At 39.5% G+C, this 72,089-nt stretch overlaps 5 protein-coding genes across 5 annotated transcripts; all 5 read right to left on the bottom strand.

The window, feature by feature from the left end:
* Window positions 1-6,036: 6,036 nt before the first annotated feature.
* Window positions 6,037-6,975, bottom strand: LOC114681803 (olfactory receptor 6C4-like). Its single transcript, XM_028855512.1, has one exon. The coding sequence runs from the start codon at window positions 6,973-6,975 to the stop codon at window positions 6,037-6,039; it is 939 nt and encodes a 312-aa protein (XP_028711345.1).
* An 11,007-nt stretch (window positions 6,976-17,982) lies between these two features.
* Window positions 17,983-27,652, bottom strand: LOC114681802 (olfactory receptor 6C4-like). Its single transcript, XM_028855511.2, has 4 exons — window positions 27,490-27,652; window positions 22,834-22,895; window positions 21,958-22,010; window positions 17,983-18,934 (listed from the first exon to the last, which is right to left on the bottom strand). The coding sequence occupies exons 1-4, from the start codon at window positions 27,650-27,652 to the stop codon at window positions 17,983-17,985; spliced, it is 1,230 nt and encodes a 409-aa protein (XP_028711344.1).
* Window positions 27,653-33,052: 5,400 nt separating this feature from the next.
* On the bottom strand, window positions 33,053-33,982 carry LOC114681813 (olfactory receptor 2AP1). The gene has a single exon (XM_028855531.1). It carries the CDS (start codon window positions 33,980-33,982, stop codon window positions 33,053-33,055), a length of 930 nt encoding a protein of 309 aa, XP_028711364.1.
* A 12,693-nt stretch (window positions 33,983-46,675) lies between these two features.
* On the bottom strand, window positions 46,676-47,650 carry LOC114681791 (olfactory receptor 6C2-like). Its single transcript, XM_028855500.1, has one exon. It carries the CDS (start codon window positions 47,612-47,614, stop codon window positions 46,676-46,678), a length of 939 nt encoding a protein of 312 aa, XP_028711333.1. The 5' UTR covers window positions 47,615-47,650.
* Window positions 47,651-60,529: 12,879 nt separating this feature from the next.
* Window positions 60,530-61,468, bottom strand: LOC114681758 (olfactory receptor 6C2-like). Its single transcript, XM_028855449.1, has one exon. The coding sequence runs from the start codon at window positions 61,466-61,468 to the stop codon at window positions 60,530-60,532; it is 939 nt and encodes a 312-aa protein (XP_028711282.1).
* Between the last annotated feature and the right edge of the window lie 10,621 nt (window positions 61,469-72,089).

Genomic DNA, 72,089 nt, shown 5'->3' with positions numbered 1-72,089 from the left:
TGGCAGGGCTACTGTTAACAATGAGAGAGAGAGAGAGAGAGAGAGAGAGAGAGAGAGAGAGAGAGAGAGAGAGAGAGAGCAAAATGTGAAGCAGAAGGATATGAGGAGGCTCTCAGATGTCTATCATTCTTTTAGATGGTTCTTTGCAAGGTAGGGTCCCAGATACTGGTCCCATTGGTGAGCTATCCTTCATGAAGTCAGGTCACAGGTACTCATCACACCTCAGGGTGGTCCTACAGGAATCCATTTGTGAATGTTGGCACCTCCTCCAGGCAGTCCTCCAGCATGGTGCTTGGAATTTTTGTTTCTGTTGCCCTGCACACTTTGGCTCTGACCAGGTTTCCAGTTCAACGAATTCTGTGTGATTCAATGATTCTGACTCAGTTTTCCTCCCCTATTTAGAGTTTTTCTGTTGACATGTTTCTACCTGTAGTCTTGTGGCACTTGCTCTGAGTTTCCCGTGAGTGTGACTCGTGGATCTGGGGTGACAGAGCACTGGCTGCTGCTCCTGTGAGAGAAGAGGGTTTTTTTTCGGCACCATCTTTCATTTGCCGCTGGTCTGCACATCGTTCCCTCCTCTTTTTTTCCTCTTTAAAGTATCTGTTACTTAGAGGACTATACTGCTTCTCTGAGGCTCTCTGTCTTAATCACGGCTGCAGTCACCCTTTCTCACTGGGAGAGCTAGCTCCGCACACCTGCCAATCCCTCTGAGCCAAACTTGATCCCCCTACCCTGTTTACTTCGCAAAATTTCCCATTTTACTAAACTGCAGAGTTTAAACTGCTACCCACCTCTTTTGATAGCTGTTATCCAACTATCCTTAGCTTATTCCCTGGGGATTCCAGCAGATCATACCTGCCTATTATCTGTGCCACCTCCCCTGATATATCCTGATGGCATTAATGGAACATTGTGATGCAGCAATGGAGCATTCAGGTGGGACTAACAAAATGTCACAGTAGAGCATTGACATGGTATCTGGAACTTTATCTTTGCAGAGAAGCAGCATCACAATGGCAATATTGAGCCTTGTGGTTTCACAGGGGAGCTTCGATGGAACAATGCAGCAATGTCAAAGTAAAACTGAACAACATGAGGTCACAGTGCAGCATTGTGATTTGATAGTGGAGATGTGAAGCCAAAACGTACTATTGTGATGGCAAAGTTGATGATTGTTATGAAAAAATGAAGCATTAAGATATGATAATGTTTCTGAGATGTCACAATGCATCATTGTAGTGGCCCAATTGAGCACTTTCATATAAATATGAAGTAATGTGATGGTACAATGAAACATTGTGATGTCAATGTGGAACATCATAATGTCATGATAGAGTGTGATACCACAAGGCAGCTTCATGTTGGCACAGTTGAGTGTTGTGATGTCATAATGGAGTCTGTGATGACACAATGGAGCATTTTGATGGTTCAGTGTAACATTTGATGGCAAATTTGATTTCAATGTCACAATGGAACACTGTAATGTTAGAGTGGAGCTGTGATGTCAAAATGCACCATGTGATGGCATAAATGAGCTTTGCCATATAAAGTGGAGAGTTATAATGGCACAACAGGTCATGTGATATAGCAGTAGAACCAGTGACATCACAGTGCAGCACTATGGTGCTACAATGGAGCACTGTTAGATTTCAAAGGAGCTGTGATATCACAATGAGCATTGTTATGTAAATGGAGGATTGTGGTGGCACAATGAAGGACTCTGAGGGCAGAATGTAGCATTGTGGTGTGATGACATCATATTGATATTGAATGGAGCCTAGTGGTGTCACAGTGGGGAACCTCACTTAGGAGCTATGATGTCACAATGAAAAATTGTTTCAGCACAATGGTGCATTGTGATGTCACATTGCAGGATCATATTGGCCCATGGACCATTGTGATGTGATACTACAATGCACCAATGTGATGGCCCCACTGAGCACTGATATGCCAAAATGGAGCATTGTGGTGGCACAAGGATGGATTGTGAAGACAAGGTTGAGCCCTGTAATACAGAATGTGGCATTTTGATGTCACAGTGAAGCTGTGATTTCACGACGCATCACTGTGATGGTTTAATGGGACTTTGTTATCTAAAAACAGTTGAGTGTTGTGAAGGCATTGTATTGCGATGTCATGGTTGAGCCGTGTTATCACAATGCATCTTTGTGACAGAAAACTGAACACGTGTGTAATGAAACAGCATTGTGATGGCAGAATGGTGTACCATGCAGACAAATTTGAGAATTGTGATGTCTTGAACTACAAGCTGAGATAGACCTTGCCGTCTCTACATGGCTGTTTGCTGTTCAGGGAAGTAACACAGCCCCCGTGTTGATTCCCACAGTGGAGGCATCAGCTTACACTCTCATCTGCAGCGTCAGGATTCTTCCTTCCTGACAACTTTGACAGAATCTGTCATCATTTGTTTTCTTGATGATAGCCATCCTGACTAAGGTGAGGTCGAATTTCAAAGCAATTTCAATTTGTATTTCCTTGATGGCTAAGGATGTTGGACATTTTTCAAGTACCCCTTGACCATTTGTATTTCTTCTTTTGAGAACTGTATATACTCCATTAGTTCATTTATTGATTGGATAACTTTTTTGTTTTTGACTTTTGTATCTTAGATATCAATCTCCCATGTGATATAGAGTTGGCCATTTTAAAAAGGAGATTTGTGGTAATTTCCTTTGTAGTGTGGAATTACTTTAATCTATTGCCCTCTCTCAATTCTTGGGATGATTTCAAGTGCTATTGGAGCCCTTGTTAGAGTACTTGCCCTTTCTTGTATTTTGAAGATTTTTACCTATTTTCTCCCTAACAGTGTCAAAGTTTTAGGTTGTACATTAAAGTCTCTGACCCCCATTGGATTGATTTTTGAGCAGGGAAAAGAGAGAGTGTTTGACATTTTCTCAAAATTGAAACAGTCTGCATTTGAGGGCAATGCTTGCTTAGATGATTCTTCAAGCAGTGGTTCAATCACAGGAGAACTTTAAGTTGTTTTACCTTTTTATTTAAAGTATTTTTATAATTATTATCTTTAAAAAGTGCAGAGCAAGGTGTGTGTAATATTGCAAGAACACGATGTCCCACTAGAGGGAGCCAAGCACCCACTTACTTGTATCTAGACTCTGGATGTCATACCTTGAGAATCTGGACTCTTTGTTATTCACACATGTTGTAAGCCTCAGACCTGGGCCCTCCTTTGTAGTTCCTATTTGGACTTTGCACTGGAATTGCTGTCACAGTATAAGAGTTTTGGAATGGATTTGCTAGGTACTAGTGCTGTGTATGTCCAAACTGAGACCACAGAGTGTCACAAACAGCACTTGTTCAATCCAGCTCACCAATTGTGTTGCTGGGTTTGGCAAAAAGGAAAAGATGTTAAAAAGAGAGTGAGAATGAGAAACAGACACAGAGATGGAGAGAGGGAGGGAGACAGAGGCAGATGGGGCAGCTCTGGTCTCCCCTCCTGTGGAGCATTCCCTTCATTTTAGTGTTTTGTAGTCCCTGTGAAAGATGTCCAGGAGTTCCTGTCAGAGGCTCTGAACACTTCTGAGTGATTTTCATGTTTTATTTCATATAGAAAAGTGTAGATTAAGAAATGGAATAAAGGGAGCAGTGACCTCAGGACCAGATCCCACACTGCTACATTTCCAACTTGTGAAAAGGAATTAAGGAAAGGCTCATAGACAGGTGTGGTGGTGCACGCTTTTAATCCCTGCACTCCAGAGGCAGAGACTGGTAGAGAGCAAGTTCCAGGACAGCCAAGCTTAGGCAGTGAAGGAAAACATGGAAAACAGAAAGTTGTTGAAGACGTAGATGAACAAGGGGGCTATGTTCTAGCTTCAGTAAGCATCAGAATTTGGCAGCTTTGGCCACATAGTTTGGACTAAAATATTTGTCCCTTATGAGGCCCTACATCTACCCAGGATGTGAGGTTGATAATTTTGAGAAGGCACCAGAACCACCACGATTCAGTGATGGTTTTCATTTACAAAGAATAATAGTAGGAGGAGTGGTCATGGAGACAATGGGAACTGACCTATTAGAACCCAGATGGCTCTGTGTGTACAGGAACTCAGGTGCTATGACTACAATGATTGGCAAGGTCAAAGAAGCATTTAAGAGTCTTTGAATGCAGGGTATTGTGGATATAGTAGAACATGGCAACGCACCCTAAATATTCATCCTAGTCTCTCCAGAAATCATTTTTTATGTGTTCTTTAAATCTCAGGCATGCCCTTACTTCATGGTCATTTAGTAGATTTCTATTACGGCCAAGATTGCCTGTAATTTTCTTTTTCTGAGTCTTCTTTTAAAAAGAGTCTAGATAATTCCATCATAACAGTTTTTATTTTGTTCTCAGGAACAGTTAGAAATGTTCTTGGGTGGGAGTACTCATGAAATCCATTGCTATATAATAGGAAATGACTTTGCAAGATTTGAAGAGATTTCTTAAAAAATTGGGCTCTCTCTGTCTCTCTGTCTCTCTGTCTCTCTCTCTCTCTCTGTGTGTCTCTGTGTGTGTATACTTGCCAATAGGTGAGGGTGTGGAGGCCAGATATTGACATCTGGTGTCTTTCCTCAATGGCTTGTCAACTTATTATTTGAGACAGGAATTCTCACTGAACCTGTGGTTTACCTTTCAGGCCATTGACCAGTGAATATTTGGAATCAGCTTGTCTTTGGCCCTTTCTTGCATGTTAGGGTTACAGTGTAAGCCATTGTGCCCAGCTAGTACAGAAGTGCTGGGATCTGAACACAGGTTCAAATTTTCAAAGCAAGCATTTTGTCTGCGTAGCAATCGCCTTAGCCAGAGAGGCAATCTTAAGAATTATCAGAGTAAGAAACTCTAGAAAGCAATTGTTTAAAGCCCAAAGAAAAGTGATCTAGAAAAGAATATTCTGCATAGTATAATAATCTCTTCTGAGAAAGAGGTAGCAATTTCTGACACTGTTTGCATTTTTGATAATTATCAATTGAGGAGTTAAGAGATGATGATTGAAATAATAGAGGTGCAGTCATTAGGCTGATCCTCCAATTTATGACAAGCAAAAGAATTTTAGCTAGTTGTATTCTGTACACAGTCTGCCAAGATAATTTTTCTGCCCTTTTTGTATCATGAATCTTAAATGTTCTTATTAATAAAATCAAACCTGAGGCCAGTTATTGGGGTGAACACTGGAAGATCAGAGAGCCAGAATAAGCCACAGCTACCTCACCTCACCGGATCCTCAGCTGGTCTTGTTTCCTCAGACTGGAGGCCTCTGAGTCCTCATCCAGAATGGGTCTCAGCTGAATTGCTGCTCAAAAGCCTGAATGCTTAACCAGCGAAATTCTTAACCAGGCCAAAATGCTTAACCAGGCCAAATGCTTAACCAGCCAAATGCTTCTAGTTTCTGGTCCTCACACCTTATATACCTTTCTGCTTTCTACCACCACTCCCTGGGATTAAAGGCTTGCTTTCTGGGATTAAAGGCATGATGAGTCACCATGCCTGTCTATATCCTTGAACACATGGATTTCTGCTTCTGGAATGCTAGGATTAAAGGCATGTGCTACCACTGTCTATCCTTTATGTTTAATATTATGGCTGCTCTGTCTCTGACCCCAGATAAGTTTATTAGCACACACAATATTTGGGGGAATACAATAACTCATTCTTTCATTCCTTTTTTTCTTTTTTTTTTAAATATTTATTTATTTATTTATTATATACACAGTGTTCTGCCTGCATGTATACCTGCAGCCAGAAGAGGGAACTAGATCTCATTACAGGTGGTTCTGAGCCACCACGTGGTTGCTGGAAATTGAACTTAGGACCTCTGTAAGAGCAGCCAGTGCTCTTAACCTCTGGGCCATCTCTCCTGCCCCCTCTTTCTTTCTTTAAAGGTAGATAACAGAAATTCTTGAACTGGTTTGAAACAGACTGTGGACACCAGCTCACACCAAGCTTTCCTGAGAATTCACTTCAACAAAGAGGAGGCATAGCCTGAATGTCAACCAACATTTCCTTTTATTTTGAGGACACTAATATGAATAAAGATGCATTATTTTTCTGACCACATCATTGAAAGCTTGTTTTACTTGCTTATTCCTTAGAGTGTAAATGAACGGGTTCAGTAAAGGGGCAACTGAGTTATTGAGCACAGCCACACCCTTATTGAAGGCAACTCCTTCTGTTGCTGAAGGCTTTATGTACATGAAGATGCAGCTTCCATAAGAGAGGGAGATGACAACCATGTGGGAGGAACATGTGGAAAAGGCCTTCTTCCTCTGCTGTGCAGAAGGGATCTTCAGAATGGTCCTGATGATGCGAGTGTAGGAGAGAATCTCCAGCACCAGGGTGACTATCAAGGTCACCACTGCTAAGACAAAATCAAAGAGTTCCAGCAGCTTTGTGTCTGAGCAAGCTATTTCTATGAGGGGCCCATAGTCACAGTAATAATGATTGAGCACATTGGATGCACAGAAGTCCAGCTGACTAGTCAAGATGATTGGGAATAAGATGATTAGGAAGCCACTCAGCCAAGAGCAGAGGACCAGCAGGGTGCAGACCCTGTTGCTCATGATGGTGGTGTAGTGCAGGGGTTTGCAAATGGCCACATAGCGGTCATAGGACATGGCAGTCAGAAGGTAAAACTCAGTGGCTCCAAAGAAGATGGCAAAGAAGTACTGAGTGAAGCAGCCAGCAAAGCTGATGGTCTTAATTCCTGTAGAGATGCTGACAAGCATTCGAGGAGTAAAAGTGGATGTGAAGGAGATTTCCAGGAAGGAGAAGTTCCTGAGGAAGAAGTACATGGGTGTCTGGAGGTGGGAATCCAGCAGTGTGAGGATGATGATGGTGAGATTTCCCATAATGCTGAGAATGTATGTGAGGAGGAGGAATAGGAAAACACAGATTTGAAGCTCTGGTGCATCTGTGAGTCCCAGGAGAATGAAATCACTGAAAGTCTGATTTTTCATCATCTGCTTTGATACCCTGTGAAGCTGAGAAAGAGAGAAGTGGGTGAGGAAGGTGAACTGAGCTTAGCAGTACAGAGAGGAAGCCTCAGAGTCTTCCTGAAAGTTTGTTTTTAGGAAATTCAACTGTTCTGCATCATCCAAACACCATGTCTGCTTGTTTGAAACTTGCCCTTCACAAAGTCTCTTTTAAAATGTGTGTCCTATGTCTTGGATGAGAGCAGTGCCATGCCCACCTGGGCTTTCCTGGGTGCATCTTCTTCAATTTTAGTTTTTATGCCTTATTCTTACTTCAAATCTCAGAGGATGTAGCAGCACCTCCCACCTCTCCCCAGCCTTAGTGTCTTGATGATCCACTCTATTGCTGCCATCTCCAACACATTCGTCACCTGCTTTATTCTGTATATTCTATTCTGCTTTAATCTCTGTTTGCTAAGAACCCAAGGCACAGGGTAGGATGGAGTCCCATTCTTTCTCCATCTTCCCATCTCTCTCTCCTTCTTGTGGCCCTCTTTATGTGTTTTAGATTTTGTGCATAGGACATAGCTAAAAAAAAAAACCTTCAAATACTGAGTTCTGTGTGAATCTCTCTCTCTCTCTCTCTCTCTCTCTCTCTCTCTCTCTCTCTCTCTCTCTTTCTCTCTTTGTCTCTCTCTGTCTCTCTGTCTCTGTTTCTTTCTCTTTCCTTTTTTTTGTTTTACTGCAATGGGATTGTTATTCAAGATTTTCAATATTCTTAGGAAGGGTTTCCCGAGCTCTCCCACAGGTCTTTCAGTGTTTGCTCACTCTGTTCGAGGAGACTTTGTAAAGGTTTTCTATGGTAGTTGGGTTTTTGGAACACTTTCTGTTCATTAGTATTCTCTTTTTGGAGAATTTCTCTGCTTTATCTTTCAAAGCTTCTTATTCATATATAATCAGATATGAATGGATTCAGAATCTAATGGATTCAGCACAAGCACACATGGGTCAATGTGCACATATTTTCATTTCATCCTTCTATTAATAAAATATTGTAAACAATAAAATTAAATGAGTAGGTAAATGAAAAAATAATTGTTTCTATAGTGGAATAATATGGGAAATTTATATTTTGTGACTTAGATATGACTATAATATACCATCAAAATAGCAAGCTGTCCCCCACCACACAGTGTGATTCTATCTTTGTGTGCACAGACTAGCGTTTGGAAAAATCCAAGTTGCCCAGAGTTGTTCTTTTGTGTAAAGGACAGAAGACTTTTCTTTTTACTTCATGGTTACCTTGACTATTAAAAATGTTCAAAACAGGTCAAAATGTGTTCTTTACTAAAAACAAAGTTGCAGAAAGGGTAGTAGAAAACATTCAGATGTCTTCAGACCCAAGAAAGGGTGAACATACTCACTTTTTAACACAGGAAAGGTACTGAGGGATTTGCCTCTGGGTCTTAAGTGGGGTGAGTCAGAATGGAGAGGGTGGATGAGGATGGATGTTGGAATAGTAACTAATACTAAAACTTACTTTTTTTTGGAGACAGGGTTACTCTGTGTAGCTTTGGGACCTGTCCTGGAACTGGCTCTGTAGACCATGCTGGCCTTGAACTCACAGAGATCCGCCTGGCTCTGCCTCCCGAGTGCGGGGATTAAAGGCGTGTGCCACCAACGCCCGTAAAACTTAGTTTTTAATACTAACCTGTTCCCTGATTTCTCACAAAGCACAGACTCAGGCTTCTGGATTCTTGGTGCTGTGAGTCAGAATGGAGACATCAGATGTAGATGGAATTTGTAACCCAATGGAACATTCCTATCTGACAAAACATGTGCACTCCTTTCTCACAAAGCACAGGTACAGGCTTCTGGGGAGGTTGTCAGAAAGAAAGATTCTAGATCTCCTCATCTTTAACTTACTGCCCCTTTCATTGGTCCACACAGACTCCACCTGTAATTCCCGAAGAGGCTGCCTATTGAAAGCAACAGGATGCAGGAACAGTGAACTCTTGAGAGTGTCACTTCTTGTATTTTGTCTGAAGGGGTGGTCATGGGCGTCTTTTCAACTTTATATCAGATTAAATAATGTACTTCTTGTTTAATTTACTCTGCAGAGACCATTGGAGGATAAGCGATTGCCATGAGACTCAGGCCCAGGAAATGCTAATTAGCCTCTCTCAAAAATAGTACTGGGAATTAAATCTAACAGGTAACTAGGGAAGATGCTCCAAACAGACCCATGAGGAAGCTGCCTCCATGTATGAGTCAGAGTAATAGCCTTGTGGGAACTGAAGCAATAACTGTGGAATTGGGAGAAAGTGAAGTGTTTTACCCAGGGTTCTCTAAGAAAACAGAACTGATAGTGTTGTTGTTTTTGTTGTTGTTGTTGTGTGTGTATATACGTGGCTTACACATACCCCCCCCCCCACACATATAGTGGATTTACTAGAGTGGCTTAAGGGTTGTTGTTAGACTGGACCAACAATGGCTGCCTCCCAAAAGTAAGGCCAAGAATCCAATAGTTGTTCAGTTCACGAGTCTTAACGTCTTAGCTGATTGTCATTCTATATGGAATCTTGAAGAAGTGGTTTTTTTTTTTTTTTTTTTTTTTTTTTTTTTTTTTTTTTTTTTTTTACATTTTCTGCCTTCATTAAACATAGACTCTTTTCTCATAAAGTATAATCTGAATACAGTTTCCCCTCCCTCTACTTCTCTCAGTTTCTACCCTCCCCATCTCTCATCCATATCCACTCCCTTTCTGTCTCTCATTATAAATAACAGGCTTCTAAGAGAGAACAACAAAACATAACAAAACAAAATATAGTAAGTAAAAACCATCATATTGCGGTTGGACAAGTCAACTGAAAAATAAAAGACCCATAAGAGAAGGCACAAGCAGAGACCCACTCATTCTCACATTCAGGAGTCCCATAAAAGTATAAACTGAAAGCTATAGTATATATGCAGGGGGCCTGTGCAGACCCACGCAGGACCTCTGCTGCTCCAGTCGTCTGAGTTCATAAGAACTTTGCTCAGCTGTCTTAGAGGGCCTTGTTCTCCTCGTGTCCTCCATCAACTCTGTCTCCCCGACTCCTGGCTCCTCTTCCATGGCATTCCCTGAGCTCTTGAGGGGAGACATTTGATGGAGACATCACATTTAGAGCTGTGTGTTCTAAGTTCTCTTTCTCTGTGTGTAATGTCATGTATGTGGAAGTTTCTCTCCTGCCTGCCTGTTCCCAAATACCCAGCAGCTGCTTCCCAAATAATTAACTTGGAGGCTTTATATTACTTATAAATGCTCATCTGGTAGTGTAGGCTTATTATTAACTAGCTCTTACTCTTAAATTAACCCATAATTCTTATATATTTAGTCACTTGGTTTGGTACCTTTTCTCAGTGTGGCATCCTTATCTTGCTTCCTCTGTGTCTGGCTGGTGACTCTGACTCTGCTCTCCTTCCCAGAATTCTCAGTTTGGCTTTCCTGCCTAACTTCCTACCCAGCTACTGGCAATCAGTGATTTATTAAATCAGTTTGAGTGACAAATCTTTACAGTTTACAAGAGGATTATTCCACAGCATTTCCCCCTTTTTGTCTAATTAAAAAGGAAGGTTTTAACTTTAACATAGTAAGATTATATACAACAAAAACATTTATTAAGAATTACAGTAACACTATCTAATCCATTTGCATATGACAAAATAAGAGAAAATACTTATTTCTCTTATCTTGGTGAGTCTAAAGTTTTATATCTAATTTATCTTTTATTATAACTAAAGAAACACTATAACTATCTAGTCTTCAACTCCATCAAAGACCCGAGAATGAAATAGTATTACCTGAGTAAGCAGGAAGTGCAAGCAAGTGACTTCCAAAAAATGTGAGAAATGTCAGAAATAGCTGGCTGCCTGGACAGTCACCCAAAGTTCCTCTGTAATGTTGGATCATCCATCTTCGGCCTACAGGCCTAGCATATCTGACAGACTTATCTGTGAAGCAGGATTTTTGAAGGACTCTCTTACCTTCTTTGGCAAAGTTCTGCAGTCACTTTGTTTTGTGTCCTGCTCGTCCAATTTGTACAGCATACTGACAGCAATTGAGGCAAGGGCACTTTCTTTGCCCACATGACTTGCTTTTCCAATAAATAAAGCAAACTCCATATGGAGTTTCTTCAATGCCCATCATCTTTTTTGAAGTAATGGTGCTGTCAGGAGCAGATGTGTCTCACTGTCAAGAAAAGTTGAAGTTCTTAAAGCATTTTAATTGCCATATTCTGTAGGTCTTTGAAGTGTTTGAAGATTGTCTATCTATCTGAAATATATCTCTGTATGACCTTAAAAAACACATCTAACATGACTATAAGTTTGCTATTATAGATTACTATTAATCCATACTTCTTTTTTAACACTTTTTTGTTCATTTTACATACCAACCACAGATCCCCTTCTCATCCCTCCTCCTTTTCCCCCTGCCTTATCCCCCGACTCCTCATCCCTTCCTCCAATAGGGTAAGTTCTCCCATGGAGGACAGCTAAGCTTGGTACCTTCAGGTGAAGTAGGACCAAGCCCCTCCCTGCTTTATCATAGGTGAGCAAGGTGTCCAACCATAGGTAATGGGGTCCAGAAAGCCAGCTCATGCACCAGGGATAGATCCTGTAATCCATATTTCTTAATTATATATTACATTTTTAAATGAGCTGTGTAAACATAATATCCTAAACAAGAGCAGAAATATGCATACAGTATAACAAAGTTAACTTTAAATTTGTATCAATAAGCTAAAATCCATACTGATGTAAAATATGTAAGATTAACAGTTGTTTTTCTTTTGGATTAAAGAAGATTTAATAATCTACTCTTTTTATTGTTAAGAAATTTTCTATTCATTTTACATACCAACCCAAACCCCGTCTCCTCCCTCCTCTGCTCCCCAGCTTTCCCCCCAACCGATTTGCATCTCCAAGGCAAGGCCTCCCTTGGAAAGCCAGCAGAGCCTGGTACATTCAGTTGAGGCAGGTCCAAGTCCCTCTCCCTGAACCAAGGCTGTGTAAGGTGTCTCACCATAGGCACTGGGCTCCAAATAGCCCACTCATGCACTAGGGACAGACCCTTGTGGGTTTCTGGGAACTCCACTAGCACCCTGTTTGTCCCTATCCCCATGATGTCTCCCTCTATCATGGTATCTCTTTCCTTGCTCTCCCACGCCATCCCTGTTCCAGCTCGACCATCCCATTCCCTGTGTTCTCTTCCCCCATCCCCTGCTCTCCATTGCCTCCCCACCCCCACCCCCAGTTTACTCATGGAGATCTCATATATTTCCCCTTCCCAGGGTGATCCTTGCACACAATGGAGTACTACTCAGCAATGAAAAACAATGACATCATGAGGTCTGCAGGCAATTGGATGGAACTAGAAAATATCATCCTGGGTGAGGTAACCCAGACTCAGAAGGACAAACATGGTATGTACTCACTCATAGGAGGATACTAGATGTAAAGCAAAGGATAATCAGACTGCAGCCCACAGCTCCAGAGAAGTTAGCAAACAAGGAGGATCCTAAGAGGGATGCAAGAAGCTGTGCTTCTTATCACTGCCAACACACAGAGGCTACTGGAGAAAAGACAGTTACCAAGAAACTGCATTTGACTCCTTTTGTGTGTTTAGAATATTTTTTAAGCTTTGTCAGGTTGTATGTGGAAATTCTTGCCAACCGTTTGGGTGCCCTTTCGGTCTGAGGATTCAGCAGAGGTAAAGAAGTCTCTCTAGTAGCTGGCTGCTTTGCTTCTCTGATCTTTCAGCATTTACTCTGGTTTTTATTACTAAAGCCAATTTGAATCCTCACTGCAATGTCTGGTTGTGGGTCTCTGTATTTCTTTCTATCTGCAGCAGGAGAAAGCCTCTCTGATGATGGCAGATAAGGACCTTATCTGTGAGTAAAGCAGTAGATCATTAGGAGTCATTTATTGCATGTTCTGTGTTGTGAGGGTCAATCGAAGAAAGAGGGTCACTCCAAGAGGTAATTTAGTCTCTCTGGCAGCTGGGAGGAACCGTTTCTATGAAATGAACCCTAAACAGCTGTGCGAAGGTGTATTTACTAATTTTTACACAAAGGCCCCTGATTTAATCTGTATGTTTTCTGAAGGAAAACATCACCTCCCTGCAGCTTTTGTCCTTATTATGTACTGTTTGCAGTACCCAATACTGCAAGACACTCCAGGTGTGGCAGGACCATGTGGTGACCAAAGTCATGCAAAGTCTGTAAAGCTCCTTCAGAAAACAACTCTGTAGATAACAGAAAATGATCACTGTTTTCTACAATGATTTCTTCAAGGTCTAAGTACTTCTGAACATATTGCTTTTTGGTTCACCATTTTCCCTGGTAGAGGCAACTCCAATACCTTCCATTTGGCCTTTCCAACCATAATGGCCCCACTCCACAGGTCAGGGAATCAGTGTGGGAAATTCTACCATCTTCTGAGTGTATCTACCCCAATTATACATCCTGGAGTTAGGGAAATAACTATAGGGTGAGACTGGGGGACCAATTGGACTTACTGGTAGATGCACTTTTGCCAAAACTCCATGATGGCCTCCATAAGCCTCTACTTTAACTGAGGGCTTTAAGGCTTCTTGGGGTCTTTTGGAATTAGCATCAATTCAGAATCAGTACCCAACAGACCCTAGAAAGTCTGATTGTTTCCTTTCCCCTAGTGTATGGTGGCCTTTGTAAAAGGCCACAGATCCCTCTAGAAAAGGATGAGAGGAAGGCTAACCGTAAAACTGTTAGGTATTTTAGCAAGGTCCTTCCTCAAGGGGGACCTAGCCTTCCCTTCATTCAAGGGGTTCTGGGTATGCAGAATGGCTCAAGTCTAGAAACTGGTTCACAGGCCAAGATTCCCTCTTACCACGATCCAACATAATGAATGCCCCTTTCATTTGTTCAACGATTTTTCTGCTTGTACAGATAGAATAAAAATATGGTAGGCTTCCAATCTATTTCATTTCCGGAAATACCACGACTTATTATTACCACAGTAAGCCCTTCAAGGACTCCTAATGTGAGAGCCAAAGCTATGTTTTAAGTTTTAATTACTATGCCTCAGAGATCCATGAAGCAGAAATGCCTGTGACCTGCATGCTCCTTGCCCAAGGACAGATAATTCCTGAAGTGCTGGAGGCTATTGGTTATGGGACACAACAAGCCACATGTTTTCATTCTCTTAAACAAGTTTGCTGGACCCAACTACACCAGTTGTATTTAATCACATGTGGGTAGGAAGTTCATAAGCAGGAGATACATCAGGATGTAGCTTGCCCCTGATTGGACCTTGTGGGAAATGTGGTGAATTATGGGTTTTGCTTCTTAAGCTCTTGCAAAACGTGACTCAGGGCCATTTTCTGGGAATCCGGGTATGGAACTTGCCAGAGCCCATCCATGTAGCCAGATGGTCTCTTGTCCTGCCTGGTATCCCCTCCCCACAGTCCCACAGTCGCTTATAAAATAATTAATCAGAATCTTGTATTAATTATAACTGCTCAGTCATTAGCTCAGGCTTATTACTGACTAGCTCTTACACTTAAATTAACCCATAATTCTTATCTATATTTAGCCATGTGGCTTGGTACCTTTTCTCAGTCCTGCCTTGTCATCTTGCTTCCTCTCTGTCTGACTGGCAACTCCTCACTTGGCCCTTCCTTTTCCCAGAATTCTCCTAGTCTGCTTGTCCCACCTATACTTTCTGCCTGGCTACTGGCCAATCAGTGCTTTATTAAACCAATTCGAGTGTTTTATTAAGCCAGTGTACAAGAGCATTATCCCACAGCACATCCACCTGCCCAATATTTAATTAAAGATTGCTTCAAATTTAACTTTAAACTGTGGTAGTGGTCTTATTCATCCATACAAATTTGTTTCTCCAGAAAGAACCACACCTGGTACCACAATCTGTATTAGTCAGAGTTCGCTAAAAAAAAAGAATGGATGGAATGGGAATGTACATATGTGTAGCTTTTAGCCAATCACCCCTCTCCTCTCTGCTGGTTTGCCTCACCTGCCCAGTGGGGCACAAGAACAGAGCCTGCTTCACACACACTGAAAGTATGCATGTATGTGGAATGCTTTGAAGAGTGTCAGGGAAGTGTCGTATTTCTTTCCAAAAGCTTGTATGCTTATTTATAAGTGTATTTCTCTTTGTGATAAGGTACCTTTCATGCATTATTTGAGAATTTTGTACATGTATACACTACATTCTTGTAAGTGAGGGCACAGGGAAACCACCCAACTGGACCACTCCATGGGAAGAAAGAAAGGTATTTTGGGGTTCACACTGTCAAGGTTGTCTCTCAGGGTGGGGTCAGGGGTGGGGGACAGAGAGGAGAGTAAAACAGTGGAAAAGCAGTGGATTTTGTATGACAGTTGTGGGGTGTGTGTCTTTAAATTTGATAAGGAATTTTCAGATTGACTGGGAACCAGATGACCTTGCCTGAGGTAGTTGACTAGGCAGGATTAAGGGAGATTCCTGGTGGTTTAAGGGAAGCCATTTGGCCTCTGTTTACCCAATAATAATCCTTTTGTTTACCTGGCCAAAGTCCTTATGTTTAGAACTTTGTCACCAGCACTGCCATTGTGGAGGACTGTTTTGAACCTAACAGTTCTATCATATTCTTCCTCCACTTTCTTTTCCAAATCCTCCTGGACCCCATCCCTCCACACTCCCCTCCCAACTCCATGACCTCTTTTCTGTTTTATAATGCACTGAGTTCAGTCAGCTGGCCATAGGCACATGAGTGTGAGGCTATCCAATGGGTCATGGTCATCCTACCAGCGGCCTACCACCTTGAAGAGAATTGACTCTCCCTCCCCAGCAGCCAACAACTGCCATATATATATATTCATTCTTTTTTAAAAAAGCTTATCATACAGTAGGCTTCTATGTGGCTTTCCCAAATGTCCTTAGTGTTACTTATCCTTGCCGCCACCTCTGCTCTGCCTTACCCTAACATTCTCCACCCCACTTAGCACTGCCCATTGGTCTCCTTTATACCTCCAGGGTTCTACTATCTCCACTCCCTTAAGATGTTTCATTCCCCTCTAATGGTCAGTCCCCAGCAATACGACTTCCACAGAGGCTCTGGGTTAAACACAGACATCTAGGGATTTGAAGGCATAAGAGAAAATATTCAGAGTTTCTCTTTCTGGGTCTGAGTCGCCTCACTCAGTGTAATTTTTTTTTTTTTTTAGTTCTACCCACTGCCCTGCAAATCCACAATTTAATGCTCACATCCCTAGAGGACCAGTCTGGAGAAGGCGTAATGGGAGACTTGACTTACAATGGTGTCTGGCAGCTGCACTCTCATATTCGTCTCTGGGCTGTAGAAAACTGCAAATGGATGCCTATGAATGCAGGACCTGTGGATGCCTAGACTTCGACCTTTTCTTCTGGTTCCTAGCATCTGGCCACAGGAAGCCCCTCTGGCAATGTGAATGTTTTTGGTATAGAACCTGGAAAACTTCTGCAAGTGCCAGGGGGCTGTTTATATAGACCTTTCCTGGACTTAGTTTCTTGTCACTGCTCAGACAACGGTTGTGTGAGCGTCTGTGACGTACATGTGCACAGCAAGGTGGCTGGCATGCGCAGTGAATGCCGTGGTTTATGTTGATGACGCTTCCTTCCTCTCCAGTTCATCTGACAAGAGCATGAACGTTTAGAATGTCACCACAAAGACTTACATTTACACATCTGACCACCAGGTTCAGGTTATAGGAGTAAAGCAGCATTAAGAGGCAAATACTGTGTCTGTTGGAAACTAGCAGGAAATTCACATCTGTGGTTGTCCATATTATTTGTATTTTTTCCCACTATGTAGCCCTGGCTGGCTTGGAATTCACTATACAGACCAGAATCTCTGTATCTGCTTCCATCAGCTACTGGGTGAAGACTCTATGGTGGCAATTAGGGAAGTCACCAATCTGATTACAGGAGATAGCCAGTTCAGGCACCCTCTCCACTATTGCTAGGAGTCCTAGCTGGGGTCATCCTTGTGTATTCTTGGGAGTTTCCCTGGCCAGGTTTCTCCCTAACCCCATAATGGCTCCCTCTATCAAGATATCTCTTTCATTGCTCCCCATCTCCATACTTTCCCCAACTAGACCATCCTGATCCCTCATGTTCCAATCACCCCTCCCCTCCCCTCAAACTCCCTCCCCAATCCCAGTTTACTCAGGAGATATAATCTATTTCTCCTTCCCAGGGCGATCCATATGTCCCTCTTAGGGTCCTCCTTTTTACCTAGTTTCTCTAGGGCTGTGGATTGTAGCCTGGTTATCCTTTGCTTTACATCTACTATCCACTTATGAGTGAGTACATACTATGTTTGTCCTTCTGAGTCTGGGTTACTTCACTCAGGATGATTTTCTCTAGTTCCATCCATTTGCCTCAAGTTTCATGATGCCATTTTTTTTTAAAGCTGAGTAATACTCCATTGTGTAAATATACCACATTTTTTCATCCATTCTTTAAATGAGGGTCATCTAGGTTGTTTCCAGCTTCTGGCTTTTATGAATAAATCTGCTATGAACATAGTTCCTTGTGGTAGGATGGAGCATCCTTTTGGTGTATGCCTAAGACTGGTATCGCTGGGTCCTGAGGTAGATTGGTTACCAATTTTCTGATGAACCACCACACTGATTTCCAGAGCGGCTATAGTTTGCATTCCTACCAACAGTGGAGGAGCGTTCTTCTTACTCTGCATCCTCTCCAACATAAGCTGTCATCAGTGTTTTTGATCTTAGCCATTCTGACAGGTATAAGATTGTCTCTCAGAGTCGTTTTGAATAAGCAAAAGACTTTTAAGTAGTGTATTCTGTTTACAGTCTGCCAAGATAATTTTTCTGGCTCTTTCATTCTTTAAAGGTAGATAGCAGAAAGTCTTGAACTAGTTTGAAATAGACTGCTGACACCAGCTCACACCAAGCTTCCCTGAGAAATCACTTCAACAAAGAGGAGGCATAGCCTGAATGTCAACCAACATTTCCATTTATTTTGAGGCCACTAAAAGGAATAAAGATGCATTATTTTTCTGACCACATCATTGAAAGCTTGTTTTACTTGCTTATTCCTTAGAGTGTAAATGAATGGGTTCAGTAAAGGGGCAACTGAGGTATTGAGCACAGCCACACCCTTATTGAAGGCAACTCCTTCTGTTGCTGAAGGCTTTATGTACATGAAGATGCAGCTTCCATAAGAGAGGGAGATGACAACCATGTGGGAGGAACATGTGGAAAAGGCCTTTTTTCTCTGCTGTGCAGAAGGGATCTTCAGAATGGTCCTGATGATGCGAGTGTAGGAGAGAATCACCAGCACCAGGGTGACTAACAAGGTCACTACTGCTAAGAGAAAGTCAAAGCGTTCCAGCAGCCTTGTGTCTGAACAAGCTATTTCTATGAGGGGCCCATAGTCACAGTAATAATGATTGAGCACATTGGATGCACAGAAGTCCAGCTGACTGGTCAAGATGATTGGGAATAAGATGATTAGGAAGCCACTCAGCCAAGAGCAGAGGACCAGCAGGGTGCAGACCTTGTTGCTCATGATGGTGGTGTAGTGCAGGGGTTTGCAGATGGCCACATAGCGGTCATAGGACATGGCAGTCAGAAGGCAGAATTCAGTGGCTCCTAAAAAGATGGCAAAGAAGTACTGAGTGAAGCAGCCAGCAAAGCTGATGGTCTTAATTCCTGTAGAGATGCTGACGAGCATTCGAGGAGTAAAAGTGGATGTGAAGGAGATTTCTAGGAAGGAGAAGTTCCTGAGGAAGAAGTACATGGGTGTCTGGAGGTGGGAATCCAGCAGTGTGAGGATGATGATGGTGAGATTTCCCATAATGCTGAGAATGTATGTGAGGAGGAGGAATAGGAAAACACAGATTTGAAGTTCTGGTGCATCTGTGAGTCCCAGCAGGATGAATTCAGTTAAAGTCTGATTTTTAACTCCTAACACTGGCTGTCTGTGAACACACAGAGGAGTTAAATCAGTGATAGGACAGAAGTCTAGAATATTTAGGTTAGATTATTATTATTATCATTATTATTTAGAATTGCAGCAAGCTTCTCCCTGTCAGGTCCCTGGAGTCATCTTGCTAGCCTGGTGCCCACTTATAATTTCTATGGTGACTTTTTATGATTTCTGCATGCTTTCCTTGTAAACACATCCCTAAATTATTTTCTGTTTTTGAACAAGCCTCTACTTAAAAACAATTAATTAATTTTTTGACAATTTTACTCTTACTTATAATGCATTCTGGTTACTGTCTCTCCCCCACCCTCTTTTATATCCCTTCCACCCTTATCAAACACCCTTCTTCCTGACCTGTCCCTTTCCATGACCTTGGTTTTGTCCTGTGACTGATTCATTTAGCTTAACCAGGGCCATTTGTGCAGTGTTGGATTGGTATTATTCATCGGAGCCTGGTGAGGGTGCCAGTGAGCACATGCCCGGAGCATTCCTGTACTTTTGCTCTTTTATTATGTCGATTAATTCTGCAAAGATGCCCTGTTTACATCACTTGCTTGGCTTCAGTGGGAGAATAAATGAGGTTAACTCACAGTTGAAGAACTTTTAGTAGGCAAACAATTTCATTAAAATTATGGTAACTGAAGAGTCCCCACCTTCCATCTGAGTTTTGGAATTTGTGGTCCATTATCGATATCACTGTCTTTTCTGCTTATTGACTTCTGGCGGTCTTCTTTCTGTCAGGTCCCATTTCTTCCATCCTAGATGGCATCACCAGAGGGACAGATAATGAATCTCCTGTTAGATTACTGCTCTGACTTTTTTTTGTATTTATATGTATTGGTATGTGATTTTATTGTGGCTAGAAAAGGACATTTAAGACAAATGTGCAAGCCTCACTTAAGAGTTTCTTAAGAAGAACTTAGCTAGATGGGGGCTTTTTATACCCTACTTTGAGAATTTGAGGAATTATCTTTTATATAATGAGGAGTAGGTTTCTGAACATCTATGAAACTATTGTAAGAGCCTCTTTATTTTGGCCTTTTCTAGAGTCTTCTCCATAGCTCTGAAATTCTCATTTCCTTATTAAAGATATATTCAGTATACATACATTTAGTCAATAATATATATTTGACATAATCCCCCTCATTTACCATGTTTTTCTTTAAGATATTTCTGCCAGAATACGTCTGGATAAGATAACAGGCATGTGCCCAGTGAAGGAGAAGAGTCAGAATAAGAAAATCAATATACCCTTCAGGAGAAAAGGATGAAGAGCTTTGGAAATTGGCCATGATAGGATTTTTGTAATGTGTGGAGAAAAAGACTGTCAATGCATGAGAAAGACCTCACTGGATGAATGAAGCTCCATCCTGGAGGCTCCACGACACTGGGCAGGGGCAGGGGAGCAGATTCTCACCCAAAAGTAAGTCAGATAGGCTCTGATGAAAATACTCTGCAGTCCTGACCCCAGGATTAGCTCACAGCCCTCAGGGAGGGAGCAGATCTTAGCTGAATTTGACAGTCTTGAGTCTGACACTGCCTGGGTCTGAGCTCAGCAGGTGGATCGACTTCTGGAGCCATCTTAACTGCTGTAGAACCTCCAAATGCTGACGTTCTAGAGGAACACAGACAAGTAGACAAAGGCAGGCTCTTCCCTGGTGCAGATCTCTGTACGCTGGCTGCGTCCCAACGCAATTAAAGACACCTGGGCTAGAACATCAGGCATCCCAGGAGGCATAATCTGGGGCATTTTGCGAGTGTGAAAGATTCTGCCCAGCCCACGGGCTGCAAAGCTGAGCATGACCGGCAGAGACTCCAGGTATGCAAAGAAGGAAATACATGAGAGCAAGGTCAGCCCTGGTGGACTTCACGTACCACATACCGACCGGGAATCAGCAGCACAACTCACAGGAAAGACAGAAACCCGCAAGCGGTTCTCCTCGCATGTTTAGAGCTGACAGCCTTCCACTTTTGAAGACACAGAAAGAAGGTATTTAACACTTCATTCATTTCTTTATTTCTTGACTGTTGTGACGCCCCCTTTCTCCTTATTATATTTTTTGTAGTGTCTTTACATCGTTGCATTTAAAAATATGTTTTTTTTTATATCTTATTTCCCTTCAAATACTCATCTAATTTTGTTCACATGTTTTTCAGTGCTGGGTGGTCTTCTTTTTTGCTTCCTGTGTCTACTCTTTTTCTCACTTTCTATTATACTTTTAGTAGCACTACTTTAAAAAACCCATATATTTTAAAGCAGTTTCCCTTCTTACATTTATCTAATTTGGTTTCCAAACTATTTAATTATGGAGCAATCACATTTTTTTTGTTTAAAATTTTTTTTCTAATCTCATGCTTTTTTCCTCTTCCTTTTCTAATCTCATGTTCTTTTCCTCTCCCCCCATGACATTCTTCTCCACTCCTTTCACTTACCATTTATTTGTTTTCCCATTATTTTAGCCTTTTCTCTGGCTCCTTTCTTTATCAATCATTTATTATTTTTGCACTTATCCCCAATAGCTAAAACTTTGTAAATTTATTTTTATTATAGTATGCATGCATGATATGTGTCCATGGCTCTGCATGTCATGGTGTATATGTAGAGGTCAGAAGATGTCTTTGTGGAATTGGTTCTCTCCTTCCACTTTCATGTGGGTTCCTGGGATTAAATTCGGGTATTCAGGCTTACACAGAAATCACCTTTACCCTCTGGGCCGCCTCACTGGCCCTACTCCACATAATTCTAACCTAGTGATATTTTAAAGTGATAGCATTCTATGTTGATGTTCTGTGATCATTGGTGATGTGTTGGGTTTGATGTCACTGTCACAGGAGTTTTCTCCCGTCATCACTGTGTGATGTTAGGGACTGTGTTGTGGAATATTATTTTAACTGGAAAAAGACGTGTTTCATTTGTTTACGCTGCAGAATATGACTTTAACTGTGTAAAGGTGTGCTACTTTTGTTTGTGCTGCATTTGTTTAAGTATGTGAAGATGTGCTGCATTTGTCTCACCTTGCCTGTTTAAGGCGCTTGATGGGTCTGCTAAAGAGCTGAACAGCCAGTAGCTAGGCAAGAGAAAGGATAGGTGGGGCTGGCGGGGGAAGAGAATAAATAGGAGGAAAAAAAACTAGGCTCTTATAACAGTGACATCAAACCCAATACATCACCAATGACCATAAAAATATCAATATAGAATGTTATGCTCAAAATGAATAGATATTAAAAAAATGAATAGATATCTAAGCTAAGAGGTGTGGAAACTGCAACACAGAAACACAAGGATCATGAAAAAGGAGGGTAACACGATTCCCTCAGAAGAGCATAACTCCTCAACTACTGGAATCAGAGTTACTGAGACAGGTAAAGTGCTGGATGGAGATGTCAAATGTTTAGTAGTTAAGATGATGATTGCCTCGACTTGCTGACCAGCATTAGCTGCACATCAGTGAACTTACCTTTGAATGGACCTGGCTGCCTGACAGGTTATACTATGGTAGTCCCTGGTGTTGCCATCCTGGCTACCACAACCATTCCATTGACCAGTGTTAACTGTCACTGCCAATCAATGAACCGTTCTTATGTACAGCACCAGGACACACACACACACACACACACACACACACACACACACACAAACACACAAACTCACTCACTCTCTCTCCATTATTGAAAGGTAACACGAGAGTAGACTGAGGCAGGGTGAGCATAATAGTACACAGCAGAAAGTGGCTGGCCAGAGAAAACGACTCTCTGTCCTCTGTCATTGTCAGGGTGGCCTCCATAGGCTCCCTGGAAGTGTGCCGTGGAACCTGGAACACACGGAGGTTCTAAAATGTGTCCTCCACATCCTCATAGAAAAGCCTCTCCCACGTGCCATTCCTCGCTCACCAGGGGCAAGACAGTGACTTGCTTGCTTATCTGGACTAGAGGCTCGGAGTCCTCCTCATCACCTATGGAGAAGACACAAGTGGCAATCCAAGGGGAGGGAAAGACTGTATCATCCCATTTAAAAGGGATGGCAAGGGCAGAATAGCTCCTATTTCATGTTTTTTCACTTTGTAGTTTAGTATTTTTGGCATTTTGTATTTTATTACTACTTTATTATTCATTATTGTACTTTATTAAGCTAGTGCGTTATGACTTCCATTTCACTTGAAAAAAATTTTCATGATTATCTCTACTGCACACACAAAACCATATTTCTACAATAGTTTCTCTACTGCCTACTATACGTCTAATCCATATGCTCTCCTTATCACTCATCCCTTCCCTCATGCCTCTTTCTCATATCCTGTAATTTTGTCACTTAAAAATTGATATGCTTAGCACTAATAAAATCTGTAAGTGACATTTTCCCCAACTAGTATTTCAATACTACTGTCTTGACCCTGATTGTGGACACAAGTGAGATGCACAAGTGTGCTCATCTTCATGTCAATGCCAGGATTGCTGGCAAATCATGAGGGGCAGCTGTACCCATCTCTTTCCCAAATAGCAGCAGGGAAACTCCCCAGAAAGACTAACATACAAAACAAACAAACCAAAGAGTGGGAAAATTTAATAAAAAATTAAATCTATAAGACATATCCATCCCAACCAATGTATAACAGACAAGAAAACACAGAAAACATGAGACAAGAGCACACTATGCCCACCATGGCACACCCACAGCCTCACCACTCCCCGGTAATGGAAAACAAAGACACAGATAACTGAAAGTTCAGAGAGAGAATCCAGAGTCCATTTTAAAAAGGATCAATGACAATATAGATAACACAAATAAGCCTATCAACAAAGGGAATCAATTCAGAACCCAGACAAGAAGATTACCAAAGTGAAAGAAATGGTCAGTAACTTAGAGGAGAAATTCAACATCACAGAGGAGAAACTGAGCAAGGAAATTGAGACACTGAGGAAGAACTAAATAGGAATTTTAAAAATGAAATAATTAATCAAAATCATAGCAGAAAGCATTATAAAAAGATCATGTAGAAAGATGAATTTCAAGGATGGAGGATAATATATTCAGACATATAAAAAGAAAAAAATTAATGAATGTGATTCAAACTTCCAAGAATTCTGAGAATTCAAGAGCTGAAAGCTAAGGATCCATTGAGGTGGTAGAGGTAGCTGATACAAAGTTAGAAGGCACAGATATTTTGCTCAATAAAATTATAGCAGAAAATTTCCAAACCTAGAGAGGAAAGTAGAAAAAGTGGGCATCTAAACACAGAGGGTGTTTAGAACCTTACATAGACATGACCAGAGAAGAACCTTCCCATAGGTGTTATAGTGAAGATGCCAACATAAAAAGTAAAGAAATGCTACCAAAAGCTGTAAAAGACAAAAGTCTGACTCACATACAAAGGCAGAAACAGGATAGCGTCAGATCTCTTTTTCTAAAAGCCTGGAAAATATAGAATGATGTATTTCAAGTCCGGAAGTAAATAATTATTAACTAATATTGCTATACTTAGAAAAATTCTCTATAAAAATTGATGGGTGAATAAGAATATTTCAAGACAAACACAAATTAAAGTAATTCATGGAAACCCAGACAGCACTATAGATATCTTCTAAAGAGTATTCCATGTGGAGCAAGGACAATTTCGTTTATGAGAACACAGGAAAGAATGCTTTGTGTGAGAGGAACAGATGAACAGAGGAGACATGGGGAAAAATCAGTTCTGTTCAACACCGCATTGGAAATTGACTAGAAAGACGGTATAAAGCTTATTTTGTTATACAGTTATCCCTTGTCTTTAGTTTTCAGGACACCGAGTGATCTGTTAGTGAAGGAAAGAAATCAAATGATTTCAGGAGGGGTCTACGTTCTCCCCACTGACAGGGGAAAGTGCTCTCAGTGTCTGGGACTTCATCTCATATCCACTAACCCTCCTTGTTGGGTGTTACGCCCTTCCTTCTCATGTAGACATAGTCTTGGCACAGAATCAGGAAAGGTGCCCCAGGTCACTGGTCATATCACTCTTTCACAGAAAGGTTAGTGTTCTACTCAGGAGCCTTGGATATCAAAAATCTTTGTACTTTATATTGTTTTGACTTTTAAGATTTCTGCAATAAGGAAACCCTATGACTCATTCCTGAGCTTACTGAAATTTCAGGGACCCATTTTTTGTTGTCCCCAAGAATGTACAATTAATAAGACACATAGAACAAGTCCAGTCTTCTTGAAGTTCTAAGCTCTGCATATCCTGGTAATTATTATTATTATTATTGTAAATAGCTCCATGTTATCATTTGAAGTGCCATGTGCACATTACATATAATCCTGGACAATTATGCACCAGTAATTTTATAAAGACATTTGTGTTAGGTTTGTAAATGATAGAAGTTGAAAAAAATTGAGCCAGAATCTTGCTGTGTAGCCCAGGCTGGCCTTAACTGCCCCCCTCCTATATTAGCCTCCAAAGTATCTAAGAACTGGGCTTACATCATCATGCCTGGCTAACAGTTGGGAACAATTTGAACTTCCATCAATATAACACTTTTGCCATATCTGAATTACTAAATGAAATATATCACTTAAAAAAAAAGAATGGAAGAGGTTTATGTGAACTCACTTGGAAAGATGTATCTGATACACTGCTGTGAACAAAGTCATTTAGTTCTGAAAGCAGAAAGCATTAGCTGTAGTCACTTTTGTTTTGTATTGTTTCAATGTTGTGAAACAAGCATGTTTTTTAATAAAAAGAGGTACGACTTCATGATTTACCATCACAAAAAGTAATGTTAATATAACTATAAACTGAGAATATACATACCTTTGGCCTTCAGGGCAAATTCTGTGTGATGAAACCATGAACGTCCATGAGAAACATCATGACTTGGGAGCCAGGAATGGATGGAAAATGGCATAAACCTTAAATTGCCTGCTTCTCCATCACTGCTTGTTAGTGTAATAATTGTTCACAACAATTCACAAATTTAAGAAAATTTAATAGGAAAAGTCTACCCTTCTTTTTGCATATCAACTTAGCATTCATTTGTCACTTCTTTTCATGTTAATTTAAATGTGTTAATTTACTACTACCTGGCCATCAAGCAGTCCTCTGAAGTGTGACTTACTAAGTTATGAGTAAGCGGTATGTCTTCAAAGCCTCATTTTCTCTGTTCTAATTGGTCTGAGCCTGATTATGTGCTTAATCTCTGATTAGTAGATGTGAGCATTTTTAGTGCAGTGGTCGTATTCTTTTACTTGTTTGTTTGAAACAGTCTTGCTATTTTGCCTAGACTGGTTTCCTTGGACTCAACCGGTCTTGTCTCAGCCCTCTGAATAACTTAGACTATCGGGCATTTCACTAGAGCTCATCTTGAAATCATATTTAAACTACTTAATTCAGAGGAGACCTCAGCCACGTCAGTTGAGGAAAGAAGTAAAAATCTCATGAGACCCCACATCTAGACTGTGCTAATGAACTCTATTAATCAAGAACCTTTAAATTGAACTTTTAATAGGAGAGTGGGGAAAAAGTTCAGAGAGGCTCTGAGGAATCTCTCAAGAAGACATCAACAGATGGGGGCAGATGCATCATTTTCTTTCCTGGTGTGGCCACTGACAAGATGCTCATGTTCCTGCAAATATTACTCTACCTAGGCTCATGCAAGAAGCCCTAATTAGCCCAGTGAGGTGGTGGGAACAATGAGGGCCCTGAGACTCTGGCAGTGGTTGTGTGAAGATGGAGTTTCCCAGAGGAAATGACAACCATCTGATAATCACTGGGCCTTTGCACTCCTTCCTGACAGAGGCCAAGACACTCCATATACCAAGCTTGGGTGATGAGGAATTTGAATCCCCACATCTCTCCTTGGATTCTGATCTCTCATTGGCTACTTCAGATATAGTTTGTCACTTTGATGACCTAGTGGACCCCTTGTATTCACAGGATGGAAGTTTTTCAGACCAATATGGGGTTCAGACATTGGATATACCTGGGGCATGACCCAAGGCTTTATGCAGAAAGGTGGAAAGCTTCTGAGTTGGGGCTTGACTATCGTGAGGGGCAAGACAGCAGCAGGATCATCCATGCTCATAGGAATAATCAAGACTTGCTTGAAAAATGAAAAATAAAAAGCCCTAATTAAATTCAGTTGGAAACAAAAAGAGGAAAACAAATTAAACCAAAACAATCAACAAACTAAACAACAACAACAGTATCATCATCATCATCATCAACAACAAAACAACACACACAAGAAAGTGGGAGGATTTATTGGGAAGACAAAGCGTTCCGGTGGCTGAGGGAGGGTGTTGAGAGAGAGAGCAATGGGAGGTGAAAAGGGCCAAAATCCATTATATATGTGTATGAAATGATAATTATCAAATAATAATTATCAAAGTATAAAATATAAAATTATAAAATATATCAAAGTATAAAAGCCTTAAGGAAATGACAGCAACATAATGATTAAAAATAATAATAGGATACAAAAATAATAGGAAATAGGAAATAAGATGTTCTCTGAGCAGCTTATTGTGTGTTGGACATAATGCTTTTGTTTTCTGTTGCTGTGGCGATCTCACACCTTGGACAAGGAATATGAGCGATGGCCAGGCTTGTAGCTCTTCCTCCTGCAGTTCCTCCTCTTTCCTAACAGTATTTTGTACCTTGATAATGTTCTTGCGATAGGAGATTAGAGATCCCGTGTCTTCTATTTCCTCCATAAAATGTAGTAACTGTCCTTCCATGTACTCACGGGCATTCCTGACCAATCATTTTTAACATTTAAAAAAATCAATACAGCCCCAGTCTCTAGATTTCTCCAATGGAAGTAATTGCCATGTGACTCTCCTGACAGCTGTTGAATGTCCCCTTGGCGAGAGGGTTTTCAAATTGATTGGTGGATAGGAACAAAGCCTTGGGGACATCAGTTCTTATCTTTGGCCAAGAGCCTGTATATAACAGCAACATCAGTTTCCACTTGGTGTGAGAAATATTGTGACTTGAGGCTGCTTATTGATAAGCAATCTGTTTTTAACTTGTGCACAAGTTTTTTCCCCAACTCCTATTTGACTTTAGACAGGGAAATCTAATGGACAAATATGCCAAACACAAACATTTGAGAAAGCTGACATGATACATAATTAGACTGTACAGAACTCTTTAGAGAGACGTAATTTTGAGAGATGACTGGAAGGCAACAACATGTCTTACACTATGACAGTAGGAATCAAGAAAAAGACAACAGAGGGAATAAAAAACAAGAACAGTATGATAAGGAAGAAGGGCTTGTGTAATCTACTATAGAGCATTGGGGGAACATTTATTTGTTGGTAATTCTTGACCCAGTTGGCTAGAAAGAGATTGTTTTATAGTAGACATCATGGGTCAGCTCCTCTAAGCTAACACTTCATTTTGAGATGTTTTATAGTAAACATCATGGGTCAGCTCCTCTAAGGTCACACTTCATTTTGAGAAAACCAGAGAATAAGGAACTAGACCAGAGGAACATGATCTAGGTATAGCCTGGAGACAAACTTTATGAATTTTGATATCTTTCTCAGGAATTTAGAGTTACATATGGACTTTGGGTTGGAAAATTGTGTGTGGTCAAGTTACCTACCATCACAGGGTATAAGGGTGGAAAATGATATCCAAGCAAATGGAACTAAAAATCAAGCATTAGTAGATATCCTAACACCTGCAAAGTAGACTTCAAGCCAAAAATAGTCAGAAGACAAGGAAGGTCACTTTATACTCAGTAATGGAACAATATACCAAGAGGCTATTGCAATTTAAATATATATAGCCCAAATTCAGGCACACCCATTTTTCATGCTATAGCTACTTGTAGATGTTAAGTCAGAAATTAATCACAACACAGTGATTGTGGATGACTTCAATACCCTATTTTCACCAATAGACAGGTAGTCTGGACAAAATACAGAAGCATTGGGCTTAAATGCCCTTGTAATTTTTTATTAAGAACTTTTTTCATTCATTTTACACACCAAAGATCCCCCTCTTTCCTCTTCCTGCCCCCCAGCCTCCCCACGGCCTCCCCCCCCACTTCCCTCTCCACAAGAAGGCAAGGCCTCCCATGGGGAGGCACATCTAGTAGAACTGCCCTTATAATTTAAATGTATCTAACAGATATCTATAGAACATTCTACTCACTATAGAATACAAATAAGCAACCCATGGGACTTTCTCAAAATTTGCTCAAATACTAGTATACAAAGTAAGTCTCAACAAATATTAAGTACTTAAAGTTCCACCCTATATTCTATCTGATCACAGTGAAATAAAGGGGGATATTAGTAGCAATAGAAAGTGCACAAACTCATGGAGAAAAAAGAACACACAATGAAGACATGATGGAACACAATGAAGGGAATCCTAAGAGGAAAGGTTACAGTAGTAAGTACTAAAAAATTTCAAGTGATTTCAAACAAATAAATGATACATGCTATGGTTTTGGAAAACAAGAACAAACTGAACTCCAAAACAGTAGATGGGAAGAAATAATAAAAATGTCAGGGCAGAAATTAATGAAACAGAAATGAAAAAGAAAGAAAGGAAGAAAAAAAAAAGAGAAACTGGTCCAAAGAATTAATCAAATGAAGAGCTGCTTCTTTGAAAAGATAAACATGCCAAGTGAAAAACCACTAGTTACTAAGTTAATTTTAAAATATAACTTTAAAAACAAAGAGTTCTGACTTCTGTGGGCACCAGACACTCATGTAGTACACATACATACATTCAGTAGAACACTCATAAAATCAAATAAGTAAATCTAAAAAGTATCATGAAGTTAACAGAATGGTAAATATGGCATTCAGTTTTTTTGGTTGGATGATAATACTGGTCTGAGAAACAAAAGTCATATTAAGAATAAGTCAATTCGTGACCCTATGTTCAGTGGCTGTGGTACAGCTCCACACTGTCATCTGCAGAAGCCTGAGGGGGTCCCTTAGTATTTTTGGGGACCTTGATTCAGGTAAAACTGGATCCTTATCTTTGAAGCAGAAAAGGATTTCAGGTCTAGCCAGTATGAAGCAGAGTTGGGCTTTGCTTATAAGTACTTAAACATAGATTTTAAACACAAGGGTCAATAAAAAGGAGAGGTGACCAGGAAGAAAGAAGACACACCTAAGGGCATGGGTTCTATAACAAGGCTCTGTTCTAAAATGTTGGGACAGTTTTCAGGTATGGACCAGTGACATTATTGTGTTAAATGTCCATAGTATTCACCAGATGGGCACAGTTTTGGTCCATTTGGTTTCTGGTGATGTTACATAGTGACTACATGTGTATTTGGTAAGGAATTAGGTCCATGACACCAGGGGCTTCACAGATGGGAGGTCAGAAAACCTCATTGCAACAAATGTCTATGTGGGAAGAATAATGTTATGTGAACATATGAAAAGTTCTAGAATTTCTTTTCATCTTTATTTTGCATAGACTTGATCACTAATAGTTGAATTCAATAAATATTTCAACTGAGTCAGTCACAATTGACACCAATCCTTCCTACTGGATATTTAATGCATAAACCCTCTATTCTTGAATGCTTTAGCAAAGAAAATAAAATAAGGAACCGCTGTTACCCACTATGTAGCTCATGCTGGCCTAGGACTTGTAATCTTTCTACAACTACTTCCTGAATTCTAGGACTGCAGGAATAGTCCACCATGAAAGAAACATCTTGAGAGGCATCAAGAACCAAAGGGTGAAGTAATACGGACTTTACTTCCAATTTTCTAAGAAGTTTTACACTGTGTCGTAGTTAAGATTTTATTGCTGTGAAGAAACCATTACCATGGCAACTCTTATAAAGGAAACATTTCCCTGGGGCTGGTTTACAGTTCAGAGGTTTAGTCCATTATCATCACGGCAGTGTGCAAGCAGACATGGTGCTGGAGAAGGAGCTGCGAGCTCTACATCTAGATCTGCAGGCAGCAGAAAGAGAATGCCACACTGGGTCTGGCTTGAGTATCTGAGACTTCAAAGGCAGCCTCCAGTGACCAATTCCTCCAACAAGGCCACACCTCCAATAGTGCACTCCCCATGGGACTAAGGGGGCATTTTCTTTCAAACCACCACACACTGTAAAGTTTTCTTTTTGACCAAATTTTCTGAGCACACAGAGAAGAGGGAGATAGACCAAAAGCCAGCAATACTACACTTAGAAACGTTGAAAGGAATGATGGTTAAACTAGTTGGAATGACTGGATGGGCTTTGGCACCAAGAGGAGCTGGCATTGGACTCTGTGTGATCATGCACAGCCTATTTCACCGTCTGAGCATCAATATCTCCACCTGTAAAACAGGACGGAATTTCCAGGCAGACCTAAGAAGTCCATATGAAGCTAATTCATTATTGCCAGGATATAAATCCTTAAACTATCAAGCTCTTTACTTAAATTCTATTTTTTGAGTTCCATAATTCATTTGTTCATTCATCAGTCCATCTGATAATACATTGTTTATGACCTCAACAGCTTTTCATTAGATCTCTATCATTGCTTGGCATTGGGGATGGAATTGTGATTTAAAAAAAAACAGATTATTCTTGCATTCCTGAGCCTTACAGATCAGGGGTGATACATACCTTAAGTGTACAGCCATAATTATGGTGTGTTGAGAATGAGAAGGCAAAGGGATAGTGGGAAGCATAAACTGGCTGTTGCTTGTTTTATCCATCTATTTTGAAGGTCCGTTTAATCCTTTTCTTACTTTGTACTTCCCACTCATCAGTAACACATTGCAGTCTGACTTTTTACTCTACTTCCAATTTCCACATTTGAAGATGGCTAAGATCAACAATAAAATCATGACTGTTGATTCCCATACTTTTTCATGTTACTTACTCTCTGTAACATTTTACATTGCCAGCAACCTATGTTTCTTTCTTTCTTTCTTTTAATCTTTTTTCCCTCCACAAGACAGGGTTTCTCTGTGTAGCCCTGGCTGTCTTGGAACTTGCTCTATAGCTCAGATTGGTCTCAAACTCAGAGATCCTCCTGTCTCTGCCTCCAAAGTGCTGGGATTAAAGGTGTGCACCACCACTGCACAGCACGAATTATGTTTCTTGAGATCTCTTCCCAATAATTTCTACATGTTAGTCTTTGTTTTTATTTATTTTTTAAGACAGAGTCTCACTTTGTTGCTTTGGCTTGTCTGGAACTCACTGTGTAGGCTAGGCTGGCTTTGAACTTAGAGAGATCAATCTGCCTGTGCTTCCTGAGAACAAAGGCATGCACCACCACACCCATCTACTCTCCCTATGAATTTCTATTGCTTTTCTAATTATTCCCTTTGCTTCTTCCACTCTTTAAATTTGGATGATCCTTAGCATTTAATGTTTGAGGTTTTCTACCAAAGAGTGTTTTTCTTTGCAATCTCCTTTATTCTACACATTCAGTTATCCATGATGTAGATTCTATATGATAGTAATTGCTAAGTTCATAGATCTGATCCAAGTTCAGATGCCTGAACACTATAGACATTTAATTTATTTTAAATGAGGTTTTAATTTATTTTCAAATTAAAATCATAATTCTCATTATTTTTTTTATTGAATTTGCTTTGAGTGAAATTAATGAGGTTTTTTTTTTTCAGTTTCTTGGATGGAAATTTTGTGTGCCGATCCATAATATTCCTTTGTTCTTAATTTCTCTTTTCTATTTTGTTCTTGTCTTATTCCTACTTGTTAGAACTCAGTTTAAATGTCATCCCTCATGATGACATTTATTGGTTTTAACTTAGACTGAGTAGCTCAGTTGAGTAACTCAATTGCTTTTCAGTTTTAGAATCTTATTTAGATCTTTATAGTAACACCTAACAGGTTGAATTTTTCTCTGTCTTTTCACAGAAGCAGATTTGATCTCTTTCTCTCTCTCTCTTTCTCTCTGTCTTTTTTTTTTGAGACAGGGTTTCTCTGTGTAGCTTTGGAGCCTGTCCTGGAACTCACTCTGTAGCCCAGGCTGGCCTTGAACTCACAGAGATCTGCCTGCCTCTGCCTCTTGCAGGCTGAGATTAAAGGTGTGCACCACCACTGCCTGACCTGGATTTGATCTCTTAATTGGGTGCCTAGTAAGTGTGAGAGAGCTTGGTACACATTAAGAGTTCAATTCTTAAATTTGTTAGAGATTCACAAGCTTTTTGACTGTATCTTTGAATGCTTGCTTCACCTGCTGGTTCCTCAGGGTATAAATGAAGGGGTTCAACAAAGGAGCCACTGAAGTGATGAGCAGGGCTACTCCTTTATTGAATGTGCCCCCTTCCTTCGTTGAAGGCTTAACATAAATGAAAAAGCAGCTCCCGTAAGAGAGGGAGATGACAATCATGTGGGAAGAACAAGTAGAAAAGGCCTTTGCCCTTTGCTGGGAAGAAGGGAGCTTTAAAATTGTTTTGATGATGAATATGTAGGAGAGAATTACCAGCACCAGAGTCACCACCAGCGTCACAGATGCCACAAGAAAGACAACCTTCCCTACGAGGCTAGTGTCAGAACAGGAGAGTTCTCGGAGAGGCTCAAAGTCGCAGAAATAATGATTTAACCTGTTGGAGGCACAGAAGTCCTGCTGACTCATCAATGTGATTGGAGGGATAATGACCATTAACCCAGCCAGCCAAGAGCAGAGAACTAGCTGGGTGCAGAGTCTGCTGCTCATGATTGTCATGTAGTGCAGGGGTTTGCAGATGGCCACATAGCGATCGTACGACATAGCAGCCAGAAGATAAAACTCTGTGGCTCCAAGGAAGATGGCAAAGAAGTACTGAGTGAAGCAGCCAGCAAAGCTGATGCTTTTGTTCCCTGTCGTAATGCTGAACAGGACCCTGGGAATGAAGATGTTTGTGAAAGAAATTTCTAAGAAGGAGAAGTTCCGGAGAAAGAAATACATGGGAGTATGAAGTTGGGAGTCCAGTAAGGTGAGAATGAGGATAGCCAGGTTTCCAATGATGCTGAATAAGTAGGCAAGGAGAAGAAAAGTGAAAACTACCACCTGAAGTCCAGGGACATCTGTAAGACCTAGAAGGATGAATTCAGTCAATGTGGTTTTATTTTTCATTGTTGAAAACAACTTGAGCATCAAGGTGAAAAAGAGTAATTAGGGTGAGAAAGTCAGAGGTGTTCTGACGTGGCCAGGAGGAACCTGCAGAAAACCAAATGAAGTGGACCATGAGCTTTCCCAGACCAGTGTCTTGCTTGGTGTGGAGTCCTCCCTATTCCCATTTCTATCCTATGTAGGAAATTTCTTGAATTTCCTCATGTAGAGCTCTCTCTTCAGAGCCTGCATAAAATAAATATCTGCCTCGCAAACAATGGCCAGTAAATCTGTGTGATCAGTTGTGGGATGACTTTTCTTGAGGAGATGTGACCAAACATCTATTCATCCCAGAGGGAATATTGATAACAGACCAAAGAAATGGCTCCACTCGAGTCTAGCTTATGGGAGCATTGATGACTCAGAGGCAGCCACATCACAGAAAAGCCCATCCTGGACAAGGGTAACGGCCCGTGCAAGCTTTATCTCTGGAGATGCCCCAGCAGCTTACAGACATCTCTGCTGGGGTCATCTCTCCTCCAGCAATTGTTTACTGTTTAACAAGCCCAGAGTGGGGCCTTGTAAGTCTTGTAATTCTCTGACCCTCCAGACCCTTATAACCCCATTCTTCCTTCCAGCGAGAAATGGCTGTATATTATCATTTGATTAGCGGATGCCTCAGGCTGCTGCATCCTTTCAGAAGAGATGCAAATTTATTATCTCCAGTATTTCCTTACTTTCTTTTAAAATGTTTCCATTTATTTTTTGAGAATTTTATGCGATATATTTTGATCATAGTCTGTACCCTACCTCAACCCTTCTTAGATCTCCTCCTACCTCATTATCCACCCCAACTTCCTGTTCTTTCTTTCTCTTCAAAGAAATCCCAATGTCCCCCAAACATACACACACACACAACACACACACACACACACACACACACACACACACACACACACACACACACACACAGAGCATGGAGTTCCATTTGTGTTGTCCATCTACTCCTAAATGTGGGTGCTACCCTCAAGTGTGGTTGACCCAGTACCATTGCCTATCTTCCTTTTTGATTGACAGGTTCTAGTCCAGACTCCTCTTTTCTGTTTATCATTTTCATGTAATCCTTCATTGTTTACAGTAACCTCTCATGTTTCCTCTATTTAACTCCCTTAATTTCCTTCATATTTTCACTTCTACTCAAAATACCCCAAATCTTTTTTGAATGTGTCTCCCCATTAGTAGTCATACTGGGCAGACAGATCAGCACATTGGCAATATGCCACTCTGTGATTTGAAAGGTCCCACGTGCCTGCTGGGGGTCAATAAAGTATTAGTTTTAGAACAAGATACTGTATGCATCATTCAAATGCATTTGCAATCTTTAGATCTAGAGTTTTACTTTCCCGCAAGGATGAGGAGAGTCTATTTTAACATTTGGAGGAATTTTAGGAACTTAAGAATTTTTTAAAGCAGGCATTTAAAAGCAGGATTTAATTAATTTCTAGATTAGATTTGCTTTCTCTGATAATACATTAGATCACATATAGAACATTTTGTATATGTAAATGTGTGGATTTTTACAGGAAATCAAATGAAGCCATGACCTAAGTTTCTCTCTCTCTTTTCTTTTATTGAGGCATGGTCTCATGTAGCATAGGATGACATCAACATGTATAGCCAAGGATGGCCTTGAACTTCTGATTGCTCTGCCTTCACATTTCAAGTACAGTGTGTGTCACCAGTACGAGCTGATACAAGGTCTTTCAAGAGAATCTGTATGTGACACTTCATGTGCATTTCAGGACTCCTTATTTGTGAGCTCATGTGATTAAGAATCACATTATCTGGGAATGTTCTTATTGCTTTTTTTAGGATATTTCCTAGTTACAGTTTTTATAAATATCCAAAAGATAGCAGCTTTCAAGCATATTTGAACAGGATTATTTTTACATTCTGTATATAAATGCAAATAAAACTTAAGGCTTTAAGGACACTTTTGCTGTACATGTTATGTATTTTCAACTTTATTTTATTGTACTTTACTTTTTTTTCCCCTAAATGTTGCTTTCAACCCACTAAATTGCTATCATGGCCTCTGAGTGGATTGCAATCCATAGTTGAAATAAAGGGTCAAGAAAAGTTACATGTGGGGTTGGAGAGATGGCTCAGAGGTTAAAAGCACTGTCTGCTTTTCCAAGAGGATCTAGGTTTGATTGCCAGCACCCACAAAGATGCTCACAACCATCTGTACCTCCATTTCCAGGGTATCTGATGCCCTTTCCTCCAGAACCACCAGGCACATGAGTGGTACACAGATATGCCTACAGGGAAAACATCCACACATGCACACAAAATAAATAAAAACATACACAGTGAATACTCTTGCTCTTTTAGTTACCAACCAGGAATCTTGAGGAAAAGTCTGAGCATTCACACCTGCATCTGTTTGAAAAGCAATGTCACTGAAGGTATGAATATGAAACACATTTTCTTACCTATCTAAAAGATTACAGTAGGAATTTTATCTAAAGGTAGATAAAACTTACAAGCTACATAATTAGAAAATGATGTAAGTTGTATTGCATCTTCTCCATTTACTGCCATCACTCTGTCCGTGTTACAGAAACCTGTGATCTTCTAAGGCTCCTCTTCATAAGAAGTAGCCGTCTGCCTTCCCATCTCTTCTCAGTATAGTAGGAACCTAATGATCTCTGTTCTCTAACTCATTCAGACTGAAGCAGAAACCAAGTGTCTGGACATCCTGTCTTTTAAAAATAGGGTCAATAATTGGAAGGACTTTGAGGAGAAAAGCAGTCCTGAATTTTCCTAGTCTGGAGGACATGGAGCTGATGGCCTCAGAAGGCAGACTATGAACCCTCTTAGCCCCACATGATTCTTTGCTCGGAATGGTACAGGCTATATCTGCTGAACTGGGAACATGCACTGGGGATCAATTGAGTGAAGAAGTTTGAGCAGCCCTGGGGATTGTGATTTGGAAGAGACTAATGAATGTTCTTTGTTGGTAACATAGGGAACAAGCTTTTACACACATAATTGAGGGGAGAAAGTCCAGAGAGTCTACATTGAAGGCTGGCTGTTGGGTTGCTGAAGGAAGCCAGAGGGCAATGGTTATGGAGAAGAGGAAAAGTATGGAGTCATGAGATTTTAATTTCCCAGTGTGTTGTCACAGCTGGTCCCGGCAGTGGAGAAGCAGATTAGGTAGAAGATTTTAAGGTCATGAAGGTCTTTTTTTTTTTTTCCGAGACAGGGTTTCTCTGCGTAGCTTTGCACCTTTCCTGGAGCTCACTTGGTAGCCCAGGCTGGCCTCGAACTCACAGAGATCTGCCTGCCTCTGCCTCCCCAGTGCTGGGATTAAAGGCGTGCGCCACCACCGCCCGGCTAAGGTCATGAAGGTCTTAAAAAGCCATATTTTCTAAACACCAGTAGCCTGGTTTTCATTAGCCACATGTAGACTCTTGGCTAAAGGCAGTAAACAGCAGTTTTCATTTTTTTTGAGGGAACATGCAGGAACATAAAACCTACAAAAGTATCACTCAAAGTAAAGGGTAGAGAGGCACACTGGCTCTTGAGCCACTTCTAAGAAAATACTTGCAAATCTCCAGTTTAAGATAGAGAGGGTCTTAAGATGTGTGTATACATTATAGCCACCTAAGGACAACTCGCCAACAATGAATTTATCTAGTTTATTTGATTATTTGTTAATAAACACCAGATTTGCACAGAGCAAAATATTCACTATATAAATGCCATCCTACACAGAGTGTCATTCAATTCTTAGAAGAACAGTGAGACCAAGAGAGAGAATGTGGTCAAGCAAAATGTAACACAGTAATCAATTTTGTGTTTTTTCTTTTAAAAATTATGCCATTTGATTCTAGTGGGTTTTTTTTAGCATGCAGAGTGATGTTTTTTATTATGGAATTTCCATACATATTTTGTCATTATACTTTTTTCTTATTCATCTTCTTCTCATGCATTTACCTTCCTTCCTGCCCCTTCCTCCTAGTATCATTCTTCCCCACAAACAATTTTCCCTTCTTCTATGTCACATAAGTTCCTTTATGTTTTCTTCCCCACCCACCTATCTTCCTTAAGATTGCTTCCTCTTCTGACATGTTCCCATTTCAGCTTTCATGACCTACACACATGTACGTACGTACTATGTAAGCACAGTAAAAGTCTATATTTTGCATGTGAAAGAAAATGTGCTATTTGTTTTTCTGAGTCTGTCTTATTTTGCCTAGCACAATGACTTTCTATTGCATTAACTTTCCAACAAATGTCACAGTTTCATTTTTCTTCACAGCTTGAAAAAAATTTCACTGTGTATATGTATTATATTTTCTATCCCTGATGCTTTCATAGTATACTTTTATGAAATACCACAGGTTTTTTTTTATATATGATTCAGGTTCTCCAAATGGCTAAAGTTAAACCAAATTAGCAAAGATGTAAATGGTTAGAAATACATCTTTAAGTCAGTTTCTGTTAACCTGATAGATTTTTACAATCTTAGGAATTTATAGACCTTAATCATCAAACATACATTGTTCCTAAGTCCTATTTTCTATAAACTTTGTTCATAGTTTTATCCTCACTGGTTGTTTTTCCACTTTCTGTACAAAAATCATCATACAAATAAAAATCCACCCTTATCCAAAGTACCTTAGAGGCCTTCTTAGACTAGGGAAAATAAAATAAAATAAACCATCTTAGAGGCCTGCTGTTGCCTCCTTAGTCTAAGGAAAATAAAATGATAAATAATCTTGGAGGCCTTTGCTTCTTTAATCGAATAAAAAAGAGATACAAAGACAGGCAGAAGGTTCAGTAGGACTGGGATTTTTAAGGGAGCTGCCACAGTTGCTTATGCCATGTGGTCACATTAACCAAGACGGTGGTGAAGTCACATGGCATTTGCTTTCTTTATAACATTAGCAAAGATGGTTGTTTTCATCAAGTTATATGGCTGCTTCCATCTTGATGAGGTCAGTTACCAGCCAAGATGTCTGGTCAAGCCACATGTTCATTATTTGTTTAAGAACCTATTAGGCACAGCCCCCTGCCTTCCCCACCAAAAACATCTATTTTCCTAAACAAGAGTTGAAACCAAGTTCTTAATTCTTTAATTCTGACACCAGGAGTGCCATGACTTCTTATTCATTATGGACCAATCTTTTTTCCCCCTCCCTCCCTCCCTCCCTCCTTCCTTCTTTTTTTCTTTCTGGAAAAAAAAGCTTGAAGACAATTTTATTAGAGTTTAAAAGAAAAATTTCAGGTCAGGAAAAATGTAAACCTTGGCAGCTGCCCATAAAAGGGATATGGAAAAAAGGAAGAGAGAAAGCCATGCTTTTGTGAGTTAGGCATGTGAACTGGGCAGCTGCATGGCAGATAATCAGCTGCACTGGGGAGGGATATTCAGGGAAAGAGTGAGGAAGCACAAAGTTAGGGAGAACTTACGTCTGAATTAGGAAAAAAATTGAAAAGAAAAATGGAAAGTTATGCTTTTCTGAGTCAGGATTCAGGAATAAGAGCAGATCCAGCAGAACCTCACTGTGGCTCCACTGTTACTGCATAGAGGAAAAGTTATTTCATTAAAGGGATAATTATTCCACCCAACTCTTCAGCATGACTTTGGGTGGATCTGCCTTCCTGAGGGATGATCTCTTAACCAGATGATAGGCTGGCTAAACTGGATTTTTCCTCATGTTTTGGGTAGCTTAGAATGTTATGTCTCTACCCATATGGCCCAATTGCTTGATCTTACAAACCAGCTTAGGATAACTCCTCAAATATTGTTGGAATGTCTTGCCCATTTTCTGGAGCTCTCTGTAAGAAATGAGTTAGTGGAGGAAAATGAGAGGATAGAAGACTTTTATTGGTCTGAGAGATTGGCGACCCCAAGGCCTATAGCTTGGTATCTGAGGGTGCATTTTTTTAATAGTTGAAAGTAGGGTGGTGGGGGTGGAGGGCATGGCTTTGCTAGACACAGAAACTGCCTTCCTGTATAAACTATTTCTTTGAATGTTGTAAGAGAGAGTTAAGTCAGATTGCTCATTTGTGCCTCCTCTGGGATCCAGGACACACACTGGGCCTTGACTGCTTTCCAGAATTCCATGGGCAGCAGGTTTCTTGAAGCCTTGGGTGTGTTTCACGGCCCTAGTTTTGGGGTTAGGCATTTCCTTTACTCTCTTATTTCACCTTGTTCAGAAGTTTAGTATCTGAAATCCAGGTCAGAACAGATAACGAAAAGATTTTTCTGAGTTGGTGTTAGTAAAAGCCAGAATATAACCCAAGCTTTCTGAAAACCATGAGCAGTGAGAGAGATGGCAAAGGAAAGAGGCAAAGGTAAGAAGGTGAAACGGCGCTGGTACTGGGATTGCTTACTTGATGATGAATCTTGTGAATGATAATGAGTTTTTCAGAACAAATGCTTAGAAATATTTATAAATATCCAGGAAGTGGTTACAAGACCATTTCAGTGGGTAATTTGGATAAAAGAAATACGATGCAAATATAAGTTGCCATTTGTATTTTATCAACCACACAAATTCTCGACATTCCAAAAGAGGCAACAGATACACAAAGACATAGATAGATACACAGATGATAAAAATACAAAGTTTTGGGGCTGGAGAGATGATTCAGTAGTTAAGAGCCCTGACTGCTCTTCCAGTGGACCTGAGTTCAATTCCCAGCACCCACATGGCAGCTCACAATTGTCTGTAACTCTAGTTCCAGGGGATCTGACACATTCACACTAATGTATATAAAATAAAGTTGAATAAATTATTAAAAAAAGAAATATGGGATCTTATTTATACATTTAGGGCTTTTACAAAAAGATTGTACAAATTTTAAAGCAAATAGAATTAGAGGAAATTTTCAGTCTATATTTAAACATTCCTGAGAAGTGGAAGATATAGAACAATGTTTCATTATATAGAATCCTCACAGGATCATTTCTGCAGATATAAATAATCATTGATAATGTTCTTGGAACATTTGAGATCCAAATCAAGATGTAGAATCCAGTGTATGAGGACTATATGAGCATCAATATCATAGTGACTTCATGGTGTCTACCTATTTTGGTCCCATGAGTAATAGCAGATATATAAGCTGTATATTTATTTCTATGATTAAACTAAGCAAAAATGTTGGATTGATAGTGGGCTTTAGATAGAAAATAATGGGGCTGGAAATATGTTCTCTACATGTTCTCTCTCCTACATAGATGAAAGATTTGAATCTTTAGATATGTGTGTTTAAATTGAAGTATCCACAGAAAACAGGAAACCAGTAAGGGACCTTGGGGAGAGATTTCAAGGGAGTGGGTATAAAATGAAGAAGCTATGCAAAGGAAAGAAGGAAATAATGGAACAGAAAGGGTTTAATAGGGTGGGGGATGGGAAAGCTACTATCACTCTTGCATCTTTCCAGCATCTTACGACCAGAAGGACATATATAACCTTTCTCTCAAGTCTGTTCCACTACATGCTTGCAGCTTTCCTCAGTGAATGCTCCACGATGTTCCAATTTCCAACATCCTGAGTCCCCACTTCAATTCAGATTTCAACAGGAAGGTGTATGGAGTGGCATGGTGACATATTGTGTATCCTAATAAAATTTGCCTGAAGATCAGAGAGACAAAGGAACAAGCCACTGCCATGTCTTACCTCTAGGACTCCTCAGCCTGAAAAGCCTCAGCTGATAGGCCTCTAGCTGAATGAGCTTCCTCATCCGAAAAGGCTTCTAGTTCCTGTCTCCTCACGCCTTATATACCTTTCTTCTCCCGGCCATTAAAAGCGTGTGTGCTTCTCAAGTACTGGGATTATAGGTGTGTGCCACCACTGCCTGGCCTATTTGTCTCCTAGACTGAATCAATCTCATGTAGTCCAGGGTGGCTTTGAACTCACAGAGATCCAGGCGGATCTTGCTTCTCGAGTGCTAAGATTAAAGGTATGTGCCACCACTGTCTGGCTTCTATATTTAATCTAGTGGCTTGTTCTGTCCTCTGATCTTCAGGCAAATTTTAATAGGGTACACAATATATCACCACAGAGCAGGATAACTAATTAACACTAAAGACTCTTGAAAATACCATATAAAAACTTACTATTACAAAAACTTCTAAATATATATACATATATAAGAAGGTGTTTAATTGGAGTTACCCTGTAAGGTGGACAGTGCCTCAAATAAAAAGCCTAGTGCCAGGTCTGGTCTCATCTTCTGAGTTAGTGGGTTCCACAGAATCCCTGAAGCATTGCAGTCTGTTGCCATTGCCCTTGATTACTTTCTAAAACTTGATGGTAAAACCCTTGCTGCAGATACCATGTACTTAAATAATAGGACCTGGGGACATCAAGCAGGTACTGACATGGACACTTTGCCTCTATTGGTTAGGTCTCACAGTGTTGGATGGTTCTATGCATGTTACCATGGAAGAAAATTCATCAATTGTCTTATCCATCTCTGAGCACTGTGAACTACAATAATGCTTGTTTTGACAAGATGTTCCCATTGGCGCAATAGTGGTACAAATGTTATGAGAGTAAAGAAACACTTTTTTGATTAGATTTCAGGCCTATTCTACAAGACTGAACTCAACTCATGCCTGGTGCCATTAACTGGGCCAAAAACCTTTGGCTGGTTAGGTCATAGGCCATAGGTGTGTGTGTGTGTGTGTGTGTGTGTGTGTGTGTGTGTATACCTGATACTATTATCTGCTAAACAAACATAATAATCTGTACTTTAAGTTCTTATCTTTATACCCATACTAATTGTACATCTCTCAGCTCTCACCGGAGAAACTTCTTTGGGCAGTTGATAGCTATTAATACAGAGACCTAGAACTCATTGGCCAGAGAATAAGACTGTAGACTGTTCAGCTATAAATGAGACATCTATATCATACCACCTCCCCGCAAGGCTCAGGGACCATCACAAAAGGGGCAGAGCAGAAAGACTGTAAGACCCAGAAGGAGTATACACCAGCAGCAAAACAGCATTTTCCAGACATTACAATGGGGTTGCATACATGAACTCAGACTGCATACATAAGACCTGCACAAGATCAAGCCATGCCAAATCCTAGCTTGGATGGGAGAAGGGCTCATGGAGTCCCACCCCTGACTGAGGAGCTATTGGCAACTGATTGCTACAGGGGTAAGAAGAGTTCATTTTCTCCAGAGATGAGCCCTCAGAGGCTACTCATGCTCCAGGAGATGGTCCCACACCCTTGCCCATAAAGGTAGCAGTAAATGTACTCAGTGTGTTTTAAAAAAGAGAGCATATGAAGCTGGGAGGGCAAAATGGTGGTAGGGGAGATAGGGGAAGATTTGGAAGGCAGGGTTTGGGCACAGATTTGATCAAAACACATTATCTGCGTGTATGAAATTATCAAACAATAAAAGAGAGTTATGGAAGGAAGGGTTTATTTTGGCTTACAGTTTGAGAGTACAGCCCACCATGGCAGGGAGTACATGGTATCAGGACCTTCTGACGATCAGTCACATTGCATTTGCAGTCAAGAAGCAAAGAGTAATGAATACTTGTGTTTAGAATGCTTTTTCATTTTTACTCAGCCCAGGACTCCAGCCCAGGGAATAGTGTTGCTCATAGTTAAGGTGGGTCTTCCCACCACTATTAACCTAATATATAACGCTCGCACAGGCATGCCCAGAAACTTGTCTCCTGGGCAATTCTATATGATGTGAAATTGGCAATATCCACAAAATCACAACCACCCCTTGTCAACTTGAAACACTAACATTTCACTTTTAGGTCACAACCTTCCCCTCCTTTCCTCCATAGGGTCATCCCAATTCATAATGAAAAATGCCTTCACTCCAATTTCAAAATTCCTCGTGTTCTTTAATAGTTCTGTCACTGTTTAAAAGTAGAAAGTCCAAGTCTATTTTGATACTCAAGGCAATATCTTAACTGTAAGCCCCTATAAAATAAAAACAAGTCTCATAGTTACAATATACAGTGGCACAGAATAAACATTCTCATTCCAAAGTGAGGAACAGGGTATAGCAAGGAAAATCAGGCAAGAACTAAACCGGTCAGGGCAAACACCAATAGTTCAGGTCTGGGTTGGACTTCTGGGACTTGTAATGGTCATTTGAGCTCCAGAAGGTTTAGACATTCCTGTATCTCCAGTTCTGTCTCCTAAAGCACACACAGCCTTTTTTTTAGGCCTGTTCTACTGCATGTTGGTAGCTTTCTGTGGTAGATGTCCCATGGTCTTGGAATCTCTGGCATTTTGAGGTCTCCATTGAAAATTAGGTTTTACTTTCATGATTCCGTAGAATGGCTTTCCATGGTCTGCTTACACAGACTCCAACCCTGCTTTACACTGTCTAACCTTTGCAGCTTTCTGGAACCATGAGACAAGATGCTACGAGCCCCTCAATTTTATGTCTTTTGTACTTGCAAAACCAGTGTCACATGTGTGACACTGTCAGATTGTGCTGCCAGCTCCAGATGGAGCCTGGTCCCTTGGAGCACAGACCTCTGTGCCTTCCACACTTACTGTAGCATAAAACTTCCTGAGGTGATTGTTTTTAAGCAGGGAACTCCTTTAGTTAAGGCTCTCTTTTCAAATAAATTATATTTTCACGAATTGAAAACTTTGATGGGTAAGGTTTTATTTTAAGGGGATCTTTCCTACTGTTTCTGGAGAAAGTTTCTCTCTAATTGTAAGAGAGCCTCTTTTTAAACAAATGTTTTATTTTTAATAAGTTTTTAGTTGAGATAGAATTACATCACACTCCCTCCTCCAGTCCCTCCCAGCTGCTCCTTCAAGTCCCTCCACCTTTCCACTTGATAGCCTCTTTTCCTTTGGTTATTATACTTTCAGCACCTTGTGCTTTTTCCCTCACCCAAACTGTTAATTTATTCTTTGACAGTTCTACACTTGTAAAGCAATCCAGTCCCACTCACCACCCCACCTGTCCTATTCAACCCCTTTTCTGACCATGTCTCCTTCCCAGTATCATGTGTCTTTGTCTTGTGACTCATTGAGCTTCACCAGGGCCACTCACATGGGCATGGGTGTGGAGCTACCCACCAGATCATGGCTATATTCATTACTGTCTACACTGCTGAAGATGGCTTACTCTCCCCTCGCAGCCATCAACAGCTAATAGATCACAGAGGAGGAACTTGGCCCATGAGCCCTTCTCCCATTTGTAACTGAATGGTGACGGGTCCTGCTCTGTCCTGTGCTGGTAACTGAAGCTTCTGCAGATTCCTAAGTGCAGGGCCATGTTGTGCCTAAAAGCATTTCATGCCCCCACCCCTGTCATTTGGCTCTTACATTCTTCCTAACCGCTATTCCACGATGTTCCACGGGCATTGGAAAAGGTGATATGGATATTCCATTGAAGGCTGAGCACCAAACAGTCACCTAGTCTCAGGACCTTGACCAGCTTTTGAGTCTCCACATTCACTGAAAAAATAAGAATTTCTGACCAAGGCTGAAGATGATACTAGTACACTGGTATAATCGTAAATATTTACAAGACAGATTGGCAACATGTCCATTTAGCAAAACAGAAGCAGTAGGTTCCTCCCTAGGGCTTATGACCTCTCTAGCCATGGACCTGTGACTAGGACCATAGTACCATGCATGAACTCCCTCCTTCAGAATATGCCTTAAATCCAATCAGAAATCAGTTGTTTGCCCCAATAACAATTATAGCACTATTTCACTACAGCCACATCTTGTCTGGCAGGTTGACCTTGTATCATGCAAGTTAACAGACTGATGAATTTTTTTCCTCCCCAATGGCCTGCAAAGTACCTTCCAACATGGTGAAAGCTATGCAGCATGGATTATGCATCCAGATTTATTTCTCTGTATCATGCATCCAAAGTGTGTGAAGTCTTCAGAAGTAAGGTATTACTATCTGATTCTATTTGCTCTTTCTCACCTGTTGATTTGGATAAATTCACTGAGCAGTAATACAGTTTAAGTGCTAGCTTGTCTTGAAATATCTTCCGCCAACCAAATTAGTCTATTATCTTTAAATTCAACCCTATTAAGTTTCCTGGCACATAGACAGAATGCAGTCAGATTCTTTGCCAGCATATCATATAAACAGCCCCTTGCTAAGTCCTTGACAGAGTTCTTATTCTCTTCTAAAACCTAATGAGCTGAGCCTCCGCTGTCCATACTTCTCTTAGCCTTCTGATCCTTTCACACTACAACCGGAATGTCTCACCAGGCTCTACTTTCTAGTCCATTTGTCCTGAATGGCCTAACAACAACATAGTTGAGCTAATCACAGCAATGGCTCTGATTCTTAGTTAAAAATCTCCACATCAGCTATTTCTTCTCATTTCTGTGACAACATATCTGACAAAAGAAACTAAAGAGAGGAAGGGTTGATTTTCACTGACATTTTGAGAGTATGGTCCATTAAGACATGGGTGGTGACTGGAGCGTGAGGCAGCTGGTCGTATTGTATCCTCTGTCAGAAAGCAAGGTGTGAAGAAGGCTCAGGCTCAGCTCTCTTTCTCTGTTGTATTCAGTCCAGGAGCCCAGCTCAGGGAGTAGGGCTGCTCACAGTTCAATCGGGTCTTCCCACCATCATTAACCTATTCTATCATCCCTCACAGGCATGCTAGATCCTAGGCCATTCTAGATCCTGTCACGTTAGCAATATTAACCATCACAGGGGTCCTTTAGCTCTTTGTGATAGAGGCCATCCTCTTGATCATGTCTTTGAAAGCTTGAACCACTTGCTTATTCCTCAGAGTGTAGATGAAGGGATTCATGACTGGAGCAACTGAAGTCGTGAGCACTGACACAACCTTGTTTACAGCCACCCCTTCTTTTGCAGATGGTTTAATATAGATGAAAATGCAGCTGCCGTAAGTGATGGAAACCACAATTATATGAGAAGAACAAGTAGAGAAAGCCTTTTTCCTTTGCTGGGCAGATGGGAATCTGAGGATTGTCCTAATGATGTATGTGTAAGACATCACTACACACATTAACGTGAACAGGAGTGTCAGCACAGCCAAGATCAAGACAAACCGCTCTAGTAACTCTGTGTCGGAGCAGGTAATCTTCAGGATGGGAGCAGCGTCACAGCCAAAGTGGTCTATGACATTGGAGTTGCAGAACTCAAGTTCAAAGCCCATGCCGAAAGGTGGGATGACAATGATTAGAGCGATTAAATAACAGCCAATAAGGAACTTGATGCAGACCCTGCTGTTCATGATGGTGGTGTAGTGCAGAGGTTTGCAGATGGCCACATAGCGGTCATAGGACATAGCTGTCAGCAGGAAAAACTCAGTCACACCCAAGACAACAACAAAAAATAGTTGAGTGGCACATGCATTATAAGTGACAGTATTGTCCCCAGATGCCATTGTGTAGAGGAATCTGGGAATGCAGACAGTTGTGAATGAGACTTCCAAAATGGAGAAATTTCGGAGGAAAAAGTACATGGGTGTTTTAAGGTGGCAATCCACCAGTGTGAGAGTGATGATGGTCAGGTTCCCAACCACACTCAATAAATAGGTTAAAAGCAAAAAGATGAAAAGCAGAATTTGAAGATTTGCATCGTCAGTTAGTCCTACCAGGATGAATGTAGTTATTGCCGTATAATTTTTCATCACTGATTCCTGACTGTGGCCTGGTCTGTTTGTAAAAATAAGAGAAATTAGGTTGAGGATAAGGACTGTCAGCATGATGGAGCATTGAGGAAAGACACAAACATTAGCTGAAGGCAAGATATAATTAAAAATTATTTATTCTTCTCTCAAGCAGTATACCCTGAACATAGCTTCTCCTCCTTCCACTCCTCTTGTTCCCCCTCCACCTCCCCTCTCTTATTACCTGTTAATAAAGTGGTAACTAGAAGTTAATGTGATTTAGATAACTAGCAGTTAATGCTACTTAGACTAATACTGTTGATAATTTCACTGAGAACCAGCCAGACAGCTCTTATAGTTTCTTACTACTGTATTGATACAATATTTTATTTTTTAAATATTAAATTAAAGAGCTGGGACATTCTTTGGTTAACAGCTGTCTGGAAATTTCCAGGGTTAATGAATAGAAAAGCACTATCTTTAGTGTGCATTGTTTGTAATGTCGTGAAACTAACAGCTCTCGGTGTGGTCATAATCCCGGTTTTACGTTAGGGTGGTGAAGTTAAAATTGTGCTTTCAACCTCTGTTCCTCAATGTCAACCACATTGTCTACTAATTACCTTATGTGTTCTTCCCTTTCTAAAGGACACAGCTTGCCATTCTACGCTAAAGACAGCTCTAGAGTATTCTTTTAAAACCATACATGAGCCCAGCATGGTTATACATGCCCTTTATACAGTCTTTGGAAGGATAAAGCAGAAGAATCAAGTTCAAAGTTGGTCTGGGCTGCTCTGTGAGACCTCTCTCTCTCTCTCTCTCTCTCTCTCTCTCTCTCTCTCTCATACACACACACACACATTCACACATTCTCAAACATGTACTTGCACTCATATACACACATACATTCAACACTTATGTTCACAAACACATATTCACACATTTTCATACTCATACACACCCATCATGAGATCCATTCTTCTACTCAGTGGAATTCTCTTTCCCATGGAATGGAATTCAAGCATCTCTCCTTGGTTTACAGGTCCTTCATGATCACATTACTGTGTAAAGCTTGCAGTTCATCTTTTGTTTGTCTAGCTGTGTTAGTTTTCAGTTCTTTGAAGACATTAAGATTCTCTTCACTGAAGGATCTTTACAGATTTTTTCCCCTTTCTCCCCAAAATGTTCTGCTTGTATTCTATCATGAATAAATCTTATTTCGAAGGTTTCAGTTTAAGTAAGACCTTGTCAAAATATCCTCCTGGAGAACTATCTATGTTCTAATTACTTACACTTTTATAGAAACACTGTTCTGTTTGTTTATGCTAGGATACTTACTATAATTTTAGGTATATACCCATTTACCTTTTCTTTTCATCCTCTATAGTGAAGCCTGTGAGAATATAGATCATGACTGTTTTATAAACAATTGAGAATCCAGGAAAGATTATTGCCTTGAGCATAACAGACACCTAGGACATGATTGAGGGAATGAGACCAGACCATTTGCCCTTCAAAGTTGATTGATTACATGCAAAGTACAAGAAGTTGTATTATCAGTCCTTTGACATTTAAGACTTAAAAATTTAATTTTAATTCTTCTCAGTATATTGAGATAACTTTTAGGAGTCAGAAAGATAATCATTTTAGTCACAATCCCTCTAAGTTGTATTATATTATTTTATCTATAATTAAGAAGAAAATTTTATCTCTATGTAAGAATAATAAAATTAATAATTTTAAAGGGCTAGATAATTTGAAGGGCTAGAGAGATGGCTCAGCATTTAAGAGCAAAGGATGCTCTTCCAGAAGACCCAGCTTTGATTCTCAGTACTCACAAGCTTCCAACTGTCTCTAACTCCAGATCCAGATCAGGGGATCCAATACTTTCTTCTAGCTTTTGTGGGCACTAGATATACATACACGCAGGAAAAACACTCCTAACACTTACAATAAAATTAAAATTAAAAATAAATAATGCTATTTGAGTTTAAGAGTGAAGTGGCAGAAGTGGTCCAGAATTGAGGAACCCAGCTTTGTTTATCTCTTCCATCTTTTTTCTCTGAAGGAATGTAACCGAACTCGCTCAAAACATGGTTCTTGAGTCTTCTCTCAGTGTGCTCAGGTCCTTTACATGGAATAGCCTATGCTAGGAAAAATGTAGGAATGTTTTTCTTAACTTTTTTCCTGGTTTCTACTTACCTATTAAGAAGAATTATAGGAGATCTAGGGACAAGTTCATTTAATATTTTAAAGACTAATAACTGCACTTATACCACCCATCCTAGGAATATTGAGCCATTTAATATAATAAGAACAGGTTTCTGTGGGAGACCATGGAATATTTGTTTGCTATACTCAACAAACTCTAATTTATAAATCTTTCCAAAGAATGTAATGACTGCTACCTTGAGAAGATGGCTACTAAAAGTCAGATGCTGTTAGATTATGTCATTTAATTTTCAACACCAGCTAATCATTGTTTTATAGATGAGGAATCTGGGTCCCGACATACTGCTTTATATCATTGTTTTATGAATGAGGAATCTGGGTGCTGACATACCGCTTTATATCATTGTTTTATAGATGAGGAATCTGGGTCCCGACATACTGCTTTATATCATTGTTTGTAGTAAAGCAGGAAGTGAAGCCAAGTAGTTGGCTGCAGAAATTCCACACAAGACCTTTATAAAACACTGCTTACTCAACTGTTTTATTGATTGATTGACTTTTCCTGTTTATTTTTTGAGAAAGTGATCGACATTGCCTTAGTTGGGATGTTGGGATGTTTATCAAGTAGCCATTAAGGAATAAATGAATGACTGTGCAGGGTTTCTTGTTTTTGAGCTAAGGATCATTGTACAGTGATGGCTGTTATAATAATAATAATAATAATAATAATAATAATAATAATAATAATGATTATAGCTGAACAACTGAAATATTTACTATTTCTTTTGTTCCTAGGATAGAACAGGAATATGCCAGGGGTCCTCAATTATTTTGGAATGTGAATGGTTTAACATGTGTTTCAGTGTATTTTCACAGTGATATTGAGATATATTTCTTCCTGAAATTAGGGAAATATATACCCTCCCCTTTTTTTGCAGAGAGGAAAAATAGTGCCTATGTCAGCATGAGATCAGGTCATACTACAGAGCCCTCTGACCCTGGAATTATAGAAAAGAATCTGAATCAAGTGTAGTAAGTGGTTGGAATGTAAGCTGCTTCCTTCCTAGGTACTGTAGATTGCTGAGGAAATCACCACACTAGACCAAATGCTGAAGTTGAGGAGCTTACTGGTTACCTTTCCTTGTCTTCTGATCTAGACACAAGAACCTACATATTGGTCCTCAAAAGCCTAAGCTCGGCATAAGTCTAGTGCATCCATAATATTATAATTTCTGTCTTTTCAAAAATAAACACTCCTTAGTGTCCTAGTCACATTTGGAGTATAATAGAAAAATTTGTGCCACATAATTCATTGATTTATTGTGTTATCTTACTAACAGAACATTTTCTTCTCTCAGGTATGGCTTGTGGTACTGATTATGAAATAGAGGGAATTATTTTGGTGGTAGGTATTCATGTTGTATAACAAGAAGTAAACATTAAGGAGACATTTTTGCTATATTGAGAGAATGGGATCTTTCCTAAGATTTCATATATGAGAAACTATATTATCTTCCTAAAAATGTGCTATCTTACCTTTGAAACCCCCCCTCCAAAAGCATCTTTCCAAAGTCTTATTAGAACCCATATTTCACTTGTTAGAGAATAGAGTGACATCTTACTGATACATAGAGAGCTACTCCTGTCAAGAAATGTTGTTAGCCATTATTTTAGGACCTGGATTTCTGAAACAAGTCAATGATTTTTGTTCCACAACTTTGAATTACTTGGGTTCTGGATGATAAACAATGAACATGTCTAAGCAAACCATACTCACTGTTCATGGCTTCCGCAAAGCAGGCATTTTTTAGCTGCAACATTACCACAGTGCTTTTAATGCACCCAGGAACTTCATTCACTAGCAATGCATCACTCACTAGCACGTCAGTAAATAGGTAGCAAGCTCTCAGGTTCCTACAATTTTCCAGGTCTTCTTCAGATGTCCTTTGCTTTCAATAAACATTAAAAGTCACCAAGTAAAGGATGTTTTCTGACTTTGTTTCTGGAAAAATGCTCATTTATTTCTGTAGCGTTGAAAGAATTTAAGTCCTTGATGATGGTGAGAAAATCACTTTGGTTTGGGGAAAATCAATGTTTTTGACCTTTACACAGGAAAATAGCTTTCCCTGTAAATTTTATACTAACAGGTAAGGTATAAATTTTATTTGTTGGTCTTCCATGGGAGCTTAGGGATCAACTGACTAAACAAACAAAAGGCCCTCGGGATCCCTGGTTTTAAAAAGTCACTAATTAGCAATATAGTAAAATGAAGTTTAGGAGGAAACAATTTAAACAGCTATTATTTGGAACAGAGTCCTTGGAGAAAGATGCAACAATAGAATCAGAGACAGATCATGTGCAAGACAGTGTGTCAGATGAGAAGCACACAGGGAGTTTCTTTTCACTTTTCTTCTTACTGCTTGAGGGACTCTTCAATGGAGTTCAAAGAAACCTCTTAGAGATTCCCTGACAGATGCTGGACTTGTGAGACATCGTTAGAAAAAAGCTATCACACTTGAATGTTTTTTCTCACTTCTGGACTCCTCAACCTGAGGCATGTTTTGCTATTCATTTGACTCATTATTAGAAGTTCTTAGGGATCTGAGCACTCACTGCCAAACTGATTTACTTCCTAACCTATAGGTAGGGTGGAAAAGAGCCAAGATTTGGGTTGACATGACAGTTCAAGATGAATTCATTCATATTTTGTGATGAGTTACTGTTAATGCCAGTTTTATTAAAAATTTGTACCTAGTAAGCTATCAAACCTGATAAATAAATTTGTTATAGTCAACAAATATATAGCTTCCCCCTTTTCTAAATGTGTTGATAGCATAGGTATGCAAAGATTTACTAATATTAACCAGCCTTTGCATCACTGACACAAATCCAAGGTTGGTCATCATTCTTTTGACAGAAAAAAGGATAATTTAACAATTGGCTATTTTTTTAAATTTATTTTACAATACTATTTAGTTCTACATAATAGCCACAGATTCAACAATTGGCTACTTTTTATTCAAAATTCCAGCACTGATTTTCTGAGTTGGATTGTTTTCCAGCCCCTCACCCTTTGCTTTGCTATATAGCCTAGAACTGGTCTTGAAGTCTTAATTCTCATGCCTCCAACTCCAGATTATTGGTATTTATTTTTCCTGTGTGTGTGTGAGATGCATGTGTGTCATGTTTGCATACATGTGGGCACATGTGTATGTATGCACATATATACTTGTGTGCATGCATGTGAAGGTTTGAGGTTCATTCATATTCTACTGCATTTTTACCCTATTCATTGAGGCAAGTTCTCTCATTTAAAATCAGAGCTTGTCCATATGACTAGTGACTACCTTGTTCTGGGGATCCTTTGTTTCTGTCATCCAAGGATGGAATTTGAGGTCCTGCAGGCCCCCCGGGTTCTGAGGATCTGAACCCCGATCTTATGTTTACATGGTAAGCACTGTACCACTAAGTCCTCTCCCCACTCTCTAAAATGGAATACCTTATTTACACACGAGTACAAGGGGCCAGTTGTTAGAGAAATGAGAGATTATGATTCAGGGGTGAAAGGTGTTGGTTACTGGAGCGATGTCTTTGTGAGTGGATGTGAAGTCTGTTTCACAGTTGGATGAGGGATGGTCTTAGGAGCATGGGTATTTTGTTCAGTATGTCAAAGAACAATTCTGACTTAGTGAACTAAAGTGTGAAAATAGTGTCTACATGGGCCATGAAGATACCACCATCAGCCCCTCTCCCTGTCAACACCAAAAATGAGAAGAAACCTGTGAGACACAGAGGGAGGTCAGGAAGCAGCGAGTTTTTCTTTATTCCCACTGAGTCATCTGACTGACTGGCAGAATTATTGAAGAGACCAATGTGGCAGTTGGCACTAGACAAGTTTGGCTCAGTTATCAGGGAGGTACTTTCAATTACTTCCTGATTGTCTGGAAAGTCTGAAAAACATGCAATAGGATAGTGCTTGATGGTATCCCCTACTCACACATATAAATACATAGATAAAATAAATAGACAACTAACTACCAACTAACTAACTGAATGAATGAACGAATGTTAAAAAGAGAAAAAAGAGCATGTGGAATTTAGAGCACAACTCAGGGAGTCCGTTCTCTCTTTGTGCAGTATGGGCCCCGAGGATTAAAATCGGGTTGTCAGGATTGGCAGGCAGCATTTATACTCTGAGTCATCTCTCCAGCTCTGAAGTAACATCTTGATTTAAACTTATTTATGAAATAAAAAATATTATCTCTTCACAGAATTAAAAGGCAGAAACATTTGTGTATATAATGTGTACATAAAAGTACATATGGTACTTCTAAAGGGTTATTCTGGACTTACAATGGCAAAAATTGAGGAATAAAAATTAACTGTATATCTCTCCGAAAAAGGACCAATATATAGTTTGGTTCTTTTTGTGGATAAATCTTCTTGCTAATCTAGTCAAGGGAGTAATTTATTAATGAGCACCTTCCCCATGAACCTGATTAACATAACAAAGTCAGTAGAGTATAGTGGATGCCAGATGTCAATACACATGGTTACAATAGAGTTTATATCGCACTGTGAGAGTTAAAGACATGGAATATCTCTGTTACAGTATGTCTGTTATTGTGAGAGACACATTGGGTATCAGCTTATGTTTGTTTCTATGCCTGTTTTTTGCAGTCACATCAATCCACTTATTCAACAAATGTGCTGTGTTGTGGCCATGCTATTATTTCCATTCCCATTTCTTAGAATAGTGCTTGGCACACGGTGGAGAACACAAATGCCATCTGGATTTCCTTTCTGCCTGGAGAATACTTACGAGCCATTCATGTGGCACTTCAGTGTGTCACCTGTGCTGCTGTTAACCTACAATTGTACATCTCGGTGATTGTCTCATTCATTGCCTTGGGGAAATTTCCTCCTTTTACATTTTCTATGCTATAGAGCAAAATGCCAAACAAATTTTCAAATATTCAGTAGCCTGTGAAAGACATGCCAGAAAATTTTTAGGGTTCTCTCTGTCCTTGGGGGAGGTGATTATTAGAACAGAATGCATATTAGATTTTTGGAGATTTTTTAAATATCCAAAGTAACATTTTCCCCCCTGTCTTCAGAATAGGCACTATGGGATCAATTGTGCTAACAAACAATATGTTCCCTAGGGGCCTTGATACTGGGGTTTAATAATAACCCTTTGTTGCAATCTTAAAGAACAAAGATTAAATAGGTATTTAAGAGAAGGCATCCCACAGAGGCTAGTGTGGAAACTGCAAGGGGAGCATTGAGCATCGGTCATTAGCAGGCTGGAGAGAAGAGCATCAGAGAGGGAGCAATGGGGTTGGATGTCATCCTGGCATTGAGTGGCCTGCAAAAGAGATTGTTTCTTTATTAGCAGGAATCAATTATACAAAGTAATGATCTTCATATGACATTTCAGACACGCTTATATTGTAGTACCAAAGGTATCTTTAAGATGTCTTCAAATTATATAAAGCCACAGGACTTTATTAGGAAAGTAGTTATACAACTGAAGAATTATATTTCTCTTGACCAGACCCCTTTAAAACTTCTGCATCTGCATTATGGTTTCTGGTTTTGTGTTTCTATTGGATTTCCGTCTGTGCAAAGGTGTGGGCCTCTGCATCTGCAGGTGTTTCTTGTGCTTTTTATTTTGTTCTTTTACTTGTCTGTTTTTATCCTGTTCCAGTTTGGTTTTGTTTTAGCTTATGTTATTATTTTTTAAATGCCCATTTTTAATGAGAAAGAGAAACAAAGGGTGTGATTTGGATGGGAAGTGAGGTGGGGAATTCTGGTTGGGGGAAACTATAATCAGAGTATTGAATGAAAAAATATATTTTCAATAAAAAATTTAAGGAGTTTTAGATTACAGAGCAATTGAGACAATGATACAGAGGAGTCTTACCACATGCCACATGCTCAATTTCTCCTACTAATAACACCTTACATTATTCTGATGCATTTTTATAACTAATCAACCAGCACTGATAAGTTATTGTTAAATAAATCCATCATTTATTCAGATTTTTAAAAGCTTTTACCCAGTAGACTTCTCTATTCTCTTTTCTCACTTTCAACGATCTTGATAGCTTTGAGGAGTCTTGGTCAGATATTTTGTAGGATGATCCACAATTGGTTTGTCTGAGGTTCTGGAGAAGAAGCCCACAGAGGTAAAGTGCTGTTTTAAATACATTGTGCCAGGAAATCTGAAGATCAACTTCTGATCAATTAGTGAACTTTTAAAATTTGGAAGCTAGAAGGTTTTGGAAGAGTTAAGAAAATAATATTTAGGGATGATAAACCCCATGTTTTAGGAAGAATAATACTGAGAAAAAAATTGGAAGCAGGATATCTTTTTAAAATAGTGTTTCCCTCTTTTTCTTTTTTCTTTATTAAGAATTTTTTATTCATTTTACATACCAATCACAGATCCCCTCTCACCCATCCTCCTGCTCTCCCTCACCTTTCCCCCTCAACCTACCCCCTATGCCCTCCTCCCAAGGTAAGGCCTTCCATGGGGAGTCAGCAGAGCCTGGTACATTCAGCTGAGGCAGGCCCAAGCCCCTCCCCGCTGCATCAAGGTTGTGCAAGGTGTCCCACTATAGTGCTGCACAGTCCTGAGGTTTTCAGAAAAGAAACAAAAATCTCCACTAATCTTCATTGAAAAACTGGGTGTTAATCAGAGGTTGACCACAGCTGCTGATGCTGGAGGCCCCAGAGTCCTGGATCACAGGCAGGTAGTAGATGAGCTGAGGATGGACAGCAGTGCTTCTGAGTCTTCCATCTGAGAAACAGGGAATCTCCCTGGGACATCACAGGCAATGGGGTCCTTTGAAGCTGTGCAGAAGAACCCACCATAGGTACTGGGCTCCAAAAAGCCAGCTCATGCATCAGGGGTAGATCCTGATCCTACTGCCAGGGTCCCATTAAACAGACCAAGCTACACAACTTTCTCGCTTATGCAGAGGGTCTAGTCCTGTCCAATAAAGGCTCCACAGGTGTTGGTCTAAAGTTTATGAGTTCCCACTAGCTTGGTTTGGTTGTCTCCGTAGAGCTCCAGGAGTCTAGTCAAAGAGAGGAAAGAGGGATTCTATGAGCTAGGGGCATCAAGATCATGATGGGGAAATCTACAGAAGCAGTATATCTTTAGGCAGCTTTCAACAGACTAACGGGGAGATTAGGACTTTAGGTTAATACTCTAACAGACTTGACAGGAATATGAGACATGAGTGAGGAGGTTTTCTCTCCCCATGGATATACCCTTTCAAGAAAGAATTATTGTTTAAGCAATTTTCTTTTATTTTTGAGATTATAATTACATCATTCTCCCTTTGTTTTCTCCCTCTTTCAAATTCATGGCCTCTTTCTTCATTAATTGCTGTTACATGTATATATGTATATACATAGATATTCCTAACTATAATCTTCCCAGTCTGTACAATGTTACATGTATGCATGCTTTCAGGGATGATCATTTCATATTGATAACCAATTGGTATGCTCTTCTCTGAGGAAGACGGTTTCTCCCATTCTCGGCAATCCTTAGTTGCCAGTAGCAGAAAAACTTTTTGTTGGAAGAAACTGGTAATTCTGAGGGGGTATAGAAGGAAGAGTTAATATCAGAGCGGCATAGACACATACCTTTGAAGATAGGCGTGGAAAAATTAGCTATTTCAATATGAAATTCTAATCTTTATGTAAAAGTTAACACTACAAAGTTCTGAATATTTTGGTTTATTAAACTTGGTACAGTTTCAGTAGTGACTGGATTTGATGTAACAGTGACCTTAGTTATTGATGTTCTGTATCTATCCCTGCCCATGAGTGCTCTGTGCTAAAGACAGTACATTGTGGCCTGATTTGCATTTCTTCCTATTGAGTAGGTGATCAAGAGGAGAATGCCCCATTTTCCAGAACACAGGTAGATGGTTGCCTTTTCTGAACCTAATTAATTTCAACCATTTATCACATCTAAATATACTTGGTTCTTGAATGGCAAGTTGGACAGGATTAAAAAAAATCTTAAAATTTTTTCCTTTTGTGTTTTGAAGGTCTCTGTGCTCAGGATGGTCATGAACTTGATGTGTAGCCTAGGATGAATTTGCTAACTAGCCCAGCCTGGAACTCCTGACCTTCTTGCCTCTGTAACCACAGTGCTGAGACTGCATGCCTGGCTATAAGATTCTTTAGAATATTCTTAGCTTACACTGTTGTCCAAAGCAAATAAGGAGATTAACCATTTATAAACACTGCTTGCTAAGCATTCACACTTCAGGTGTAATCATTAACACAGCTGCTAACTAAATATGCAGATCCTGCAGATGTGTGCTTAATTATCAAAAGGAAGCCTGAGGACATTAGTTATGTTTTGTTGATATTTTAGAAATTTTAAATATGAAAAGAAGAAATTTTTTTGAGAACAATCTTATTTTCTTTGAATATTTTTGTAGTATAAAGGAGGATTATACCTTTAATATGTCCATGACCTTATTTAGAAAATACTTGAGCAATTAAAGGATGTTTGGTAGGAATAAATAATAGCTGTGCACACACTATGAAGGCACAAAGCTTTATTTTTACAATTACAAAACATACAAACAATGAGAAAACTTTATCACTTTATAGCATTTCAATAATTTGATCTGAGCTACTTTTATGATGATTACTGGTTCTCGAACCACCTCCCCAAACACATCCATGATTTTCACTATTTACACAGAAAAAAATTAAAAAAATGAGTATTCCATCACAGAAAATACTTACACAAGGCATAAGCTCCAGGAATTAAAGACGGGAACATAACATTTTTTTTCATATACTACTTTGCATATATCTGTGATAATGCAATATTCTGAAAATGCCTCTTCCATCCTACGAGACTGGTAATGTTGCTGGACTTCACAGCTAGAGTTAACAATATACCTTGAAGCAGCTAAAGACTTAAGACTGCTCTCCTACTGTGTACTCAAACTGTTTGATTAAACTGCCTGTAAGAGAACAATGTAAGAACCAACCTTACTTGCCTTGGATTTTCCACATGACTGACTTTTACCACCCTAGCTAATGCATAGCTGCAATCTTAAGCTATGTATTCTCCAATGCTCTTGATCCAGATAATGCATGTGTATCATTTGCTGAAAACAACAAACATGAGTTGTACACAACTTCCTGAAACCTACTGTAAAGGTTGAAAGCAGCCATTTATGGATATCGGTTGATATACAATGCTTGTTATCTGGGTTGGTTGGGATCAGACGGAGCCAGTGACTTAATCCCTTTAAAACTCTGTTAAAAGTTTTCTGTAAAGTATTCTATTTCTCACCAATGTGATGTTTCTGTGCTGTTCAATAAAGTCAGAGTGAAGCCCTCTGTTTGGGCCAGACAGACACATATGACACATACAGGAACATATAGCTCATCTTTCTCTCTTACACACATACATACACACACACAGGAGGAGGAGGAGGAGGAGGAGAGAGAGAATCACATAGACATATACAGACATACACACACAGAGAAAGAAACAGGTACAACCACGCAGACAGACAGACACACACAGAGACAGATACTGTTGCAGACACAGATGCAGACTAATGCAACTGACATACAAATGGAAGATACAGAAAGCATGATGTAGGGAGTTCAAATTTGGTTTTGTTCTTGCTTAAATGACACCAAGGGAAAGTGCTTTTATTTCTTTCCTTAACGTGGCACCAATGCATTATTGGGGACTCAGAGTTAATCACTAATACATGCAATCTTCACACATATTTAAGAAATTACCTTGATCTTTCATCTTCCTTCTCACATATTCAATAACACCTGTCTTTGTCACCAAGAAAGCTAAAATGTCAGGTCCATCTCAAAGGCATGTTCAGTTCCCCACTCCATCCTTCTTTATAAATTTTCAACAAATCTAACTGAATAATCTCATTTACTTTTGCTTTTAATTAAGGTATTTAGATTTAGAACACTACCTTGCACAGTGGGGATCTTCAGAGGAGCATATCACACAGATACACATGAACTTCTTGGATACTGATATACTGATAGCACCAGATCAACCATCCCAAAAATGCCTGAGTTAGCAGCTGAGAGATGAGCTGAACTTCAGTTCTTTGATCGTGGCCAGCTTGTTATAGAAGATGAGATAACAAGACAGGAGGGAAAGATGCTTGGTCTTAAAGAGAAGGGTACACAGGTGTCCTCCAGCAGCAGCAGGCCTGCCAGCGACCCTTCATGTGTGTTATGAGACAAACCAGTGAAATATCAACAGCTGAAAGTTGTTACTCCTTGCCTTGGAACTTTGATCCTATTGAAATGTGGTATAGGTCTTTAAAAGGGAGTCTTTAGTTATTCTTGATGAGTCAGAATAGAGATTAAAGTATTCCCAAGAAATGAGACATGATTTGGTGAGTGAGACATGGCTCTTTAGATCCCACATCTTGAGTAGGCCAGACGACCAGAGACACAACTCTTATTATTTGTATGTATACTGTATGGCATTGGGATTTTATGTAATCTAATCTTTGAAGAATGCAATAATTGAAGGAACAATTCTAAGTAAAATAGACTTAAAAGAAGGTGAAGCAATTTACATGATTTTTCATTTTTGGATTATAAGAGGAAACTGTTCTTAGGGAAAAATTACCTCGATGAATCTATGTCATAGGAGGACACACATTGTCAAGTTAGTGAATGCTGCTCGTGGTTACTTAGATTTAAATTCGGGTTAGCCTAGAAAACTTACTTCTTTGTGAGAAACACAATTCGTTTTACTGTGTCTTTGAAAGCTTCTTTCACTTGTTTGTTTCGAAGTGTATAAATGAACGGGTTAAGCAATGGGGCGACGGATGTTGTGAGCACAGACACAACCTTATTGATAGCCACCCCTTCCTTAGCTGAAGGTTTAATGTAGATGAAAATACAGCTGCCATAGGTGATAGAAACCACAATCATATGGGAGGAGCAAGTGGAAAAGGCTTTTTTCCTTTGTTGGGCAGAAGGGAACTTTAAAATGGTCTTGATTATGTATGTGTAGGACAGAACAACACACACTAGAGTAATAATGAGTGTCAGTATGGCAAAAGCCAAGACAATTTTCTCTATGAACACTGTGTCTGAGCAGGTTATCTGTAGAATGGGAGAGGCATCACAGCCAAAATGATCGATCACATTGGAGTCACAGAACTCCAGCTGGAGGCCTATGCCAAGAGGCGGGAGGATGATCAACAGGCCAGCACACCAACAGGACAGGACGAGAACTGTGCACACTCGGTTGTTCATGATGGTGGTGTAGTGCAGGGGCTTGCAGATGGCCACATAACGGTCATAGGACATGGCAGCGAGGAGGAAAAACTCTGTTGCTCCAAAGAGGACAACGAAAAACAATTGAGTAGCACAAGCATTGTAAGTCACAGTATTATCTCCTGTAGCCATCATGTGCAGGAATCTGGGGATGCAGACAGTGGTGAATGAGACTTCTAAGAAAGAAAAATTTCGGAGGAAAAAATACATGGGCGTTTTAAGATGAGGATCTAAAAGAGTGAGAGTGATAATGGTGAGGTTCCCGACCACACTCAACATGTATGTGAGAAACAAAAATACAAAAATTAGAACTTGTAGTTTCGGGTCATCTGTCAATCCCAGCAGGATGAATGTTGTTATTGTCGTACGATTTCTCATCCCTGTCTTTTGCCAAGTCATGAGTGTTTGGACCTGAAGGGAGAAGTGTTAGAAGAAGCTGGTGGTGTAACCTGAGTAAAGGCATCCCAGCCAGGGAGCCCATATGCACACAATTGTTTTCACTTGACAATCAATTTGTTAATACAGCTATACTATTGGTGTCCTACTTGGTGGCTTCCATGTAAATATCTGTATTGATCTTATGTCTATAATTCTCTGACATTTCTACATTCTAACATTTCTAACGATGCCAACTAAAAACCAAACAAAACATAAATCATTTGTATGCATAGCATACAATTTCTTAGCTCCATTGTCTCAAGGCATAGACTGTTCCTTAATCCTCCTAAAAGACAACTCTGGAGCTGTTTACTTCCCTTTTATCTTTTTAAAATTTTCTTCATTCCCACCACTCTGCAATGCTCTATTTCTCAAACCAAGAAACTTCTACTAATTGGGATTTTAAGTCGATCATCTTATGTTGTTGTCATTAATTTTAACAGTAGCATTTCATTTTAAAATGGCAACTTTGCTATTTGAATTTCAGATTAATCCTAAAAAAGGAGATTAAATGTAAAATACAATGTTATGCTTTTGGTTTATCATTCCTGTATTTGGCAATAGAAAGCATTTCTTTAGTCAGTTTTGGAACTTTTTAGGTAGAAAGTTTTTTGAGATCTCTGAAGTGGTGAATATGTAAGACAACATGTTCTAGAATTTGAACATAAACCTGATGTAGTCCTATTGTAATGCTTTAGGTAAAGGGTGGAGCTAGAAGGGTGGTCTGCAGTATTATCCACCTGATAGCCCTGACCTTTTAGTCATACCTATTCTTTTGTTTCCCTCCTTAGATCATTCTTCCCACTACCCCACCAACCATTTCCTAATCTTTTTTGCTATTTTCAGGTTTTTCTTAAGCTATCATCTATGTATGTATGTATGTATGTATGTATGTATGTATGTATGCATGCATGTATCTATTTATCTATCTATCTATCCATCTATCTTTATCTATGTATCTACCATCCACCCATCTATCTATCTATCATCTATCATCTCTCTATCATATCTATCTATCTATCATCTATCATCTATCATGTATCTATCTATAATCTCCTATCCATCTATCTGCCTGCCTGCCTGCCTACCTACCTACCTACCTACCTACCTACCTTAATCAACCAGACATATAGGAGCCCTGGGCTCATATAAACCAGTCTTTGTAAACAAATGACAAAAACACCATACCTTTCTCTTTGGCATTCATCACTGTCCATTTTAGCACTTCCAAGCAGTCCAAGTGTTTCTCTACTCAAATTTATATTTTTCAGGAATGTAAGTATAATATTGGTTCAGTCATATCTCCTTTTGTTTATGTCAATACTTAACCTTCATTGAAATTTGTTTTTAAGCAGCTTTTTTTCTCAGATGTTCACTCTGTAAAAGAAAATGTAGCAGGCTTTCTTGGACTGCCAGCTTCCAAATCATGACACAGAGATTTATTATTAATTATGAATGCTCGGCCTTAGCTTTAGGCTTGTTTCTAGCTACCTTTTCCCCCCTTTAACTTAAATTGATCCATCTCTAGTAATCTATGTGCTACCCTGAGTCTTGTTTATCTCATCTATATACTGTCCATCCTGCTTTCCTGCTTCCTCCATCTGTCTGGCCCCCATCTGTCTGTCTGTCTGTCTGGCTGACTCCCCTCTTCTCTCTGCTGGCCAGCCCCACCTAATTTCTTCACTGCTTAGCTATTGGCAGCTTTTTATTATCAGCTTTTTATTAGATCACTCAGGTGCCTTAGGTAGGCAAGGTGAAACAGCAACACATCTTTACATAGTTAAACAAATTCATCATAAACAAATGCAACACATCTTTACATAGTTAATTCTATTCCATAACAAGAAAATGTGATGAATTCATTCTCATAAGAATAACAGTAGTTCATAATAAATAATACACTAGTTTATAGTTTTCTTTGTATTATTGGTAGGAATTAAATATCCAATGAACACTTTTAGGTTAATTCAAGGGCTTATTGATAAACCATACAAACTTCTATATTAGTGGAAAAAATTAATTTCTTATGTTTTAAAACATCCATCCCAGTTGTACCAAATGTGTGCCTTCCCAGTTGAGCATCAAAGATTCTGTAGATTTCTTATTTTTCTTATTGTTCAAATAAGTATACAACATTTATTCACTCATCTAAATTCTTAAGAAGCATCCGTTATTTACAGAGCATAACACTGAGATTAGGAACAAGTTATTCCCAAAAGGATCTTGCAGGCTATGACAGTGGCAGATAATATTTCATTTTCCATGTCACAGCAACACAAGATTGCAGCAAACAATCTTAGTTTGGGTTTAGGGTAGGGTGATTCCATGAGTGTGTCTTGAAACTTGCTCTTCTTTATCCTGGTAGCCATTCATAATTTCTTCTATTCATTCAGACTGATCTTCTACCATATTTGGCAACCAACACTGTCACCAAAATCCGAGTTAGCAAGGTACAGTACTCACTGTTCATAGACATGATTTTGGGACAGGGAAGAGTACCCCTCTCCTTGACTAAGGGAGAGAGCATCTTGCTATGTATTTGCTTGAGCAAGACTGACAGACTGAGCACAGGGCTAGATCAGATTTCTTTCTAATTTTCTTTCCTGTTGCCTTTTCTTCTTCCCCTTTTATCTCCATTTAATTGTACGATGCTTAAAAACTTTACAACGGCCTTTGGCACGCTCATCCCAGCCCCTTCCCCTACAGCATACCTTCCTTCCTATCAGGACTTTTATTCCTCTATTTCCTAGAAATGGCCTCTGGTCATGACCACAGAGGTATTTTATAATGATTAGTTTAACATTTAATGTGTTTGGCATAGTAATGTGTCAGATTTCAGGACTTGTGTTTTAATGCACGATGCTTGTTCAGCCGACACTACTTTTGACAGTGCTGTTAAGTATTGTGGTAGTGGATCCTTTGACTTCAATTTATGTACTAGCAAGCATGCCTGTGGTCTATGTTAGGCAAGAAAAAAAATTTCTGAGAGATGGAGAGTTATTTATTTTTGTAGTTGGGATCAAATGTATCTTGAAACAATTTCATTCAATGAATAACAACCTTTGCCTCGCCCCTGTAAATGTTGTTTCAACTAACATTAAAGACATTTCCCAGGGGTTTAACCCATGCAACACCACATTGTCAGTGTGGGAGTTCTAAGAACATTTGAGACTCGACTTCTTTCCTTCTCAGATTCTCTACTTATTGAGTTTTAAAATATATTTGATGTATTTTTATCTTAATTATAAATGTAAGTATGATTGTTTAGGCTCTAGAAGAGTTTGAATGCTGCATCTCCCCCACAAAGGGCTAAAATGATATTAGTACTTGCTGGGGATGGGAGTCTTCGGATATTATTTTTCACATGGATATTGTTTGGATTCTTTGACAATAGTAGATTTTTTGGGAGGTAGTGAGTATTTTCCCATAGTTTTTATATTTCTATTAAGTACTAACTGTCTTATCAACTGGTCCTTATAGTTAGGAGAAGGCCGCTGCAGGAAAATCCCAGCTTTGCATTTGCGCAGACTAACAGTTTATCAGAAATGATTGCTGATTGCTTTCCCACCCCCCTTTTCTGAAGTATCAGTTGTAATGAAGTGAGTTCTAAATTTTAAATCTGTTTGCTCTCTGCCTTTATTTCTGAGAATATGGAAAAGTATATCACAACAACTCACACTTGCTTTTTGATGGCTGTTCATCAGAGGTCCTTGAGAGAAGCACAGTCTGTGGAGCAGGAGCTGGTGAGGAGGCTTTCTGTCCCCAGTCACAGTTCATCACATCACCACTCACTTCAGTCTTCACATAAGCATGCAACACTTTCTCTCTCCTGGCAATGGACAGTTGTAAGCTAGATTTTCATTGCTCCTTTTCTAATGAGATCAGTCTTAGTTCCCTTCCCTCTTGCCACATCTAAAATTACATCTTACACTAGATCTCTCAGCACTCTCTCTGTTCAAAGAATGAGTGGTCTTAAGGAACAGGGTAAGTCCTAGTCTGTCAGAGATGCTCATCCAATGTTTTAGCAACCCTAGACGCTCATTCTAGGACTGGGGGTGGGGAGGGAGCAGAGACAGGCTTCCCTGTAATTTCTGGAACAGCAGCGATTTTGTTTTATATTGTTACCAGCACACACAGAGTGACTGCATGAACAACATAACAGTCCTCAGTGACTCAATTTCAGAAGTTACTAACAGGTTGATGGTGATGTAATCAACACTGTGAAAATTTGTAGAGCAAAGGGACAATGTCCTCTGAGACACTGAGAGTGGTTTAATGTCATCTGACTTCTGTTTGGGTTTCTCCATTGAGTACATATTTCTCTTAGGATTATCTTCTTACTGTGTAGCTAAGGATAACCTCAAACTTCTGATTCTGCCTCTGAGTGCTTGGGATTGGAGGCATGCTCTACCATGCCCAGTGTATATTATATATAATTTATATTTGACACAAATCTAAAACAAAATGAAATATTTACTCTCAAATAAAGTAAAGAAAAAAATCCTTGTTTTATAGATTTAAATATTAAAAAGCAGAGAACTGACCAGTAAGAATGCCTTACAGCTCTGATGGAAGATGACAGTTTATTTTAATTCAAAGATTTCATTTCCTTGGCAAGCCACATTTTGGCTTTCCCCCAGTACTTCAGAAGCTCATCAACATTCAGACTTCAAACGTTGTGGTTCCCCCATGATACCTGGATTGAATTTTCATAATATCCCTTCCTGTTTGTATTTTTTAGATAAGCAACAAAACGACTTTAGATATTTAAAGCCACAGAGTTTTTTCTTTCCAAACCCCGAGATTAAAATTGATCAGCATCAGGGTATTTGCCCTGACCTATTACTACACAGTGAAGGTGAATGAAGTTTATTTTCTTTGACTGTTTCTCTGCTTCTCACCTTGGTCCTTGTGTTAAAGAATAAAGCAGGTGCCTGTAGGCATGCTCCTGCCGCCCTCAACGAAGGCGACATCTCTACTGTCCCCTCAGTTTACTTAGCACTGCTCTGCTGACCGTTTTCACATGACCAAACTATGTCATATCACTCCTGACTTCCTGCATTTGGAAGATGTTGTTCGAAATTTTTTTTTTTTCTGGAGAAAGGGATAGGCTGTAAAAAGAAAAAATGAGATACTTCCTTACTGAGCAAAAATTTGAAGAGTATTTTAATGGGTTATGGCTGAGACTGACAATTTTCTGAATCACATTCTTTGTCTGATTTGATCCAAAGTTACTGAATGCTAATCTTATTGATTGTAGTAAAGTGTTCTGATAGAACACTGTCCATCTTCCTTATAGATGGCATGACTGTGTGACTAAGATCAAGACTAATAACATCTCTATAATTATTTTAATCATCATGTTGTAGAGTCATACACATCTCTGATAAAGGCTACTTTAGCTGCATCTCACATTTTTGCCCTACAAATTCTGATGATCTTCTAAATACACTTTACAGAAATCCATTTTTTTAGAAACTTATTAAGTAGTCTTGGTAAGAGTATAAATACTGCATTTCTTTATGATGTTTCACACATGTGTGTCATTGTACTTTGCTGATATTTGCTGCTCATCACTCCCTCTTGTCTCCCTCCCTCATCCTACTGGTCTCCTCCTCCTCCAAATAGTCCCACTTCTGATTTCATGTCATAAATCTTTTTAAACTGACTTGTTTAATTCCATTTGATCAGAAAACATGCTTTGTATAATTATAATTCTTCCAAATTTGTCAAGGCTTGTTACAGACCTTCAGATATTGTCTATCATGGTAATTCTCTGTGGACTTTAGAACAACACTGCTCTCATTTGGTTCAAGTGTTCTATAAATTATTCAGTTGGATCCTGTTGATGGAGGGTATTGCTTAATTCTATCTACTTATTGAGTTTTTGGATATTGATTTAATTAATTGTTAACAAAATGTGTTGAAATTTCTGACAACAGTTATTCTTGTGGCTTTATCAGTTTTTGTTTCATGTATTTCAAAACTCTTACACTCATATCACTTAGGATAGTTTTAATTTCTTAACAAACACAGTTCTTGTGCTGGGGTGATGCCTCAGCAGGTACAGAGCTTGCTGTACAAGTATGAGGACCCGAGTTCAGATCCTCTGCACTCACATAAAAAGCCAGGAGTGATGGCACATGCCTGTCTGAGTTGGGGAAATGAGAATAGAAGGAGCCCTGGGCTTGCTGTGCAGATCAACTGATGAGTTCCTGGCTCAATGAGATTTGTCTCATAAAATAAGGTGGAGGGTTATTGAAGAAGATACTGATGTTGTTCTTAAGACTCTATATTGTATTACTGTTAGATAAGTAACAATAGTAGACATGAACACACACACACACATACACACACAAACACACACATGACCTACTGAATCTATATATGTACATGTGTTTAGGGATGACCACTTGGGATTGGATAACCTATCAGGGGGCTCATCCCTTGAGAAAATTGATATTCATTCTCTCATCAGCCATTAAGATTGCCTATAGCTCTTCATCTAAGGGTGAGAATATCTTATTTAATTTAGTGTGTTATCTTTCAGGTTTGTTCAGTTCATGCTGTCAAAAATATCAGAATTTCTTTTATAAAAGGCAGGATATTATTTCTATCTATCTATATCTATCTATCTATCTATCTATCTATCTATCTATCATTTATCTGTCTGTATATCTGTATGTTTATCTATCAATCTATATCTATCTTTATCATCTATCTACCTGTCATCTATCTACCTGTCATCTATCTATCTATCTATCTATCTATCTATCTATCTATCTATCTATCTATCATTTATCTATCTGTCTGTATGTCTATCTATCTATCATCTATCACCATCATCTATCATCTATCTATTATCTGTCTATGTATCTATCAATTATTTGTCATCACTTCTCTAATCTATCTAAGACATTTCCTATATCTAATCATTCACTAATCGATAATCTAAGTTGTTTTCTTATCTTGGCTGTTATAGCTAATAGTGAAGGAACATGGATGTGCAGATATCTCTTTGAGATACTGATCTTATTCCTCTGTGTAGTGATATATTGTGTACCCTAACAAAATTTGCCTGAAGATCAGAGAACAGAACAAGCCACTAGATTAAACATAGAGACCAGGCCAGGCAGTGGTGGCACACACCTTTAATCCTAGCACTCAGGAGGCAGAGATCCATCTGGATCTCTGTGAGTTCAAAGCCACCCTGGACTACATGAGATGGATTCAGTCTAGGAGAGAAACAGAGCCAGACAGTGGTGACACACACCTTTAATCCCAGCACTTGAGATCTCCTGCCTTTGCTTGGGGCACACACATCTTTAATACTAGCACTTGAGATCTCACACCTTTAAGACCAGTATTTGGGAAGCATGCAGGCCATTAATCCCAGCACTAGGAAGGAAGTGATGGCTGGGTGGAGAAAGGTGTATAAGGTGTGAGGAGACAGGAACTGAAGGCTTTTCAGGCTGAGGAGTCCTAGAGGTGAGATGTGGCAGTAGCTTGTTCCTTTGTCTCTTTGATCTTTTGGCATTTACCCCAATATCTGGCTCTGGTTTTTTTTAAATTTTATTTTATTTTACAATATAATTTAATTCTATCTATCAGCCACAGATTCCCTTGTTTTCCCCCCTCCTGCCCCTCCCCCCTCCTTCCCCCCAAATAAGGCCAATTTAGATTTTGAGCAACACCTCTGGATATTTGTCTAGGGTGGGAGTTCATATGGTAGTTCTATTTTTAACTTTTGTAGAAATTCTATATAATTTCCCATAAACCTGAGCAAATTTACACTCCCCACTATTTATAATAGTTTCCTTCAACCTGGTAGATTCAGTCTAGGCAGGTCCAGTCCCCTCCTCCCAGGCTGAGCCAAGTGTCCCTGCATAAGCCCCAGGTTTCAAACAGCCAACTCATGCAATGAGCACAGGACCCAATCCCACTGCCTGGATTCCTCCCAAGCAGATCAAGCTAATCAACTTGGGAATGGGTGGTGGGCTGGGGGGAAGGTGGAGGGGGCAGGAGGTGGGAGAACAAGGGAATCCGTGGCTGATATATAAAATTAAATTAAATTATAAAATAAAAAATAATAAATAAATAAATAAAATTTTAAAAGACTAAAAAAATAGTTTCCTTCTTTCTATATCTCCTTCACCACTTGATATTATTGTTTTATCAGATATAATTGTGAGATGATATTCCATTGTTGCTTAGGTTTGAATTTCCCTGCTAGTTCATGAAGATAAGTATGTTTTGTGTACCTGTTAGTGTGGCATGAATCTTAAAAGTTCTTATTAATAAAATCAAACCTGAGCCAGGTATTGGGGTGAACATTGGAAGATCAGAGAGACAGAACAAGCCACAGCTAACCTCTGTAGATATAACCAAACATCTTATTAATAAGAAACACAGAGCCAATACAGAGATGAAAACCAAGAGGTCAGAGCAATAGCTAAGAGCTAAAAACATTACCCTTCACTGTTGCTGTACCTCTCCGAAAGAGACCTACTTCCTGTGTCTGTCTTTTTTTTAATAGAGTTTCTGTTCTGCCTTCTCATTGGTTGTAAACCCAACCACATGACCTCTTAGTCACTGCCTGTCTGTACAGACCTCCAGATCTTCTATAGTTGGTATTGAGATTAAAGGCGTGTGTATCCAATGCTAGCTGTATCCCTGAACACACAGAGACTTAACTAGCTCTGCCTACCACGTGCTGGAATTAAAGGCATGCACCACCACCGCCCAGCTTTCGCTATGGCTTGCTAATAGTTCTGACCCCTGGGCAACTTTATTTATTAACATACAAATCACATTTCAGTACAAATAAAGTATCACCATATTTCCCCTTTTCTATTTTAATAAAAAGAAAAAAGGAAAAAGGTTATAACTAACATAAGAAAAGCTATATACAAAAGTGCAATAGCTATATACAATATATACAAGTAATAAATACCTAAACAATGTCTAGTCCATTTGTATTTGACAAATTCAGAGAAAATAATTCCATTATCTATCCTATTCTGATAAGTCCAAAATGTACTAATTCACTTTCTATCTTAACTAATCTTCAACTATAACTAACTAATCTTCATCTCCCTCAGAGACCCAAGAAGGAAATAATATTACCTAATAAAAAATAAAAACAGAAAGTACATGCAAGCAACTTCCAAAAAAATTGTGAATTGATAGAAACAGCCAGCTGCCTGGACCATCACCTGAGGTTTCTCCACAGTGTTGGGGCATCATCTTCAGCCTATAGGCTTAGCATATCTGACAGACTCATTTGTGAAGTAGGATGTACATAAGGTCAATAGTTTGACCTCACATTGGGTAAGAGCAGTCTATGTACCAAAAAACACCTGAATTCTACTAGTGTCCTGTCATGATTCAGGATTTTAAATTCTGGAAATTGTTGATTTTTTTTTTTTTTAATTCAGCTGTCCATTCTTCTTGGCTATGTGTATGTGTGGCTTCATCTCAGCATCCTGTTCTTCTCCGCATCCTGTTCTTCTCCACATCCCTCTATTAAATGCCAGTCTACTATTGAGAGGCGTGAGCTTAGTTATTCTTCAAGAATAACTGTTTCAGCTATAGTTCCACTGCATATCAGAAGCCATCGGCCCACTGTCTGTTCAGCTGCCTTCGAAGAAAAGGACACTGTACCTTTTCTGGATTGCAAAGGCCACTTCAGGGATGGTGCCATATGGTCCTGGCCTCAGAAGATGCTTTTTGATACAGCCATATCCACACTTGTTTTAGCAAGAATCAGTAGTCCATTGTTTCGTGTCCTGTCTGTCCATTTTGTCCTATTGTCAGCAGTTGATTCGAGGATACTTTGTTGTCCAGTGGCTAACTTTTGCCACAATAAAGTTAACTCCAATTGCAGTTTCTTCAATGCCCATATTTTCTCTGAAGTAGATTGGTACTACCAGGAGCCGACATGTCTCATAGTCATAACAAAAAAGAAAAATTTTCTAAGTTATTAAAACATTTTAAATGCCATATTCTGTAGATCTCTGAAGGGTTTGAAGATGACCTGTCTAAAATATATTTGCTCAATCTTGAAAACATACCTAATATGACTACAAGTTCTATTGTAATGTCTAACTACTAACTTTCATTTCTTGATATCCTAATAGTTGGTAATAATAACATTCAAGGATCAGAAAATTACATTACATTGTTAAATGAATGGTATAAGTACAATTAGAAATCTACATATAGCATTTTCTAACAATATCAATTTCAATATGTATATAATCTGTATATAATATAAAACAATCCAATCCAATGTAAAGTATTTAAAACTAGTAATTGTCTTTTTTTAAAAAAAGAACTTTAAATCTAATTTCCTTTGATTAATCCTTTTCCTAACCCTTAAAAACAACTTATAACCACCCCCCCTAAACAATGAAAACTATCCCAGACCCAAAACCCATTATAAGACCAAAAAACCACCCGCCCCACACCACCTCTTTGGGAATGTGGCCGTCATATTCTTAAAATTGCTTCCTGCTGGGTATGGGCGAAGGTATCTTTATCCTGAAAAGAAAAAAATTAG

The sequence above is a fragment of the Peromyscus leucopus genome, chromosome 18 (assembly GCF_004664715.2).
Source record: "Peromyscus leucopus breed LL Stock chromosome 18, UCI_PerLeu_2.1, whole genome shotgun sequence".
NCBI lineage: Eukaryota > Metazoa > Chordata > Mammalia > Rodentia > Cricetidae > Peromyscus > Peromyscus leucopus.
This window is presented reverse-complemented; position numbering and strand designations above follow the sequence as displayed.

Bases quoted from the DNA above. Each gene is read 5' to 3' on its own strand.
- LOC114681803 (XM_028855512.1), bottom strand. From the start codon at position 6,975: ATGATGAAAAATCAGACTTTCAGTGATTTCATTCTCCTGGGACTCACA.
- LOC114681802 (XM_028855511.2), bottom strand. From the start codon at position 27,652: ATGGAAGGACAGTTACTACATTTTATGGAGGAAATAGAAGACACGGGA. The intron at 22,896-27,489 runs GTGTGAGATCGC...TCTTCTCCATAG, and splicing joins GCTCATATTCCTTGTCCAAG to GTGATGAGGAGGACTCCGAG. The intron at 22,011-22,833 runs GTGAGCGAGGAA...TCTCTTGCCTAG, and splicing joins AAGTCACTGTCTTGCCCCTG to CTACTGGCTGTTCAGCTCTT.
- LOC114681813 (XM_028855531.1), bottom strand. From the start codon at position 33,982: ATGAAAAATAAAACCACATTGACTGAATTCATCCTTCTAGGTCTTACA.
- LOC114681791 (XM_028855500.1), bottom strand. From the start codon at position 47,614: ATGAAAAATTATACGGCAATAACTACATTCATCCTGGTAGGACTAACT.
- LOC114681758 (XM_028855449.1), bottom strand. From the start codon at position 61,468: ATGAGAAATCGTACGACAATAACAACATTCATCCTGCTGGGATTGACA.